Here is a 72089-nt window from a genome sequence, read left to right as displayed (position 1 = left end):
TACGTAGTAAAGTCGTGTTACGTGAGCTTTCCAACGAAACTACTGAAACTTCAACAAGAGTTGTTGAATGGCCTACTTCATCAGCAATAGTTGTTGATGATAGTTCATCTGGTAGGTCAGTTCCACCTCAAGAGTTGAGGGAACCTCGACATAGTATGAGGGTTGCGAACCCACCCGTTTGCTATTTAGGTTTCACGAAAATCCTGACTATGGTAGTCGATGGCGACGTTGAGGATCCGTTGTCTTATCAGAAAGCAATGGAGGATGTTGACTGGGATGAATGACTCAAAGCCATGGATCTCGAGGTGGAGTCAATGTACTTCAACTCAGTATGGGGTCTTGTAGATCAACCTAATGAGGTAAGACCTATAGGTTGTAAATTGATCTACAAGAGGAAATGGGGTGCTGATGGGAAGGTGCAAACCTTAAAAGCTCGACTTATGGCAAAGGATTATACCCAGGGGGAGGGAGTTGACTATGAGGAGACTTTCTTGCCTGTTGCCATGTTCAAGTCTATATGCATCCTCCTGTCCATTGGCCCTTATTATGATTATGAGTTTTGGCAAATGGACGTTAAGACAACCTTTCTGAATGGCAATCTTGAGGAGACCATTTATATGGTGCAATCCGAAGGATTCATTGCCCAAGGTCGAAAGAAAAAAGTTTGCAAACTGAATCGGTCCATTTATGGGCTGAAATAGGCATCTCGATCTTGGAATATTCGGTTTGATATTGCGATCAAATCGTACGGCTTTGACCAAACTGTTGATGAGCCTTGTGTCTACAAAAAGATTGTCAACGGTTCAGTGGTTTTCTTAGGTTATATATAGACGATATCCTACTCATTGGGAATGATATAGGACTACTAACTGCAGTTAAAAATTGGCTAGCGACCCAATTCCAAATGAAAGATTTGGGAGAGGCTTAGTTTGTTCTGGGTATAAAGATCTTTCGGGATCGTAAGAACAAAGTGCTAGCGCTGTCTCAGGCATCGTACATTGACAAGATGTTGCTCAAGTACTCAATGCAAAACTCCAAAAAGGGCCTACTGTCATTCAGGCATGGAGTTACTTTGTCTAAGGACATGTGTCCTAAGACCTCTCAAGAGGTTGAGAAGATAAGACGGGTCCCATATGCATCTGTCGTTGGCAGTTTAATGTATGTGATGCTTTATACTAGGCCAGACATCTGCTATGCTGTGGGAATAGTCAGTAGGTATCAGTCTAACCCAGGCCAGGTCACTATACCATAGTTAAGAACATTCTCAAGTATCTTCGGAGAGCGAGGGACTACATGTTCATGTATGGATCTAGAGATTTTATCCTTACTGGATACACGAATTTTAACTTTAAGACTGATAAGAACTCTCGAAATTCCACTTCAGGGTCAGCTTTTACTCTTAACGGGGTGCATCGCCGACTCCACTATGGAGGTCGAGTACGTAGTGGCTTGTGAAGCTACTAAGGAGGCCATTTGGCTTAGGAAGTTCCTGACAGAGCTGGAAGTGGTTCCAGATATGTCTAGGCCCATCACTCTCTATTGTGACAATATTGGTGCGATGGCGAACTCCAAGGAGCCTAGGAGTTAAATGCGCCGCAAACACATAAAGTGGAAGTATCATCTGATTCGTGAGATAGTGTATCAAGGGGACGTAATCGTCATGAAGATCGCTTCAGAGCATAACGTTGCTGACCTGTCGGAAGGCTCTCACGGGTACAGTGTTTGAAGGTCACCTTCAGAGCATGGGTCCACGGACCGCCCACGTTTAACTAGGAATTGATTATTTCATTACTGGGCCTTAGTGCCCTAGTTTATTGTTTTTGTATTAGTTTTATGTACACCCCACTCGCTTAGAACAAGTGGGATGTTAGGGATAGACCTAAACTCTCGTGTCCTGTAGTTTGTAAACACAGTTGTGACGAAAGTTTGTGATGTATAATATATGATATTTTCTTCACTACTTGTCTTAACATTGGATGTTTTATTGCTTTACCACAAACAATAAACTAAATTCTTGGTTTGTCATAATATAGCATATGTGGTGACATACAACTGGATCATGTCTTAAGTGATACCAAATGTCTGTAGTATATGATAGGAGGAAACCTATATATTGGTAGCACTACAGATGTGGCCTGCTTTGTGAATATTTACAAGTTTGTGACTTGTTATAGATGGTCTGATCCTAATCATTCATGTGGAGATGTTATAAAACGCGTTCATGACAGAGACTTCACTTCATAGGATGATCATAGGTAACATGACCTCAATCCTAAGTGAGTGTGAACTCTTGCCTTGAGGGTGGTCCTTTGATTTGTTGGGTTCGAATGGCCAGATCGCCGACTCAAACCAACCACTTGGGAGTTCATTGATTTGGGAGCTGAGAACTCAGCTACACAAGATGGAATTCACTCCTTCCCCGAAGCAAGGGTAAGTAGATAGATTGCTCCCTGAAGCGTTGATCCCATGGCTTGAACGATGTGGCGCCACACACCTTCTCATGGCCCGAGAGGTGGCCATACATAGTAGGACTATGTTGTATTGTTCACTAGAGGGATCAATGGTACTTAAGGAGTTAAATGTAACTACAGGGGCAAAACGGTAAATTGGCCCAATCCTACTTACGAGCATCTGTGAATGGTTGTTGTATTGTTGATTGGTTATATGCAATGGACACAGAAATATATTTGTGGTAAGGAGAGTTCAGCTTTCGGTCTTTAGTGGAATGCCTGGCAGTTAATGGATGGTGGATCTCGTGGCTAAAGGGTTTATTCAGTTATTCACATACTGTTGGAGCTACGAGCCATAGGTCCATAAGGTTGCCTTGGTAGCTTAATGGATTCAAGTTGAGAATCAGTTTTTGGGTCAGTTTGAAATGTTCAAATTGACAAGAGGGAGATACATTAATTGGAGAAAAATGAATATAAATATGATTTATATCTAGTGGAGGAGAAAACACTATGGTTTATATGTGATATTAAACTATAGGTTAATGAATATAATATGATTATATTTATTATTTTATTTTGTAAAATTATGGGATAATTGGCAGCCGTTTTCTCTGTAACCGTGTGTTAGTGGGAAGTTCCAATCAGTTTTTGTCACTGAAGAATAAAATGAAAATCGTTTTCATTTTCGAAGAGATCACGTAATTCGCTCAAGTAAAGTGTGTGTTGCCTATCGCTTAATAAACTCATAGACTATACGATAGCTTAAATTTACTACACGATCGCTTACACGCACACGCATCTTCTAAATGATCACCAACGTTTTATTAAATGATCATATAGCACCCAAGCATTTATTAAACGATCGTATAGATGATCGTTACCTTTTTCCTACACGATAGTGTACTTTACCTAAATAATGAAGCATTTTGTCTATACGATAGATTTGCCCTTCTCCCACTTGCTTGATCATTGTATATGATCTTTATTCCTCCTCTCCTTTACCAAATCCCAACAGAGCCCACTCTTTGGATTTTCATACCAAGAATACCGAGGATTCCAAGTGGTGGTGTCGTCCCCATTTGCTTCTGTTCTTATGGAGGTTGTTCGTGTGTAGACAATTGGTGGTGTTGTTGAACGATTGCTTGGAAGTTCCAACGAGAGCGAGAGGAGCCGGTCCTTGGAGAGAGTGAGATTTTCTGTGAAGAAAATTTCTTCAACTGGTATGTATTCTTGGCCTCTTGTAATTTATTGTTCTAAGCATGTTGGTAATTTGTAGTATGATGCATATTTGTCTGTTTGAATGTATATGTGGTAATTCTGACACAATGTTTTTGGAAAGATCCATTTCTACTCAGAGGTACTCTTGTATAAGAGTTCCTTCAGCGGATTCTTAGGGTATTTATAGTTAAGGTATTAGATTGGAGACTCCTTCTGAAAGTTGTTATCTTTGCATTTATCAAACTAAGTGTGCATGTTTTTGCCTATGTGAGTTGTTTATGATATTTTTCTTGGGGATAAGAAAAAGTTTAAGTTTGGGGGTGTGATTCATGCCATGAAATGTATGATTTTGAGCTTCTATTTGTGCACTTTTAGGATGAAAAATGGATTAATGCATGTGTTCTCCTCTAATTTTAGTCATAATCTGTTAAACTGAGCTCATTAGGGGAATTATGCTCAAATGATGTTATTTGCTAATTTGGTGCTGATATGGTGAATTTGGTAGGTCTTTGGCTATTTCTGCATATTTTCTTTCTGATGCACATACAATAGTAAAGTGATGGGCCCGCATCAGTGAGCCTTAAATTCCAAAAACTCGAACCAGTCAAAAGCAGTTGTGATTTTCACAATTTAATCAGTTGGGCAACTCCATTTTCGCCAGAAAAATGTTTGGAGCACAAAATTTGGTCCTCCTCAACCACTTCGGGGCTTATACAATGGATGGAAGCCCTTCTTTTCACAACATTAACTCGCCATAGCTGAAATCATCACCATCCTTCACGGTTTCTGACATGTTTTTATAGCCACCCCTTGGGCCTTTTCTCGGTGTTTCAAGTTAGCAGCCTAAAATATGAAAGTTCCTCTAAGGCATAGTTGCTGTACATTATCTCATCACCACGAAAATGTGCGTTGAGTGGCGATTTCACCTTGACAGAGGAGGAATCTACCTAAGGAAAGACTTGAGGCTTAGGGATTCATCCTAAGTTCACTTGAGTTGTATTTTTCCAACTTTTATTTTTGAATTGATTCTTGCACTTATTTTATTTTCTTTCTCCCAATCGAACTTGATATTATTTATGATTCTTGATTTAATAAAGTTCATTATTTCATCAATTATCATGAGCTAAATTTCTCTAGAGGTTCGACAATGCGGATGCCCTAGGATCTTTATGGCTTAAGTAATGTTGCACTTTGCACCAACTTGATTTTATGCATTCTCTTTGTTGAATTTAAAGCTAGCATTAGTAAATTAAATTAGCCATTTAATTTAATAATCTAGTGGAGCTCTAGTGCTGAGAAGGCTAGGATGTAAACGAAGGTCACAAAGGGATATAGGACCAAAAGCCTAGACATAGAAGAGCCATACCACCTTAGGTATAAGAGACACCATAGGGTAAAGAAACGAATCTTTAGTTAATCTAAGATTCAGCTACCCATAAGGACATTAGACAGTAGCTGCTTAGTGTTGAGATTGATGTCCTAAATCTAGTGTATCTCGTGGTTTGTAGTTATGTTAACACAAATTATTTATCTAATAAAATCTGAAGTATTTTTTTTTTTTACGATTAGACTGCATTAATTCAATCCAATAAACTAAAACACAATGTTATTTTATGAAACTTAAACATTTATGTGGAGATATACATGTGGATAATGTTTAAGTAATAACCTAAATGATCTGTAGTAGGTGGATAGGGTTAGGTACCTTATCCTGGTGATACTACGAATACGACCCGCTTCGTAGATGTTACAATTATTGTAAAGTATTGCAAATGATCTAATCCTGATCGTTCATGTGGAGACATGCAAGCAAGGATAAGACCAGACCACGAAATGAATAGACTCTCTATATAACAATGTTACTAGAAGAGACTTACATTTCACTAGGATGACCAAAGGAGACTTGACCTTAATCTTGAGTAAGTTGTGAACTTCTGGTTATAACGACAGTTCTTTGACCTATATGGGTGAGAGTGGCCATGATAACCAACTCAATATGCCTACCATTTTATGGATTTGTCTTATTAGGGAGTTGGGAACATAGTTACACAAGATGGAATTCACTCATTCCCATTCCTTGGGAAAGTAGATAAATTACTCTCTTAATAGCTAGTTCTAAGTCTTGACCAATGAGGCCTCAATCTCTCACTGGCCTGAGAGGTGTTAGTTTATAGTTGAACTATAAATTGTTTGTTCATTAGAGGAATCAGTGGTACATAAGAAATTAGATGTAACTGCAAGGGTAAAATGGTATTTTGACCCAACTGTAGTTATGAGCATTTGTGAAGGGTCATCCCTCTAGTGATTGGTAATATCCATATACATAGAAATAAATCTACACTGTAAAGAGTGCAACTATTGGTCTTTAATCGAATGTCCGGTAGTTAATGAATATTGATTAATTAGATTAAAGGAGTTTAATCAATTAATCTCATATCATTTGAGCTTTTAATCTTTTGATCCATAAGGTCCCTTCAATAGCTCACTAAAGGAAATACAAGAGGAATGATTTGAATTGTTCAAATCAATTGATGGAAAAGCATATTAATGAGATTAATATGATACGGTCAATTATAGATTTGATCTATAATTAAGAGAGAAATATTTGAATAGGATACAAATAATGAATTTTTTATGAATCAAATTCATAAGAAAATAGTTAATTTTAAGAGGTGGAGTCAAATAAACATATGATGTTTGTTTAATTAATTAACTATATACATTAAATCTATATATATTTATTTATTAGGTTTTCTAATTAATCAAATAAATGTTATTTGATTAATTGAGCCCTAAGGTCAAATTTGGAAATACTTGGAGAAAGGGTAAATTGTTTCTTTCACCCAAATTAGGGTAAGCATTCATTTTGAAAAACCTAGCCTCCAAAGTTCTCCCAAATTCTCTAAAAAATTTCTCCTCTCCACCACTCTCTATTCCTCTTTCTCTTCGAAGGGTTAAACACCACACTTCTACCCTTGGATTCTGAGAGAATATCGAGGTCACTCTTGGTGGTGTTCATAGTTCGTTGGAGATTCGTTGCGAATAAAAAGCTTGGATTTTCGGGAAGATTACGGGAATTTCCAAAGGCAAGAAATTTTTCTTCCTTCTCTTCAATTCTCTTTAAAAGCATGTTGAATTAAATATGCTTATCCTCTGTTTTATTATGATTGTTACTATAGTTTTGTTTCTTTTGAACCAAAATCGGAAATACAAGGCGTTCACACGATTCCACTCGAGATTCGATCCCTTCATTTAGAACTCCTAAAGGAACTTAACACAAGACCGAATAAATGTAGATTTTTGCCCATGCAAATTTCACTATCTTGGTGTGATGCAGCCGCATCACTTTTGACATAGAGTCTGAAAGGTTAAAGCATCGTTAGCCCCTATTCGATTATAATTGTTTACTATTTTTAATCTAAATTCTCAACTATTCACCACCCAATTTGCCACCTGTTACCTTTGATCACATCTAGTTACAGTTGTAGTCAAATTAAATTTAGAAGCTAGTCTTGTGGGTTCGACTCTTAGAATACTCCAAGGTTTGCTATTTCTTCAGTGGTGTATGCTTGCACATAGAGCTAACTTATCCATATATTTTTGTTACTCATACATTTGGTCGATCAATCAGCCGATGGGATCCTCTTTTGAGAGATGGATGGAATTTGGTGGAGAATAATTTTTGTTCAGAGAACTATTTCTATGTGATATAAGATCTAGAGGGAAGGCAAAGAACAATCGACCGCAATAACAAAGAGTTTCTCTATCTTTTACATGAAGTGGAACTTTCCACTTCTTTTCTCTCTCCCACTCCCACAGGGGAGTTTTTTAAATCAAATTAAATAATAATTTATAAATTAATTAATTGATTAATTAAATATCTCATATTTAATCAAATGAATATTTGAATCATATTCAAATATTTATCTATCTCATAACTTTAGTTTTAACATAAATCTTATTCATATTAACTTTTAACCTACAGTTTTTATATAAATCTTATTCATATTAACTATAGTTTTAACCTATAGTTCACGGATTGTTCGTAATTACAACAAGGTCAAATGTCTGTCTGTAATAACCTTTATATCCTTAAGTACCACTGATCATCTAATGAACAATTTGTTTATGGTCTAACATAACTAAGTCCCTTTCGAGCCAATGAGAGGGTAGGACCCTCTTGTTCAAGTCACGAAGTTAGCACTTAAAGGAACTACTCATCTACTTACCCAATATGCGAAGAAGTGAATTTTCATCTTGTGAATTTATGTTCCCAACTCCCTATTCGATTAAGTCTCCGAAATGGTAGGGTTACTGAGTTGACGACTTGGGTCACTCTCATCCATGCAAATCAAAGCATGAGCCCCAATAGACAAGAGTTTATAATCCACTAAGGATTGAGATCGAGTTACATATGATCATCCTATGAAATATTAATCTCTTCAGTTAACAGAGTTATAAAGAGAGATCAATGATTTCACGGTCCAGTCTTATACAAATCTTTATATAGGATACCTTCACTAACATGTTTCTATGTAAACAATTTTGATCACATCATTTTACAAAATGGGTCGTATCCATAGTGTCACCGGGATAAGGCACCCAACCTTATCCATATACTATAGACCCTTTAGGTTATTGTTTGAACATGGACAACCTGTATGTCAATTACTAATTGTTAAAGTTTGATGTATAGATCTTTACTGTAATAGATAATTCATGATTTCATATTTAATAAATAATTAAATAATGTATTAAATGACTCATTAACTACGAGACTTTATGGCATAACTCCCAACAATCGTTACCCTAAATGCACTAAAAAGCCTAGACTTTGTTTACTCTTCACACAATCTTCAACATACTCCTTGGAACCCAAAATGGATCATCTACCAATTTCTTTGCCTTTGGATCTTCCCAATGAAGGAACTCTTATCAAAGAGAACCTATGAGTGGAAGCAAGATCGTTTCAAATTCATTGTGACAGAATTACAAGCATTCACAAACATATAAGCCAGTTATGCATATTCTAACAAATTACGGCATGCTTTCATAAATGAATACAAAAGGATGAGAGACATATCTTTTGAAGAACTATTCTTCTAATTTTCTCTCGCTCTCGTGGAGTCTGAACCAGCACCTCTCACTGTCGCTATGAACACCAACACAATCGTCTAGTGTATCGTCTCATCAATCACAAACAACCTTCTCCACGAACAAGTAACAACTGGGACACCACCACTCAGTGACCTTGATATTCTCGAAGTGAGAATTCAGGAGGTGTGGGCTTTGTTGGACTTGGTAGAGGGAAGGACGAAACAACGATCGCACTCAACGACCAAGAAAGTGGGAGAGTATAGAGTCTATCGTATAGACTGTGGTGCTTGATCATTTAGTAAAGGTAAACAGGTACACGATCGTTTAAGAAATGTGGCCTGATCGTTTACACGATCGTTTAGTGAATCTTGCTCAAGCGCACGATCGTTTAGCAAAATGTTACACGATCGTTTATACAAACACTTGAAGCTGTCATGTAGTCTCTCGTGAGCTAAACGATAGGCAGTGTACTCAAATGATGCGATCCTTACAAAATGAAAACATTGTTCATTTTATCCTTCAATTATGAAAACTGAATATAACTTCCCACTTTTACACACGGTTATGGAGAAACCACCAACAATTATTTCATAATTGTTTTAATTATAAATAAATATAATAACTAACTTATCATATTATATTTATATCCTATAGTTTTAATATCACATCATAAGCAACATTTAAACCATAATTCTTTTTTCCTTTACTTGATATAAATCATATTTACATCATTTTTCTCTAATTAATGTATCTCATACATCATGTCAATTATATCATATATAATTGAATTATTTTAATTATATAATATATAATCAAACTCTCTCTCGTCAATTTAAACACTTCAAACTGACCCAAAAATTGATTCCCAACTTGAATCCATGAAGCTACCAAGGGGACCTTATGGACCTGTAGCTTGAACCTCCAATGGTACGTGAATAGTTGACCAAACTCTTTAGCCACGAGATCCAACATCCGTTAACTGTCGGGCACTTCACTAAAAACCGACAGCTACACTCTTCTCACCACAGATATATTTCTGTGTCCATTGGATGTAACCAGTCAATAATACAATAACCATTCACAGATGCTCGTAAGTACAACTGGGCCATTTTACCGTTTTTCCCTTGTAGTTACATCTAACTCCTTAAGTTCCACTGATCCCTCTAATGAATAATACATCATAGTCCTACTATAAGTGGACACCTCTCAGGCTATGAGAAGGTGTATGGCACCACATCGTTCAAGCGTCGAAATCAACCCTTAAGGGAGCAATCTATCTACTTACCCCTGCTTCAGGGAAGGAACGAATTCCATCTTGTGTAGCTGAGTTCCCAACTCCCCAATCAGACGAATCCCCAAAGTGTAGGTTTGAGTCAGCAATCTGGCCACTTGCACCCATGCAAATCAAAGGACCGCACTCAAAAGCAAAAATTCCCAACTCACTCAGGACTAAGGTCATGTTACCTATGGTCATCCTAGTGAAGTGGAGTCTCTGTCATGAACGACGTTATATAATGAGACTATACACTTCGTGGTCTGGTCTTATACAAACTCCTTTGTAGAGGACACCGCTTCTCACTTGTCTTCACATTAATGGTCGAGATCAGACCATTTGTAGCACATCACAACACTTGTAACTATCTATAAAGTGGGCTGCATCCGTAGTGTCACAAGGATAAGGTTTCCCTCCTATATTCATATACTACAGACCATTTTGATTATAAATTAAGGCATGATCCACTTGTATGTCTCCATATAAATACTTATGAAGGAAATCGAACACGAGGATTTCCATGAGCAGCGGAAGGATCTTTAAAAATTACAATTGTATATGAACTTTACAATTACAATCATAAATGGAAACATATGATTATGCGAAATACAGAAATTACAGCATACTTTACTATAGATCAAGGACAAGAAATAACAAACATTTGTAGACTCATCTTCAAGTTCCTAGATCAAGAACGCTCGATCACAATAACACACGAACATTCACCCAACACGACCGCTACACTGCATGAACACCGCACACTCGAACTAAGCGATCACCAAGGTCACGAACACCCTGAACACCACGAATGGCCTCCACAAAACCTCGACAATGTCGAGTTGAGTATGACACCACCTTGAAGGTTACCTTGGTATTCTCGGTGTGAGAATCCAAAGGGTGGGTTCTGTGTGGACTTGGTTTGAGGCAGAAAATCGGAGGAACCACAATCGTGTAAACGATTGAGCAAGTGGGAGATGGAACGACCTATCATATAGGTCGATGCCTAATCGTTTAGGAAAAGTTATGCGGTCGTCTAGCAAAAGCTATGCAATCATTTAGCTCATCGCTTAGCTGAGTGTCTATCGTATACTAACACTCCACGATTGTTTAGCTAACTCCAAGCTGTCGCTTAGTAAAGCTGATTTACTTCACAACTATCCTTGAGTAAATTAACCACTTTCCAAATCTTCTTTTCTTACCAAAATTAGGAAAACATTTTTCCTTTTATCTTACGGGTACCATGAAACCACTAATCTGTTAACTGTCAGGCACTCCACTAAAGACTGACAATTGAACTCTTCTTATCAAAGATATATTATGTGTCTATCTTAACCAATCAGCAGTGTGACAACCCTTCAAAGATCACTCGTAAGTACAACTCGGCCAATAACTGTTATGCCCCTGTAGTTACATCTAACTCCTTAAGTACCACTGAATCCTCCAATGAACATAAGTCATAGTCCTACTATGACGGACTTGTCTCTTCCAAAGAGAAGTTGTGGCCGCTATGTTCAAGCCCCGGAATCAACCCTTAAGGGAGCAATCTATCTACTTACCCCTGCTTCGAAAAAAGTAGTGAATTTCATCTTGTGTATTGAGTTCCCAGCTCTCAAATCAGACAAGTCACGAAAAAGGTAGGCATATTGAGTTGACAATCTAGTTACTTTCACCCATACTAATCAAAGGACCGCCCTAAAAGGCAGGACTTTCCAAAACACTCAGGATTGAGGTCGTGTCACCTATGATCGTTTAAGTGAGATGTAAGTCTCCAGTATCAACGGCGTTATATACAAAGTCTAGTGATATCATGGTCCGGTCTTATACAAACTCTTTGTATATGACACCCCCGCTCGCATGTCTCCACATGAATGGTCAAGATCAACCATCTGTAATAGTTTACAACACCTGCAAACCTCTACAAAGCGGGCCGTATCCGTAGTGTCACCAGAATCAGGTATCCCACCTTAATCCTTATACTACAAATCTATTTAGGTTATCACTTAAGGCATGATCCACTTGTATATCACATATACATGCTTAAGTTTACATAAGATAACCATGGAGCTTTGTTTATTGGATGTAAGTAAATTCCAGAATGAAATAACAGTTATTTTGTTCATATAAATAATGTGTATAATTACAAACAACGAGACTCCGGGAGAATTAGGACACCAATCCCAACAACTTAAGTTACAACGACAACCAGGGATCTTAGTTTATTGTTTTGTGGTAAATGCAAATAAAACATCTCATGTTTCATAGATAATAGTGAAGAAAATATCTCATATTATTACATCCTAAGCGTTTGTTCAATACAGGTGTTTAAAAACTACAGGACCCTACGAGAGTTTAGAGCATCATCCTCAACACCCAAGTCATCAAGGAAATTTATTTTACTCAATTTCACTGCTTTTTCGAGCTTTGATTCTTTTTCCCTTTCGTTTTATAAAAATTGAGGTATGGCGATTTTCCTTCAGTATGAAATTATATTGAGTGATTTTTCTTTTCTGGAGTTTTTATGATGCCTTTGATTTTTGCTTCCCCCTGCTCTCATTCAACTCGTTTTAGTCATTCATTTATTGGAGTCTCCAACATCTTCGTGTTTGCACCTTCAATCACTTCTGCGTCGATTCCTATGCCATCGATGTGATACATCTAAATGTGTGTATCAAAATCTTTTATAATACATTGGATATTGAAGAAGAAGGAAGGAAGTAAAAATGGATCAAAATCTTTTGTAATGCATTTCAAATTGAAGAAGAAGTAGGAAAAAGTAACAAGTGGATGAAGGAGCGAGGAACAGAAGTCATGAATTAAGAATCAAGAGGCCTACACGCTTGTTTGTTGGTTGTTTTGGTAATTTCACCTAACGATGACTCAAGAAAAAGATAAAAAGCTTATGTTTTCAAAAATTGGGTTAGATTTCATTTGGATCTCCAAATAGGGGTCATCCTTACCAATTTCCTAATAATTCTTTAAAACAAATGAATAAAGATTCAAATTGTTGGGGTTTATGCCCTAAACTCATGGTTTATATTTTTTAAACAAATTGTTTAGTTAATAAATAAAGTGTTAATTATTTTGACATTTAGATTTGCATAACTCAAATCCAATAAACTAAGATCCAAGGTTATTTAATATAACTTGAGCAGTATGTGGTTGACATAAAGGTGGATCATGTTCTAGTAATAATCTAAAAGGTCTATAGTATATCGATAAAGTTTAGTACCTTAATCCACTTTGTAAATGTTATAAACTCTTTGATCCAAATCGTTCATATAGAGACATGTGAGTTAGGGTATCCTATACAAAGAGTTTGTATAAGACTAGACCACGAAATATTTAATTTGTCTTTCTAGCATCGTTGATTGAAGAGATTAATATTTCAAACAATGACAATATATAACTCGATCTCAATCTTTAGTGAGTTATGGAGTTCTGCCTATGAGGGATCATCCTTTGGTTTGTGTGGGTAAGAGTGGTTTGAGTCGTTGACTCAATATGCCTAGCAGTTTGGGGACGAGACCAAGTAGGGAATTGAGAACATAGCTACACAAGATGATATTCACTCCTTCTCACCTTTAGGGTAAGTAGATAAGTTGTTCCTATTGGGATTGGTTTCCTAATTCTCCCGGAGTCTCATTGTTTTGTGAAGATGCACATTATTTAATGAATAAAATAAGTGTTATTTAATTTTGGCATTTACTCATATCCAATAAACAAAGCTCCTTGGTTATCTTATGTGAACTTAAGCATGTATATGTGATATACAAGTGAATCAAGTCTTAAGTGATATCTAAATCGGTTGTAGTATAAGGATTAAGGTGGGATACCTGATCCTGGTGACACTACGGATATGGCCCGCTTTGTGGAGGTTTGCAAGTGTTGTAAACTACTATAGATGGTTGATCCTGACCATTCATGTGGAAATGTGAAGCGGGGGTGTCCTATACAAAGAGTTTGTATAAGACCAAGACCACGAGATGACTAGACCCTGTATATAACGTCGTTGATACTAGAGACTTGCATCTCACCTAAACGACCATAGGTGACATGACCTCAATCCTGAGTTTTTGTGAACTCCTGCCTTTGAGGGCGGTCCTTTGATTAGTATGGGTGAGAGTGGCCAGATTGCCAACTCAACATGCCTACCTTTTTAGGGACTTGTCTGATCTGGGAGCGGAGAACTCAATCCACAATATGGAATTCACTCCTTTCCTGAAGCAGGGATAAGTAGAGAGATTGCTCCCTTAAGGGCTGATTCCGAGGCTTGATCATATTGGCCACAACTTCTCTTTGGAAGAGAAGACTCAGTCATAGTAGGGCTATGATTTATGTTCATTAGAGGGATCGGTGGTACTTAAGAAGACAGATGTAACTACAGAGGCATAACGGTTATTGGCCCAGCTGTACTTACGAGCAATTTGTGAAGGGTTTTCGCACTGCTCATTGGTTAAGATGGACACATAATATATCTGTAGTGAGGAGAGTTCAGCTGTCGGTCTTTAATGGAGTGTCTGGCAGTTAACAGATGATGGATCCCGTGACTAAAGAGTTTAGTCAATTATTCACGTACCGTTGGAGCTTCAGGTCTACAGGTCCATGATGTCCTCTTGGTACTTTGGATTCATATTGAAAGATCAAGTTCTTGGTGTTGATTTGAAATGTTCAAATTGACAAGAGGTATTTGATTATATGTGATATAATCGGTATGATGTATAAGATACATCTAGTGGAGGATTGATGTAAATGAGTTTTACATTAAGTACCATGGAATAGAAAAAGAACTATGGTTTATATGTTTCATGAGATGAAATATTAAAACTATAGGTTATATATATAGTATGATAAGTTGGTTATATTTATATTTATAAATATTGATTATTAGTAATTAATACTTTTCTTTTAAATAACCAAATGTAGTGGTTTATTTATCATGTAACCGTGGGGTTTTAAAAGGAAATTGATTTCCTATTTTGAAAAAAAGGGTTTTTACAAAGTGAAAAATTTTGAGTTTTTCTCCGGTGAATAGAAACTCACAAATACAGATTTACTAAACGACGGCTGGGTTTACTAAACGTCGCATAGCTTTGCTAGACGATCGTGTGGCCAAGGTAAACAATCGTGTAGAGTTTATCGGAGCTAAGATTAGAGCTAAACGATCGGCATAGCTTTTGCTAGACGATCGCATATGTTTTATCTAAATGATTGGTATCGCTATAACGTAGGTTCCGACTTCTCCCACTTGCCCAATCGTCTACACGATCTATCTTTCCTCGTTCGTCTGCTTCACACCAAGTCTGAACAGAGACACACTCTAGATTCTCAATCGGGAATACCAAGGTCACCTTGTTGGTGGTGTTAGACTCAACTCGACACCAATCGAGGTTTTCCATAAGTCTTCGTGTGCTACGGAGGAGTTCTGACGAGGAGATCGTTGAGACGAGTGCGAAGAGTTCATGTTGTGTTCGTGCGGTGTTGCAGTCGTGTAGATCGAGTGTTTGTGTTGTGATGTTCATCTAAGAGTTGCACATCGAAGCGTGGAGACGTTTCTGCATATGTGCGTAAAGTGCCCTCTGTATATTTGATGTTCATGTTGTAATTTCTCTATATATTTGCATAACCGCTTGTATTGAAGTCGACTGTAAATGTATTATTGAGTTATGATTGTAATTTTGAATAATCTTGCTTCCACTGCTCACGGAAATCGCGTTTCTGATTTCCTTCAGTTCCCTTGAGTGATGACTCTCGAACTTGAACAATGGGGCTTCACCCTCTCACCGACCCAAGAGGGGCTTAGTTTATCGTTGGACCATAAACAGGTTGTTCATTAGAGGATCAATGGTACTTAAGAAGCAAAAGGTAATTACATGGGTAAAACGGTAATTTGATACAATTATAATTACGAACAACTTGTGAAGGATCAACTTACTTGTGTTGGTTATATCAATGAACCCAAGGTATTCTACAGTTCATAAGAGTGCAACTATTGGTCTTTAGTGGAATGCCCCCATAACTAATGAATGTTGATCAATTTAATTAAAGAGTTTATTAAATTAATCTCAAATCATTGGAGCTTGTAACTGTAAGTCCATTAAGTCCTTCTGCTAGTTTATAACGGGTAAAACAAGGATCAAGAATTTTGAAAGAATTTGAAATGTTCAAGTTAAATAAGAAAATGTAATTGGATATGATACAATTAATATAATATATATAGATACATTATAATATAAAGTTAATTTTGAATGAGATTCAAAATTAAACTATATAATATGAGAGTATTTATTTGGATAAGATTCAAATAATAAAAGTATGAATTGGATTCATATTAAAACTATAAGTTAAAATTAATATGAATGAAATTCGTATAAAAACTATAGGTTATAAGAGAGATATGCACTTGAATATAATTCAAACATATATTTAATTAAGTTAATTAATTATTAATATATAAATATATAATTAATTTAGTTAAATTAAATATGATTTAATTTAATTTAAATTAAGTTTATCTTCCCTATGTGATGTAGAGGAGTAGAGGAGTAGAGGAGTGGAGAAAGGGAGTTATTCTTCCTCCTCGTCTTCTTTAAACTATGTAGAATGACTACAAAAAGTGATTGATTGTTTTTTATGAAAAAAAAAAATCACTTTTCCCCTCTCAAGAATTCTTTTTCTTTTCTCGTACTTTTTCTCTCAAGCAAAAATAGAGAAGAGTTATCTGTCAAACACATATTCCCACTTTCAAAATATTTTAATTATTTTATTTAATACATTTTCAATTTCAATCTTATACTCCTTGAACCTTTCAAGGACTTCAGACTTATGTTGCATTAAATAAACATACCCGTATCTAGAATAATCATCAGTAAAAGTGATGAAATATTCAAACTCTCCTCTTGTCTTAACATTCATTGGACCATAGAGGTCTGAATGTACAAGTTCTAAGGGTTCTTTGGTCCTGTGACCTTTTTCAATAAAAGATATTTTAGTCTTTTGCCTTCAAGGCATGACTCACATACAGGTAAAGAATCTTCCTCTAACTCGCTTAAAAGTCTATTTTTGACCAGTCTCTCAATCCTATTGAGATTTATGTGTCTTAATCTTAAGTGCCAAAGGTGCATTTTCTTTAAGAGAAATTTTCTGTCTTTTATTAGGAGTTACCGTAGTCTTAAACAATTAAGTATTATAATGATCTTAGCATAATTTAAAATTGAAGTCAATCCCAAATCCTCATCAATTTAAAACTTAGATTCCAAATTTTCTTTTCGAGAAGTTTGTTTAAAAGAGTTTTAGTTGCTAACGGTCTTAGCATATAAAGATCATCTTCCAACTTAACAGAACAAATATTAATACCATTTTTGTAAATAAATATTTTATTTACAGAAAAAGATAAAGTATAATTTTGTTCAAATAAACACTTTACATAAATTAAGTTTCTCTTTAATTTAGGAACTACATATACATTTTCCAATAAATTATAATTTTTCTCTAAAGTAAGTCGGAGTCCTCCTACTGTCGTTGCAAAGACAGCGTGCCCAGTTCTTATACACATTGTCATCTCCCTAGCCTCTAGTTGCCAGCAGGAACTAATTCTCTGAAACGAAGAACAAACATGATTAGTGGTGCCTAAATCTATTATCCAGGTCGAATCATCGTTCTCCACTAAACAAGTTTTTAAAACAAGTAAATCACATATACCTTGCTTGGCCTTCTTCTTTTCTGCCAAGTACTTGAGTCAATTTCTCTTCCAATGTCCCTCCTAGTTGCATGGAAATAAATTCCCTTTACAACCTTGGCTTTCTTGCCCTTTTGGGCAACGGTTGGTGGATTAGCTTTCCTCTTTCCACTTTTCTTCTTCTTCCACTTTTTGGTGCCTGAAGAGGAAGACACAGACTTAAATCCAGAGGTCGAACCTCTGAAAAACTTTTTAGAGGACGAGACAACATTTTGCTCACCCTTCTGTTCCTTGACCTTCATCAAGGATTAGAAAGTCAGCAGCTCGTTTGAGCAAGGTGGTTCGATTGTAGTCAATCCTGTTCATAATAATATTGCTACAAAATTGTAGGAAACTTTCAGGTAAGGTTTAGAAGATGAAGCTAACCTGAATGGCCTCAGTAATGACATACTCATTCATCTCAGTCATGTTAAAGTGGACCATCATGTTGAGAACATGTTCTCGAACAAATGCCCTCTCTTGTATACGGACATTAAAGATGAATTTAAGAGCGTCATGCCTGAGTTATGCGGACGATTGTCTGAACATTCCCCATAGGTATTCAATGATCTCACAGGCAATGAGCATGGACTTATGCTTCTTGGACAAGACTTCATAAAGGCTTGCCAAGATATACGCTCGGGCCTTTTTATTTGCCCGTACCCAACACTCGTATGCCTCCTGAACGTTTCGAGTGACATTTGGAGCTGGGAATGGAGGACATTCCTCCACCAAGACAAATCTTAAGTCATCGTTGATTGTGTTTTTTCAAGTGATGTACTTATTGCCAGTTTGTCGGCAACGAGCATATTTAATGTTGCGGAAGTCATATTGAAAAATTGCTGAAACATACAATTTATTTATATTAGTAATCCATGCATTACCCAGTTTGAAAAACCAATCAAATTTAGCAAAATAATTTAATGCATCCTATGTGATATCTATTTTGCAATGATGTTTCAGTGAGACAAGGTAAAAGCCATCGTAGGGTGATCAGGTACCAATATTTGAATCACATTCAAATATTTATTTCCTATCAAATAAGCTTTATATTTTAATGTATTGAATACATTATATTAATTATATCATATATAATTAATTCACTCAATTAATTTGAACTATTCAAATTAATCCTAAATTAATTCTCAATAATCCTAGTTGAGCTATAGAGGAGACCTTATGGATCTATAGATTGAAGCTCCAATGGTACTTGAATAATTAATTAAACTCCTTTAATTAAATTACTCAACATCCATTAACTATCGGTCACTCCATTAAAGAACAACAGCTACACTCTTCGCGCTATAGATGTATTTATGTGTCCATTAGATATAACTAGTCAATAATGCGATGACCCTTCACAAATTGCTCGTAAGTACAGCTAGGAAAAATTTACCTTTTTGCCCCTATAGTTACATCTAACTTTTTAAGTACCACTAATCCCTCTAATGAACAATAAGTCATGTTTAATCATGACCAAACCCCTTTCATGCCAAGAGATGGTATGGTGCCACATTGTTCAAGCCCCGGAATCAGCCCTTACCTCGACATTAAGAAATGAGTGAGTTTCGTCTTGTATACTTGTGTTCCCAGGTCCCCAATTAGATGAATCCCCAAAATGGTAGGCTTTTTGAGTCGGCGATCTGGTCACTCTCACCTATACAAATTAAATTCATAAGTAGGAATTCACAATTCACTCAGGATTCAAGTCATGTCACCTATGGTCATCCTTGTGAAATGTAAGTCTCTACTATTAATGGCGTTTTATAATGAGATTAATCATTTCGTAGTCTGGTCTTATACAAACTCTTTGTATTGGATTGTGAACTTCTGAGACAAGGCCAATCTTCTGTTTTTAAGATCCCTGATGATTTGGATCTCTAGAACAAACCATGTCTTTCCCAAATCTTTCATTTGGAATTGGGCGGCCAACCATTTCTTTACATCAGTAAAAAAACCTAAATCATTCTCAATTAGTAGGATATCATCCACATACAACACGAGGAATGTTACTGGGTTGTTAATGATTTTCTTGTAAACATAAGGCTCATCAACATTATGATCAAAGCCATAAGATTTGATCGCAGCATCAAATCTTATATTCCAAGATCGAGATGCTTGTTTCAGTCCATAAATGGACTGATTAGGCTTGCAAACCTTTGCTCTTGATTTTGTTCAATGAATCCTTCTAATTGATTCATATAATGGTCTCTTCAAGATTACCATTCAACAAGGCAGTCTTGACATCCATTTTCCATATTTCATAGTCATAATATGTGACTATGGACAAGAGAATCTTGATAGACTGTAACATGATAACATGTGAGAAAGTTTCTTCATAGTCCATTCCTTCAACCTAGGTAAAACCTTTTGCCACAAGTCTAGCTTTAAAGGTTTGTACCTTTCTATCTACACCTTTTTTTCTCTTGTAGATCTATTTACAACCTATAAGTTTTATCCCATCAGGTTGATCTACAAGCTCCCAGACAGAATTGAAGTATATGGACTCCATTTTTTTATTCATGGCTTTAATCCATTCATCCCTATCAACATCTTCTATTGCTTATTTATAAGATAATGGATCCTCAACCCCATCATCACTTATGATGTTTTAGGCTTTTGTTAAACCCATGTAGTGTACAGACGGGTTCATAACCCTCCCAGTATGTTGGGGTAATCTCAACTATTGGATGGATGTGTATGACTAGACGAACCCACATCAACAACTCTTATTGATGTATCATCCTTTTCAACAACCTTTGTTGAAGTCCTAGTAGATTCATTATAAATTTCACTTCAAACAATTTTGCTTCATGGTATGGTCCCTCATGTTGTCTTCTTCCAAGAAGGTAGTGTTTCTTAATACAAACACTTTATTCTCACTTTGACCATTGAAGTACCCACCTCTCGTTTCCTTAGGGTAACCTACAAATAGGTATACTTTTGAACGAGGTTTCAACTTTTTTGAGGTTTGTCATTAGCACATGAGCTGGACATCCCCAAATTCTGAAGTGGTGTAAACTACCTTTACGACCTCTCATAACTCAAAAAGTATTTCAGAAACACTCTTTGAGGGAACGTTGTTCAAAATATAAACTCTAGTATCTACTGCATATCCCCAAAACGAGTCATAAAGTTGAGCATAACTTATCATCGACCGTACCATGTCCAATAGGGTTCTGTTTCTCCTTTACAATACACCATTCTATTGAGATTTACTAGAGGCTGAGAGTTGGGACGTAATTCCATGTTCTATCATATAGTTTTGGAATCTTAAGTCCATATACTCTTCACCACGATCATATTGTACTGTTTTTATCTTTTTACCTAACAAGTTTTCAATCTCAGTCTTGTACTATTTGAACTTTTCAAGTGCTTCAGACTTATTTGCATTAGATATAGATACCCACATCTAGAATAATCATTTATAAAAGAGATGAAATATTCATACCCTCCTCGTGCTCTTATATTCATAGAACCACAGAGGCCTGAATGTATAAGCTCCAAGGTCTCTTTTGCTCTTTAACCTTTTCCAATAAAAGGCCGTTTTGTCATTTTGCCTTCAAAGCATGACTCACATACAGGTAAAGAGTTTTATTCTAAACCATTTCGAAGTCCACTTTTTACCAATCTCTCAATTCTATTGAGATTGATGTGACCTAACCTTAGATGCCAAAGATGGACATTTTCTGTAGGAGAAACTCTCAGTCTTTTAATAGTTGTTGCCGTGTTGAACATTTCAGAATTTAGCACGACTTTTGTAACTAACGACCTTAGTATATATAAGTTAATTTCCATTGAACCAAAGCCTAATTCTATTCCATTCTTAAAATTAAACACTTTATTTTCTGAGAAGGATAAGGAATACCTTTCTTCAATCAGACAAGAAACTGAAATTAAGTTCCTCTTGATTTGAGGTACTACATGTATGTCATCCAATAACATATATCATTTCTTGTCCAAACATAACTTAAGCTCACCTATGTCAACAGCTGAAATGGCCTCACCAATACCGACTTTAAGAGTCATCTCTCCACCTACCAATTGTCTCTAGGAAATAAATCCTTGATAAGAAGAACATACGTGATTAGTAGCTTTTGAATCAACTATCTAGGCAATATCATCATTCTCTACTAAGCACGTCTCTAAGACTTATAAATCAGATTATTTTTTTCGGAGTTCTTCCTTTTCTTGAGAGTAGTGGGATTAGCTTCACAACTCATATCATAAACTCCAAGTTTCATCTTGGAGGACGATCCTCGTTGATTAAGTTCATTAGATTTAGCAATAATTGCTTTCTCTATTTGTCCCTTAATATTCAATATGGACTGAAGTTTATCTAAGGAGCTGACATTACTGGTTTCATTGTCATCAACCCCATTTTGCTTAAATTGTGAGAACTTTTGCTCAAACAATTCTTGCATTGATTACATGATCTGATGTGTAGTGCCCATGCTCTCAAATCTTTTGGCTAATGCTTCAGGTATTCTTGCCAAAATGTGAACCCCGGCCTTAGAATTAGCCTTTGTCCATATCTCGTATGAATAATAAACATTTCGTGTTGCATCAGGGCTTGGGACTTGAGGACAATCCTCAGTCATGACAATGTTGAGGTCGTTAACCACGAAAAAGGTTTTAATTGAATATGTCCACGTCGGATAATTAAAAACGGTCAAATTAGAGGCAACTAACTGAAAATTACAGTTTTCCATATTTGCTAAAAAAGAAACAAATTGATCTACATTAGATTTTAGCATAACTCTAAAATATCCAGTCATATTTAGCAAAAACTAAATGAACCCCATTTAACATCTAGTTTTACAATGATGCTTCAGTGATTTAGGACAAAAGCAACCGAAGGGTAGTCAATTGTCCCTTCACTATATTGAGACACTCTCAACCAATTATTACACTAGAATAACTCTTATTCCTATAACAACCAGTCATCATTTATTTGATCAAGAAATCATTAACTAGCTTAACAATTTCTCGTAAGTGTGACCCTTCATTTTAGACCCTAGAGTTCAGCCCCAGTGAGCCAACCAAAGAGAAAAACCGATTGGGGCAAAAACTAAAGCGATCCTATCCATTTTTGAAGTTCGCCTTGATATTGACCTACTGCACAGACCATCCAAAGAGGGACGCTCCTAGGGCTCCTCGAGGCCATACAAGAAGATCTCACGGTGCAAACCAATGAAGAAGACTGTAGGACATGTTGACACAAATCCCTCTCCCACTTACTATAAATATTCTCTCAATTCACCTTGATATTGACCCATGCAAACACCATTCGAAGGGGGATGTTCCCAGGGTGCCTCGAGGCCAAGCATGAGTCACACGGTGCGAACATAAAGGGAGAAATGTGAGTGAAAATTGATGTATCATATACATCTTTGTACTCCATTAAGTATTATAATAACCTAGGGTTTATTTTACTTAGGAAAAATACAGCTAATTATTTTTACTAAGTGATTATTTAAGTTTGCCCAAAAGTAACACTTGCTTTAGATAGTTAAACAATTTTGATTAATGTTTGTTAGACACTTTAACAAACCTTAATCAACAATTGTATACTTGTAGCAAATCTATCTAATTCACCTTTCCAAGTCAGTTTCCAAGTAGGGGTGTTACGTTTCCGTCAACTTAAATACCCCAGCATAGACAGAACTACCCTTAGACAAAAGACCCCTTATAGATACGTTTGCTACAAATTAAACTTTTATTAGAACTAATTTAATCCTATTAAACTGACTAAAAAGATTAATCTAATTCTAATCTCATTAGAAATTTGTGATCTTAGGTCTATGTGAATCAAATTTTAAAACTATTTTTAAAAAATGATTAAATCTCATTACCTAAGTTTGCATGCAATTCTTATTGATTTTAGTTTCTAATTTCATTTAGTTCGTTATAACTCTTATAAAAAAAATAAAACAAATTAAAATCATACATTACATCGAGTGACATACTTTATAAAATTATCTAAAGTAATGTCATGCATCATGCAATTCCCATTTCATTATAAACTATATTTAACGTTTATATAATAAGGTAATGAAACAATTAATAACATCCATACATATATACAACTATATATTATTGTTGGGGATGATGCCCTAAACTCTCGTGTCCTGTAGTTAAACACAGTTTTGTGCAAACGTTTGTGATGTATAATATATGATATTTTCTTCACTAATTGTCTTTGAACATTGGATGTTTCATTTGCTTGACCACAAACCAATAAACTAAAATCTCTGGTTGTCATTATGTAACTTAAACATGTATGTGGAGACATACAAGTGGATTATGTCTTAAGTGATAACCAAAATGGTCTGTAGTATATGGATATAGGAGGGAAACCTTATCATGGTAACGCTACGGATGCGACCCGCTTTGTAGAATAGTTACAGATGTTGAGACTTGCTACAAATGGTCTGATTCTGATCATTCATGTGAGGACATGTGAGTGGGGGTGTCCTATACAAAGAGTTTGTATAAGACTTGATGAAGAAGTGTTAACGTCTCGTTATATAATGTTGTTCATGACAGAGACTTCACTTCACTAGGATGACCATAGGTAAAATGACCTCAATCATGAGTGAGTTAGGAACTCCTGCCTTCGAAAACGGTCCTTTGATTTGCATGGGTGCGAGTGGCCAGGTCGCTCATACATTATTTTATGAGATGAAATTAAGGAATGAAATACGGTGATGGAAATGCATTGAGCAACAAATTTTCTCAGCGGAATCCAAGTAAACCCCACTGAGTTTCCTGGTAAGTCCAGGGTCGAACTCAGGGACTAGGAAAACGATATGTAGTGGTAATTTTCAAGAAGACTTTGCGGTAACAAAGAAATCAAATAGTTTTTTTGGGTTGTTGTTTGCGGTAATAAAATAAATGAATGCGGAAAATTTGAGAAAAGTTCGATTTTGCGGTAGATACACTGAGTATGCAGAGGAACGAGTTGAAAAGGTCTTTAGTTAGCGTTTCCCCGGAATGCGTCAAACTATGCGATCATGCTACACTCATGCAACAGCAAGTCATTTTCCAATGCAAATGCGGTGATCCTAGTTCTAAGACGCATGTGTTGAATGCAACAATGTCCATAGAGCTTATTCCTAAGTCTCTACTCTTTCCCTATGCGATGATGCAAGATGCACAGAAAGACAAGGTGACTGCACACAATCATATCCTATCTCTAGGTTGCATGCGATGCGTTAATAACAAACAGTGCTTATTCCTAAGCTCCTATCTCTTGATTATGCATTCTAATCTGACTCTCTCAAGCCTAGATTCTAACCTGACTTTCCCAAGCCTAGATCCTGTCCTTAGACTCCCCTCCCGAGTATCTCTAATGGATGAATGAAGTATACATAATACAAGATAATCGCATAGAATGAAGATCCCAATTATGCTAGCTAAGTGCTTCTCAACCCATTCGACAGATTTAGCTACTCATGCGTAATAAACAGAGAGTGAACAGATATAAAGAAGTAAATTCTATTTCTATAGATAAGTTTGAGTACAAAATGACAATGGAAGATAAGGATAGAGAGCCTGGTAGCAATCCCTTGCTTCCCAAGGCCTTTACACTGTCAACTCTATTCTATTCAAAAGATATTCCTGCTTCCGCAGGAGCTGGCCCTCTCTCCGATCTCGACGCTTTCGGCACTCTCCCAAGTTCATCGGAATGATCTATCGGCACAATCTCGCTTCTCTCAATTCTACCTTAAAATAAAAGAAAATCTAAGAACAAGGCTATTCTAAACTATGGAGGAAATTATCTAAGTATCACACTCATTTTCTGAAGGTTACCTTCAGTATTTATAGAGCTTCAGGGTGAAAGGCGTTTATCTCTTATGATTGCACAGATGGGATGACTTTAATTCTCTGACTGATGCACCGAATATTTGTCACTGAAAAGTTGAGTGTACTTGTTATCGTTAGCGGCTTGTCAACTTAATTCGGACTCGACCGTCATCAGCTTTCTGTCCCATCATGATTAATTATGTTTTTCACCCAGATGCGCCCACCGCAAAGCCTTCTTGAGCAGATGTTTGCGAGCACAAGTCACCGCAAAGCCTTGCGGTAACGCTGCGTTCAACCGTTGATTTTTTGTTATCGCACCTTTCGCCTAGCGTCAACGCATATTCTGCATAAAAATATCAAAGTAAACTATTTTTATGCGATGAACGCATGCGACCGCAATGTTATGAACTTAATGCTTTTTGGACCCAATCTAACATATTTTATCAACGCAAACCTTCATTGTTTAATAACTTAGCACTGTAATAACATGCATTTATGCCCATTATCAGTCGCCGACTCAAACCTACCACTTTGGGGATTCGTCTGATTTGGGAGTTGGAAACTCAACTACACAAGATGAAATTCACTCCTTCTCCAAAGCAGGGGTAAGTAGATAGATTGCTCCCTTAAGGGTTGATCCCAGGGCTTGAACGATTTGGCACCACACACCTTCTTATGGCCTAAGAGGTGTGCACACATAGTAGGACTATGTTGTATTGTTCATTAGAGGGATCAATGATACTTAAGAAGTTATATGTAACTATAGGGGCAAAACAGTAAATTGGCCCAACTGTACTTACAAGCATCTGTGAATGGTTATCGTACTGTTGATTGGTTATATCTAATGGACACAGAAATATATTTGTGGTAAGAAGAGTTCAGCTGTCGGTCTTTAGTGGAATGCATGGCAGTTAACGGATGATGGATCTTGTGGCTAAAGAGTTTAGTTAGCCTCAGGTACTGTTGAAGCTTCGAGCCATAGGTCCATAAGGTCCCCTTGGTAGCTCAATGGATTCAAGTTGAGAATCAGTTTTTGGGTCAGTTTGAAATATTCAAATTGAGAAGAGAGAGTTCGATTATATATGATATGATTGAACTGTTTAATTATATACGAAATGATTGAATTTTTGTATGAGAAACATTCATTGGAGGAAAATGGATATAAATATGATTTATATCTAGTGGAGGAGAAAACACTATGGTTTATATGTGATATTAAACTATAGGTTAATGAATATAATATAATTATATTTATTATTATTAATTGGACAATTATGGGATAATTGACTGCCGTTTTCTCCGTAACCATGTGTTAGTGAGAAGTTTGATTAAGTTTTTGTAACTGAAGAATAAAATGAAAATCGTTTCATTTTGCAAAAAATCACGTAATTCGCTCAAGCATAAAGTATATTGCCTATCGCTTGGCTAACCGAGAGACTACACGATAGCTCTAAGTTGCTACATGATAGTATACAAGCGTGCATCTTTGTAAACGATCGCTTACGTTTTTCTAAACGATCGTCTAGTGCTGAGCGTTTTCTAAATGATCGTCTACACGATCACAACCTATTTACTACACGATCATATATATTCGTCTAAACGATCAAGCATAGTCTATACGATAGACCCTGCCCTTCTCCCACTTGCTTGGTCGTACTATACGATCTTCATATCCTTTTCCCCTCTACCAAATTCCAACAAAGCCTACTCTTTGGATTCTCACGCTGAGAATACCGAGGGTTCCAAGTGGTGGTGTCATCCCCATATTTTTTTTGTGCGTGTGGAGGCCATTCGTGAGTAGATGACCGGTGGTGTTGGTGGACGATTGCTTGACGTTCCAGCGAGAGCGAGAGCACCGGTTCGGTTGGAGAGAACGATTTTTTGCTGTGAAGAAAGAGTTTTCAACTGGTATGTATTCATTCTCATGTTGGTTATTTGTTAAAAGTATGTCGGTAATTTTGTAGTATGATGCATATATGTATGTTTAAATGTAAATGTGGTAATTCTGTCACAATGTCTTTGGAAAGATCCACTTCCGCTCAGAGGTACTCTTGTATAAGAGTTCCTTCAGTTATAACACTTATAATATATGATGCATGAGCATGCTATAAAATTAGATCATGCAACTATATATTATAACATTTATAATATAAACAATGCATGAACAATGCATAACCTATGGTGGGATTTTACTATGACATACATTATGACATATATTACATAATTAAACCATATATCATATGCATAATTTAAATAGCAATTATGGACTGGGATTGGACTTTTAAAGTATTAATTAAATTAATATAACATTTATATTAATTCAATTAATAAAAAAACTAACTATTACATTAGAAAAAGGTCCATTAGGTTCTAAACAGGTGAACCGGGTCTTGAAATAGCACGAACCGATCTCCAGCAACCGAACCACCCTTGAACTGCTCGAACCAAATGAACTAGACCCGAACTAGCTCCAAATCAAACCTAACTGCATGAAAACCGACACTGAAACGCGTTTCTTATTCGTTGCGATGTTGTGCCTTAACGTCGAAATTCTACGGAGAAGAACTCCATCCTCTGCATTATAGCATCACGACGCTAGGGCACAATATCGTGACGCTACTGTACAGTCGCCTACTGTACATATTCAATATTCTTCAAATCTCGTCTGATTTGAGCCCCCCTTTCGCTAGAATGTCACCGAGAACATCACGATCGACTCAAGACTTAAGAAATACATACTCGATAGGAGTTTACGCCCAAAACAACGAGCCCCTTACAAATCGAATTTGTAAAATCAAAGTAGAAAACTAAAATCAACCTCGAAAACATCCATAATCGATAACCATTCATAAAACATTCATCAACATGAAAATTTACAGAATGAAACCCACCATCATTCTGTAATTAAATTCCGAAATTAAAAAAAGGGGTAGAAACTACCGCTCTGATACCAATTGAAGGGAAACCATCGAAGATTTCGTAGTGGAAGCGGGGATCGCTCCCATTTTAGTTTTCACAAAATTCATAAATTACAGAATCAAAATAAAGATTATGCAATTTGAAATCCAATTGGGTACCACCACTTGAGAACCCTCTGTATTTTCTTGAGATTATGAATTCAAGCAAAAGTTGTGGGCTTTGCTTGAATTCTTGGAAGAGGGAAAAGAAAGGATGAGAGGGAGGAGAAAAACTTTTCTTCTCTGTGTGATTGTGAGTAAAAACAGAGATAGTTTTTTTTTTTTAAAAAAAAAAAAAAATTTAGATCCACAAATCATGAAAGAAGATGATGTGACAACACGACGACTAGCATGAGCAAAGGCGTGGTGTTTTCCGACTGGCGTGAGAGGACGTGCGTTTTGGTGTGGTTTTGTGGGGGTTTGGGGTGATTTGGGGTTTTGAGGGTGTCTCCCCCAATTTTTCATCTCTTTAATATATGAAACCCTAAAAAAATAAACAATAAATTACTTGATGGTTATAAAGTGTCAAGTAAAAATGGAATGAAAAAATCCTAACATTTCCGCCAATCTCTGCTTTTTTTCATTATTCTTGAGGTTTTTCATCAAATTTATATGTTACTTGACATTTTTTTTAAATAAAAACATCAAATACTCAAAAGTTCCAAACGTCAAGTAATGTGGTTTTTGTAGTAGTGACCCTAGACATAGGACAAAACCCTTAGAACCAAAAAATTGTATTTTTAATTACCTAAATTCATATTAGCCATAAACATATAGGTTTAAAGGCTAGCCTTCTAAACTTATTTAATTGAACGTCAAATAGGTGTCAAATCTGGTTTATCATGCATTTTACATTAAGCTTGTTGGGTGTTAGAACAAATAGTTCTTGGGTGTAAGTATACACTACTGACAAGTAATATAAAATGGACAAGTCCACTATCGAATCTCAAGGGAACATAGTACAAGTAATTAGTTTTGATTAAAGGAAGACGTCCTCTAAATTTGCAATCGATGGTGACCAAAGAAATTGAACTGTTTCATGGTGTACTTTGAAAATAAAGAAATATAATTCTGGAAAAAACTATTAAAAAACTGATGTGAAAAAATATGATGGAAGGATGAGATTTAAAGGAAAGTTTCAACCTATAAAATAGACATTATGCCCTTTATATACCCACAATTACTCTCCTCAACTAGATTCAGACACAACCTAGCATGCAACCCATATGCACCCACATTTTTGCTCTTTCAAGCTGAGAGAGGTTAAGTCGGATGCAATCAAATTGCTATAAAGATTGCTATAAAGAATATAATGTGGATATCATAAAATTATAATTAAATTATCACCTATGTTGGGTGCAATAAGATTACAAGATTGATTATAATAGAAAAATGATGAGATGCCAAAAGTGACCACGAAATTTTTAGTTCGAATCCTTACTTCTCATGTAGTAAAGAAGAAAAGGGTGTGGGACGCACTTTAATCGGGAGTGCACACAGCTGCCACTGTTCTGAGCTCAGAAATTTCTTCACTGCAACTTTTGCCGGCGCTGCTCATATTTGCTCTTCACAATTCCACAAGAACTTCGAAATCCGTACAATCATCCGATCAGAATACTCGAAAAACCACTATGATTCCACGATTCAGAGTCAAGAACACCGAATTCATCAAGCTATTCACATCCATGAGAACTATCACCACCACTGACTCGCCGTTCCACCGCCGTTTCATAACTCCCCTTCCGTCTAAACCCTTTCTACAACCCCATGCCGCCGCCCGTTCCGCCGGATTGTTCCTTTGGTTTTCTCAGAGACGCCACAGTTGGAAAGGGGCCTCCGACTACGATTACATTAGGGCTGATGTCAACTGTCCAAGGTGCTCCAAGCAAATGCCTCTCATCTTCTCTAATCGCCCCTTGTCCATTACGGCTCGGGAGACTGGCGTCTATCAAGCCCTCAATCTCTGCCCCAATTGCAAAACTGCATTCTATTTTAGACCCTTCAAGTTGGTTCCTTTGCAGGGTACTTTTATTGAGATTGGTAGGGTTAAGGGCGCCAGGGACTTGGATGACCATGTGGGCAATGAATCGAGCCAACATACGAAAGGAGATCTTGGCGCCAATTGTACTGATGATTCTGCCTTGCCTCCACGGTGGAATGGTAGCTGTGGCGGTGGCGGTGGCGACGGTAACTTGGGTTCGGTGGAGAGTAACGGTGTTCAAAAGGGCGACGGCAGTTTAGAAATGCAGTTGCTAACTCCCAAGGAAATTTCTGAGGCGCTGGACAAGTTCATCGTTGGACAAGAAAAGGCCAAGAAGGTTGGTTTCGGGTGATATGACCATATACTGTGCTTCTTATGACATTTTTCACAAGCATTTTGTGCACATTCTACATTTGTGGCGTATTTTTCATAATTGAGGAATTGTGCGCTTCTCTTTTATGTTTCGGTTAGAAACTAAGAGTTCAAGAACGAAACTACAATTGAGGGACTACTATCTCTCCATGAGCATGGAGTTATAAAAAGTCTCCAATTAGCATTGACGAAGAAAGGAGTGATTTTAAAAAATATATTCTATTGGAAGAATGTTCCATGAGGAAGTTAGAAAACACCACCCTCAAGAAGGAACAATGAAAATTTCCGTGAAGACAGACGCACAACAAAGTTAAGGAAAAGGAGTCCCTTGATGAAGGTAGAATATACACAACAGAAGCAGATTTGAAGGATCCTAGAGAATGGATGGGAATAGGAGATGAAGAAGGGACTCACATAACCAAAAATCCTCCCAAAAAATGAGCACCTAAGCCATCCCCAATGGAGAATTTTACATTTAGTAAAAAAGAATTAAAACTAGAAGAAATGACCTTCCCAAGGATTCGTGCATTTGTCCTTAGCCCTAGAAAATGAGATCCATTAAGTGGGAAGAACCCCATATTTGCTTGCAATGATATGATGGCAGAAAGTCTCAGGCTCTAGGGAAAAACAATATAACCACTTAGCTAGGATGGCCTCATTATGAACTCTCAAATTACAAATACCCAAACTGCCCAACTCTTATCAGTTTCATAACAATTTTCCATCTGGTCAAGTTAAAAGCTTGGTGTTTCTCGTTCTCCACTCCCTCCTAAAGAAAGTTCCTCAGGATCTTCTTCCAACCTACTATGAATAGTAAAGAAGATCATAACCAATTATAGGAAATAGGTAGGAATCCCACCCAATGTTGACTGGCTGAATCAGAGTTCCTACCGCCCTAGAAAAGATTACCTTCTTAGATAATTGCTTTTGTTCTTCTCAACCATTGGGTTATAGAAAGATAGATAGAGTGTGGCGTTTGAACGTAATAATGGTGATAAGGGAATTCTGGAGCTGCCATTTGCTGCTTGATCAGGATTTGAAGAACCACCCGTTACTATAAGCTCTATACTTGCTGGTATAACTTAAGAGTTTTATTCTCTAGGCCTTTTTTCTTATGATGCTGTGGCTCCCTCTGTCCAGAGGCAAGGTGATGTAGGACATCATATGTAATTTATTTGAAAAGGAAACAAAGCTTTTCATTGAATAATAAAATTGTAATTTATTTGAAAAGGAAACAAAGCTTTTCAATGAGATAATAAAATGAAGGACATTCTATGTAATCTTGGGTAGTTCTTGACTTTCTTATAATTCTTGTTCAAGATTTTGTTTTCCAGATGGATCTTTTCATTTAAACCATAATAGAAGCAAATGAATCTGGATAGTCAATACCATATGTTTGAGTGAAGCCTTTAGCTACTAGTCTGACCTTATATCTCTTAATTTACAGCCTAACGGTTTCTTATCCTTTGGTCACTCTACTATTTCCCTAATACCAATTATGGTAAACACCCAATTACAGCCTACCAGTCTCTTATCTTTTTGTAACTCTACTATTTCTCCTCCATAACTACTTATTTCCAATTTGGATTTTCTAAAGTCTTATATATATTCTCCTTGGAAGAGCCAAGTCATTTATCCTAATTCCTAGATGTGAAGTCTTTATGACTATTTGCCAATTTTTTATATGGGATATAGGTTGCCATATGGTATTTTGTACAACTTCAAATGCCTTTTCTAATTACTATGGGAGCATCAACATGAGACATAATTGACATAATACTTTAGGGGAGATAAATAATAATGTTTAGAGACGTCAAGAAGGATCCTAGTGATGTTTGGCCGTCGGTGAAGTTCCATGTTTCTCTTTGGACTTTGATTTTGGGACTTTTTGCAATTACTCTATATGCAACATTTTACTTAGTTGGAACCCCTTCCTTTAGTGGGGTTTTTGTGGGCCCGTTTTTCTGTATGCCCTAATATTCTTTTAGTTTTCATTTTTCATTGAAAGCAGTTGTTTGTATATATATATTGCATCTGTAATCTCTTTTACTTGAAAAGTATCCTAAGAAAATGCATTTAATAGCCCTATGATCAAGTTAGGTCGAAAGTGGTTGGTTATGTGGACATAAGTATTACATCAAAATTTTTTGAGGAAAATCAAACTATACGTGGGATGTTGGAAAAACATGTTTTCACTACAAAAATAAGATTAATGCTTTTCTTTTCCCTCCTTAGTCTCTTTGTATTGTATTTGTTTTGGTTCTTTTCGTTTCTTATTTCATTGTACCTTGAGCATTAGCCTCTTTTCATTAATTTAATGAAAAGTTTCCTTAATAAAAAAATTTACCTTCCTGCCACCTATTCTGTACACTGGGATGAAAGGATGGGGGTTTAATCCAGGAAGAAGTTTAGTGTTATTTAGAATTGTCTTTTGGTCCATTGATTTTACCACGAATCTATCATTTTGATTGACTTAATGTTGACATTTCAGGTGCTTTCTGTGGCAGTATACAACCACTATAAGAGGATATATCACGCTTCATTGCAGAAAACGTTAGTTTGCAAGAGTTGTCTAGTTGTCATTTTGCAACCCTTTTCGAAATATAATTTAAATATGCTTAATATTGCTTACTGATGCATGGAGTTCACTGTGATAGTCTATATTTAAAGGAAGAAAATAGTATTATTTTTGAGGGAAAGATATTTTTCATGTTAATGATTGTGATTGGCTTTGAGTTGGTGTCTACATTTGTATTTAGATCAGGACAAGGATCGCTGGGTATTGAATTGGAGAATGATGATAATGAAATTGTGGAATTGGAAAAGAGTAATGTGTTGCTAATGGGTCCTACAGGCTCAGGTACGATTGATTTTCTTCTGCATTTCTTTCTGTGTCCAAGAGCCTTAATTTTGTTGGAGGTTTTTCATTAACCATTTATGGAATCTCTAAGGATAGGGAAGACGTTACTTGCAAAAACCCTTGCTCGTGTTGTGAATGTGCCTTTCACCATAGCTGATGCTACTGCCTTAACTCAGGCAAGTGCATTTTCGGGATAGTTATTTTTTCTTTCCTTGTTAGTGTTATGTTTTTTTCCCTTTCTAAACACTCTCTCTCTCTCTCTCTCTATATATTATATATATAATATATAAACAACACAATTCTGTAAGGCCCCTAGTTAATTGTGATATTAGGATTATTAGTAGAATATTAATATAGTTATTAGGAGGCATATTAGTAATTGCCTATTAGGGTTTGTTAGGACTTTTTAGTTATAAATAGAGGGAATGGGTTGAGAGGAAGGTATGAAAAATTTTGTGAGATTTCCTTTGGGAAATTTGGGAGAGGATTCTCCACCCTCTAGAATGTGCTGAGGTATATTGTAATTTCTTTATAGATATTGCAATATAATTCTACTTTTAGTGTTCTTTGTTTTTTCTTTGTGTTCTTGAGTGTCCTTGTTAGGTGGGTATCCTAACAAATTGGTATTAGAGTTGTAATCATCTTGGGAAGAATGCACAGTAAAACCAAGAGAGAAATGGAGGATAAGATCGAGAGCAATTCGAAAAGTAGTCTAGAATCGAGGAAATGCTTGTTTGATATGGCAAAGTCCGTCGAATGAGTAGATTAAACAGTGCATATGCTTGCAAACAAGAAGGAAAACAAAGGATCGGCGTTCGTAACCGGATCCGCAAGATCATTGAAGGATAAGGAGAGCGATGAAGGAGAGAACTCTCGATATTGGACAAACGAAGGGGGAGTTGATCAGAGTAAATACAAACAATTGGAGATGCTGGTTTTTTCAGGCGATCATCCGGATTTCTGGATCTATTAAGCGGAACATTTTTTTTCGAAATTTATGAACTATTAAATGAAGAGAAGATCAAGGTTTCGGTTAGTACATTTGCACCTGATGCAGGAGATTGGTTTTGTTGGTCACACACCCGGAGTCCGATTCGAGGCTTTGAGCGTGGGGCAAGTTGAAGCAGCGGATGTTTGCATGATTCCCTCCTACTTAGGAAAGTACTCTTCTCTCCCGACTTCTATAAATTAAGCAAGACAAAACGTATGAAGATTATCACAAGAAATTCGAGACCTTAAGAAAAACAGGAAGGGCCGGTGACGGGTGCGAAATCTGAAACTTCCAATAAGCCTGTGGAAGGATCTTTACAAACGTTGAAAGGTATCGAGGTAGAAGGGATGGTGTTTTTTCCAGCAAGCTTCGTTGAGAAAAAAGTGTGTGAGGGTGAGGGTGAGGGTGGGGTTTGCATTAAATGGCAGGAAAAACAAATTGGAGGCTGGGAGAAAAAAGTGGCTAGGGTAAACACCATTATGGATGAGGACCACTAACCATTACCATGTGGAAAGTCATTGGCCCAGGGAGTTGCTTAATGGGCTGAATCCAAATGAAGGAATCGAAGCCCAATTTGAAGGCTAAAGAGAAAGCTGGTGGTCTGGGTTTACTACTTGTTCATTAAATAATTTTTTTTTTTAAAGAAAAAAGATGATTAATCAATTAAAGACTAATCTGAGGAGAAAAAAGAGATGCAACGTAAGTTATTTGTTTTTTTAAGCTGATCTTCAGTTCAAGCTTTTTTGAGCTTTTTTTTTTTTTTTGGGTTTTTTTTCTCGTTCCATATGATATTTCTAAAATCTTTATTATCAGAATTCAATCTCAATTGGAGGGTGTTTGCCTCCCTCTCAAGTGATGGTTTTTAGTCTCTTCAGCAGCCAACAGTTTTATTTGATTTTTCAGACCGTTTGTTTAAGTTTTTGCCCCAGTGTTTGTTCTTTTTGGGGAGTGTAATGCTTTGTGCTTTTCATTTATAAGCTAGTCTTAGTTTGTTTTTGGATGTGATGAGGGCGCTAAGGGGGTGTCAACCTAGTTGAGATGCCCGGGTGCGCTAGCTGATCTGTTTGGTATTCGGTTGTTATTTAGCTCATTGTATAACTCTCTTGTACTTTGGGTTTTTGTTCGCTATTCTCTTACATCAGTGAATTGTTTCCTTTTAAAAAAAAAACATCTTTATGGAAGCATGTGAGGTTCCTAGTTAGGGGTATGATGTTAGTAAGGGCATAGAGTTAATTAGCTAGGGATGCTTTGGTTATAAATAATAGGTGTTAGGGGCTTCTGAAGGGTGTGAAGAATTTTGGTAGTGTCCAACTGTCCATTGTGAAACTTGGGAGAGAGATAACCCCGGTTATTATATATTTATATTGTAATTTCTTTATTGATATAGCAATGTTGTTATGTTTAGTGTTCTCTTGTATTTCTGTGTTTTGATGCCACAGAATAATTTTTAGAAATATTTAATGATTGGACCAATCTGTCTTGATATAGTTCCATTGATTTTTGTTTTTTTTGTTAAACTACCATTTTGGTCTCTATACTTTGAAGTTTGTTCAATTTTAGTTCTGTACTTTCAATAAATCTTAAATTTAGTTTCCAATGCTACTTTATTTTTTGGTTATCTAATAGCATTTTTATTATAAATTTTGAAAATATATTCATACATTTATTAGTTCAAGGTTTTAATCGATATTTTTCCAAAGTTCAGGGGTATAAATTGATATTTTAAAAAAAATAATATAATGAGAAGTTAATAATACTTTCACAATTAGTCCCACCTATCATACAAATTAAAAGTTATTGATCAGTACAATTTTCACATCTCACCCAATGACATCAAAAAAAAAAAAAAAAAAAAAAAAAAAAAAAAAATCAACTCCTGGTCAGTTCGGTTTTTTGATAAAAAAATATATGCTATTCCAATCAGTAACCGGTAAGCTCTAGATCTTTTCTCTTGTTTCTATATCAGGAATTTTGAGCCTGAATCANAATATAATGAGAAGTTAATAATACTTTCACAATTAGTCCCACCTATCATACAAATTAAAAGTTATTGATCAGTACAATTTTCACATCTCACCCAAAAAAAAAAAAAAAAAAAAAGGAAAAAAAAAAAAAGAAAAAAGAACTTTCAATATAAGCCTGATTTTTGATAAAAAAATATATGCTATTCCAATCAGTAACCGGTAAGCTCTAGATCTTTTCTCTTGTTTCTATATCAGGAATTTTGAGCCTGAATCATCTCTACATATTTTATTGATTCGAAATAATTCAAGTTCTTTTTACCAAGCAGCACTTTTGTCAGTTGGCTCAGTAGATTTTAATTCTCACTCTCCTTTTCAGGCAGGTTATGTTGGAGAAGATGTGGAATCAATATTATACAAGCTCCTTCTGGTATTAATTTATTTGTTTCCCCTCCTGTCTCAATTACTTTCTAAGTCGTTTTGAAGGTATTTTGACTCTTGAGTTCAAAATCTGTGTTTTGACCAAGATATGCTGAGAGTCATGGCTTTGGAATCACTGGATCATCCTCATATAATGTTACCATTTATTTTGTGTGTAACTATTACTAAGTTTTTAAAAATCCTTAAATCTAAGTTTTGATTCAAATCGTTCAACCACCTTTTTTTGAGTCCAAATGGTCCTGCGTAGATGGACTCTGAGGTTCAAAAGAGGGCACAGCTGTGGTACAGTTTGTTTATTTAATTTTATATTCAAGAACTATTAAGCTTTTGAAGCGTTAAAAAATAGTAACACTGTCTGTTTATTTCTTTGTTTTTTTTTAAGAAACAAACACTTTTCAATGATATAATTAATAGAGACTAATGCTCAAAGGTAAAAAAACTCTGAAGGGGAAGCAAGAACATTAAAATGATAATATCAGAACATTAAACCAGACGTCTAGTCATGATGAATTATAAGGGAAACATAAAAGCAATTCAATTAAGACTGATATCTTGAATAGAGTAGCCAGTGAAGCCTTTAGAAAGAGAGCAGTAGAGCACCATGAAGATGCCTTTAGATGAGCTGAACTAAAACGATCATCCTAAGGAAGACCTGTTATGGAAAACCCTTCAGTCACGCTTAAACCATAATTCGGATAACAAAGCTTTCACTGCATTAGACCACTCTCTATAGTAAATTTGCCCCTGATGAAGTATGTTTCAATTTTTTACCATATATAGAACAAAAACGAGTTCAAATTTTCTCAACTTTGTATGAACTAGAAATACTAGCAAAAGAAACAAAGAATAATTCATAAAGCAATTGTAGACTTGGGATATGTTCCTTGCATGTGGAATAAAAGACAGTTTTCATTATTTATTTACCATTGCAACATTAAGAATTTACTTAGAAATGAAAAGTAGGTTGGTGTAGCTGATTGAAAAACCTCAAGGAACTATTTTGTGATAAATTTCCTCTGGCTAATGGATCCGAGTTTGTGTCCGTAGGGGTGTTCAAGAGGAGTGATTTTAGACCCATCAGCTTAGTCACATCTCTCTATAAGATAATATTTGAAGTTCTTGCTAAAAGACTTAAGAAAGTCCTCCCTCTTATTGTGCATTACTTGCAAGCAGCCTTTGTTGAGGGGCATCAAATTCTGGATGCAATTTTGACCGCGTCTGAATCCTTGGATGATTGGCAGTCACTTGGGAAAAGAGGGGCTCTCCTAAAGCTTAATTTGGAAAAGGCTTATGATAAGGTTGACTAGTCTTTCCTCGATTCGATTTTGAAGTTAAAGGGCTTTAGTAAAAGGTGGAGGAAATGGATTTGGGGTTGCCTCTCATCGACCAACTTCTCTATCCTTATTAATGGAAGGCCGCGAGGCAAGATCTTTGCCAAACGAGGTTTACACCAGGGTGATCCCCTTGCTCCCTTTCTTTTCACAATTGTGGGAGACGCCCTTATTCGTATGATTTACTTTTGCAATGAAAGAAAGCTCATCATAGGGTTCTCCTTTGGCGTTATGACCTTTGACTTGACTCATCTCCAGTACGCTGATGATACCTGACAGAGCATTTGCCGTCTCTAGTAAACCTCAACCAATCAAATAATATTTATAATCATGAACTAACAACTTATACTAACTAGTAGCTTAAGTGGTAAATCTGAGTCGAACCATAGGGAAGCACGAAAGATTAATCCTTCAAAACTCATTTTTAGTTAAAGTGGTAAACAGAGGGGGGGTTTGGTGTGGATTGGATGATCGAAATGCAGATTAATTTCTGCGAAAAGTAAATGATATAAGTGTAATTAATCAAGATGTCCTAGTTTAGAGGAATGGAGTCACCAAATGCAATTTAGATCACTGAATTATTATCTTATGACTTAACGTTTCTTGCCTATGCCTAACCAAGTTAATTTGAATCCCAATTAACCGTCCTTATTATCTAATTAGCTAACATGAGGAAACGAAACTGCTCTAAACACATTAGCTAATTGTATTAAGCTTTAGGGAGATGCTAGGATGAACTAATTAATTTCCAATAATTGATGGGCTGGTCCCCCCACACCAAGTAGCGCTCTAGATAGGCCGAAGCGATGTGAGCCCCAACACTGGAATAGTTTTAGTAAACTGTTTGGTTCATAGTACTTCAAGTTAAAGCTAGATTATCTCTTTCCCCGTCTAGTTAACTCGTTCAATATGATTTTCACATTAAGAATGATTAAAGCATTACTTAGTGCGGTTGACTTCAAAATTAAGCAAGTTAATCTATTCTCTTGCTTCCTATGGTTCATTGCCTCAACTAAGGTTAAACCTAAGCATGGAATTACATAAACAAGTACTGGTTGTCAATCAAATACATAGAAATGCAATTCACAGTCAGTAAATTCAGAGTGAGAATCCATAAACAAGATATATATATCATAATATAAAGATTCTCCCATAATTGCAATGGTTTCTCCAAATTCTCTAAACTAAGAAAACCCTAGAACTTACCTTCTCATGGAGATGAAGAAGACAAATCCTGAAATCTCCTTGATTATAATTACAAAAAGAACATCCAAAGAATAAAGTGGAATAGAGAAGAGAGGGGAAAGGGGCTGGAAGCCCATTGGGTGATTCTTCTGCTCTAGAATCGAAGAACAATATATAAGCTAGTAGTGCAACTTTGCAACGCTCAATGCGCATTGCAACACTCCAATCGGAGCGTAGACCTCTGGCAATGCAATGCTCTTTGCTACGCTTTTGGGCTGGTCGTGCGCGCGCGTTTCTTTGAAGTGCCCGTCAAACTTCGGAGCGTCATACCGCTCTAAGATAGCGTTGTGATGCTGTGTGAAATGATAGCTACTGCCTTTGAGCGTAGATCTATGCTTGGTAGAGGGTTGCAATGCTCGATCTAGGGGCATTTTGGTAATTTATCTCCTTTGAAGTCCGGATGCTCAATTTAGCTCCAAATTGCTCCAAATTAACCTTGAATGACTTGTAATGGTCGACTCTATCTCCTAGGCGCTCGAAACCCTGTAAAAACATTAGTTGAACACATTACACATAGTAATGACCTCGAATTAAGAAGAGGAAGATAGCATACATCAACACCCTTTTTTGCTCTTTGGGAGAATGAAATCTTTCGACTTGGTGGATGGTTGTCAACTTGTTCCTATTGGTTTCGGGTTTGTCTCTTAATGTCTTTAAGACCTCTCTTATCGGTTCAAACCATGATAATGAGGAAGTGAATCTCTATGTTGCAAAGTTTGGTTGTAAAGTTGAGTTTCTCCCGTTCACGTATTTGGGTTTTCCTATGGTCGGGAAACACAAAGCGAAGGAGGCTTGGATTGCTCTTGAAGAGAGGTTTAAAATTAAGGTTGATAAATGGAGGGGGATCCTCCCTCTCTAAGGGTGGTAGACTGCTCGCCCAATTGGTGCTTAACTCTCTCTCTCGTGTTACTTCTTCTCTCTTATGCAAGCTTCGATCGTTACTGTCAATCGCTTGGAAAAGATTATCAGAGACTTCATATGGACGAGGGGTCCCTGCAATCCTAAGTCCCACCTTGTCAACTAGAGTGTGGCGTTTTTCCCCATCGACTTTGGTGGTCTTGGAATTGGCTCCCATCATCAGAAGAACACTGCCTTCTTATGAAATGGTTGTGCAGGTTTTGCCATGAAGAAGACACTTGAGATGTGTTATTGGGACCATATATGGGGTTGATGCTCTTGGCTGGGCTTTTAAAATGCCTAAGAAGGGGAGGAAATCTAGACTGTGGGCCAACATTTGAAAGATAATTCTTTAACTTCACAGAGTTTATCGTGGGAGATGGGAGATTGGTTGGGAAGACAGGTGGTGCGACTCTCAATCCTTTACTCTGAAATTTCCTGATACTTATACTTTATCTCTAGAAAAGGATACTGTGATTATGACTTGTTGGTGTGCCTTTAGCCAATCCTGGAACTTGGGTCTCAGATGACCAACTTTTGATAGAGAGTTGGGTGATTTGGTGGCAGTTTTGAAAACCTTAAACTCTTGGACGCCTCAAGATTCTCATGATTGTCTCAAGTAGAAGTTAGATGCCTTTGGAAAGTTTACTACTGAAGCTACTTTTTTGATTCTCATTGAGAGAACCTCTGCCCTTCCTTTAATGTCTCTTGTATGGAGGCTCAAAATCCCTAGAAATGTTAAATTCTTCCCGTGGTCCTTTGCTTATAGAAGCTTAAACACCCAGGAGAAACTTTGAAGGAAGCTTAAAAATTCTTCCCTTTGCCCTTCCATTTGTTGTCTTTGCCTATAGTTGAGGAGTCCCGGACCATTTGTTCCTTCACTGTGACTTTGCCACTATGAGGTGGGCTCCTCTGGTTAGAACGTTTGGGCTGGAGTGCTGCCTACCTAGTAGGGTAGACGATTAGATGGTGAATAGGTTGGACTGCTTTGCGTTCAGTGGCAGAGGTAAAATCATTTGGAGATGTGCTACTCATTCGCTCCTTTGGTGCATTTGGAAGGAAAGAAATAACAGAATTTTTTAAGATAAGTTTTCTCATTTTGATTCTTTTTGGATGGTTGTGCAACACACAAACCCTTGGTGGTAACGACTCGACTCCCTATGACTTGTGCTAGATCGTTACTATACGCATGCGTACTTCTCAAGACGACATTTTCCATGAATGGGCTAAAACTAAATAATTGTTATAAAATAAATAACTTTAATTAAAACTAAACTATTGAAAATCTTTAATCAGGATACCCTTAATGAAATAAAGCATCAATAGAAAATTTTATCTAAAACAACCATCAGTATAGAAACTGAAAGTTTTCTCAATTTAATTACAAAACTAAGATTTTAAAACATGAAAACATGGAAACAGGAGTGGAAGCATATGACTAGTCCCAGTGGCACGATCACGGATTTCTCCTATCATTCGTTGGTGTGCCTTTACCCTTACCTGAAAAACATAACATAATAAAGAATGAGTATAAAATACTTAGTAAGTAACCTCACTACCGGAGTCAAACTATGCACTTATATCCAATAAATGCAACGTACTGGTGGGACATGCATATAATAAACTAAGTCTTGGATGGCCACCTAGTGAGCGATTTAACTCAACCTGACATGCATATGGTGGCCCGAAGGTTCACAAACATAGTAGGGCACCTGTCGGCACCCGATAACATAGTAGGAAACTTGTTAGTTTCTAGTAATATAGTAGGAAACCCGTAGGCTTCTGGTAACATAGTAAGAAACCCGTAGGCTTTCGATAACATAGTAGGACACCTGTCGGTTTCTGGTAACATAGTAGTATTAGAAGAGTAAATCGTCACTTTTATCTATAGACATATCATGCTTTCCGTAAATTTCACAACATAAATCATAGTACATGTCTCATGGTCCTATACATAATCATATCAGTAGCATACTTAAATCAACATGCTCATAAAACAGTTCTTGGCATATCTTGCTTCTCAATTCATCCTGTCAAAACATAGAATAAAGATTAGTAACTCAACTTTAATTTATATTATGAAAAATTATTTTGTAAAATTGTTCAATAAAAGAACTATAAATATATGTATTTCATAAATAAAGGAAATACTTTTAGACTTCATAATATGTTCAATTCAACTTGATTCAATCCAAACTAATTTTAGGTGAACTCATGAACCAATCCAACCCATACAATTGGTGAGGTTTCATGTTTCTTTATGGGTTTTGGTTTCGAAGACTATTTGTAATTAGTTTTTAGGTAACATTTTACTTAGTTGGAACCCATTTAATGGAGTTTTTGTGAGTTTGTTTTTTTGTGTGCCCTTGTATTCTTTCACTTTTTTTTTTAATGAAAGCCTTGTTTTAAATATATAAAAAAAACCACCAACCCATACAATTTTGATTTAATTGGTCTTTCAAAAGGATAAAAAAAGATTTAATTGAACCCGAACTAAACATACAGGTTGGGTTATTAAGTTTTTCAGGTCATTGGGTTTTTTGAACCACACCTAATAATTTGTTTTTGTCACATACTTAGCTTTACCATTTTAGGAAGTATGTGAAGTCTAAGGTCGAAACTTTTCCGTATTTTTGTTAAATATTTTCATGTTTTCATTATTTGTCCTTTTACCTTTGCTCGAAATACACGGTGCTTTAATTGTACAGGATGCGGAGTTCAATGTAGAAGCAGCTCAACGTGGGATAGTATATATTGATGAGGTTGATAAGATAACTAAGAAGGTATAGCATGGTCTAAGATCTATTGGCAACTTTATCGTATTTGTCATAACTTGCTTTATTTCTTATTAGAGTGAGAGCATAAACTCTGGCAGAGATGTATCTGGAGAGGGGGTCCAGCAGGCACTTCTGAAAATCCTTGAAGGAACCGTGGGTATTCAATTTGACAGTAATATTTTTCATTTTTGTTGTTGTGCGTTATTTCTTATTTATTTATTTGTTTAACTTGTCTTGCATTGCTTCATCAGTAACGACCCAAACTTTCGAGTACTTTGACAAGGGCCGTTATTGATAAGCACACATTTACATTTAAAACATTTTGACCATTGAAGCAAAATTCGTTAAAACAATAAAGAAAACTTCAAAATCAATTTATAAAACTTAATAAAAGCAAATAAGCAAAACATTTATTCGGGGTCCCCTAAAATCATTTACAAAGAAATCAATTAGAATAATAAAATAAAATTTTCTGTCCAACATTAAAACTTTCAAATACCTAAAAAAAACATAGATTGAGCGGAAGCGATTCCTTTGGTCCTCTTATGGCTCTGTCCGGGTCCCGTCTGTCGCTCGTCAAGCTGTTCTTGTCATTACTTGAAAACATAAAGGAAGAAAGGATGAGTATAACAATATCTAGTAAGTTATTCGCTATTGAGCCTTGTAGGTAACCTGTTAACTAGTTTATCTAGGCATCGGTGTACATCCATATCATATCAGTCGTAGTGATCCCGAAGAATTGCATATTAGTCATAAATACGATCCGGAAGAAACACACATTAGTTGTGTTGTGTATCCCGAAGGTACACAAATCATTTGTAAACATGAATCCGGAGGAACATGCATCAGTCATAGTGTGTAACCTGAAGGTACATGAATCAGTCATAAATATGAACTCGGAGGAACATGCATCAGTTATAGTGTATGTTATAATTCTATAGTTAGGGTTTTCCATTCTTGTAAATATTTTGTGATATTTTCTTTTTCTATGTTTTGTACACTTGTATATATTCATATCTTTGGTGAATGAATAGAGTATTCTGATTCTTTCTCAAACCTAAGAGTTTTACATGGTATCAAAGCAACCTTAACAAACTTAGGGTTTTGTGAACCTTAGGGTTTGAGAATTTAGAACCAGTTTGTGATACGTTTAGGGTCTTGTGGAGAGGTGAATTTACACTTTTGCTCACAGTCGCCGTCTTTGGTTCGTTCGCCGTCATTAGTCGCCACCGTCGTGGGAAAAAAAAGGCTATTTTTTCAACACCACCCAGTCCATCGAGGAGCCCAGCTGTTGATCTACAAAACCCCAAAGTTCGGATCCCATCTAACCAGCACATGGGGCTCACGTGCCGCTTGTTCCAACTTGCCATCCGTCCATGCGCCGGTGCGTGTAGGCGCGTGCGCCATCGATTTTGGTTCGCCTTCTGTGGGTTTCCTTAGTGTTGTTGACTCTTTTTGGTGGTGTGTGTGTTTGGGATATATAGATATACTCACTGCTTGTAAAGACATCTCTTCGGTAAATTAAGGTTTGATTCTCTGCTGTCTGGTGTCTACTTTTTGAGGTAATGGCTGATAAGAAACCAGTAATGTCTGAGATTGTTCCTATGGTGTCAAAAGTAACTGAACACAAGTTGAATGGATCCAACTATTATTCATGGAGATCAAATCCAGGAGGTGTTTGCTATTATTGTCATAAACCTGGCCATACGAAACGTGAATGCAGAAGGTTGCTGAACAAGAGGTCAGAGGATGCCATCACCCTCTGCACATGTCGCCTCTACTCCTGATAATCTTGACAAGTCAATTACGATTTTGCAGAGGAGTTTGCTAAATTTCAGCAGTATCAAGAGTCATTGAGGGCATCATCTTCTACTCCCATTACGGCCATCGCAAGAGACAACTAACATTTCTAAATACCTTCTTTCCTCCACGTCAAAATGGGTCATTGACTCTGGCGCTACAGACCATATGACAGGTAACCCTAAGTTTATTCTCTAACCTTTATACATCTATCTCTTCACCTAATGTCACTATAGCTGATGGAACCTCCACTCTTGTTTTAAGATCAGGAATCGTCCATCTCACTGAATCAATTTCTCTGTCATCAATTTTAAATTTACCACATTTCTCGTTTAATTTGATTTTGATCAGTAAACTCACTCGTAATCTTCATTGTTGTGTCTCATTTTTTCTTGGTTATTGCTTATTTCAGGATCTTATGACGAAACAGACTATTGGTAAAGGGTGGGATTTGGAGGTTTACATCTTTGAACCACAAACACCTACGGCCATTACATGCTCTAGCATGTCTTCTCCCTTTGAAGAGCATTGTTGTTGGGTCATCCGTCTATTTCTGTGTTGAAGAATCTTCGTCCACAACTTCAACATTTGTCTTCTTTAGATTGTGAGTCATGTCAGTTTGCTAAATTTCATCGTTTGATTTTTATCCCCGAGCCAATAAACGAGCTAGTGCTCCTTTTGAATTAGTCCGTCTATGTTTGGGTCCATGTCCTGTTAAGTCCAAAGGAGGGTTTAGATATTTTGTTACATTTGTCCGATGACTATTCTCGTGTTACGTGGTTATATTTAATGAAAAGTCGTTCTGAGTTACTTTCTCATTTTCGTAACTTCCATGCTGAAATTCAAACTCAGTTTAGTGGTGCTCTTAAAATCCTACGGAGTGATAATGCTAAGGTATATTTCTCTCATGCACTCAAATCTTATTTAGATGTCCATGACATTCTTTATCAATCTTCTTGTGTCGATACTCCATCTCAAAATGGGGTTGCAGAACGAAAGAATCGTCATCTCCTTGAGACAACTAGAGCTTTGATGTTTCAGATGCATGTTCCAAAATCCTATTGGGTTGATGCTGTTTCCACAACTTGTTTCTTAATAAATCGCATGCCCTCTTCCATTCTTAAGGGTGAGATACCTTTTTGTACTTTATGTCTCAAGCAACATTTGTTTCCCATTCCACCCAAAATATTTGGTTGTACCTGCTTTGTTCGGGATGTATGGCCTCAGCATACCAAGCTGGATCCAAAGTCCTTAAAATGTATTTTCCTTGGTTATTCCCGTGTCTAAAAGGGGTATCGGTGTTATTGTCCTAGTCTAAATAAATATTTCGTCTCAATTTATTTATTCTACGATATATTTATATACTTTTCATCAAGTAAAATGAAAAGGTTAGCTAGAACAGGTCAAAGGGTTTATGGCCAGGAGGCTACGAAAAAGAATCGAAAGATGGAAGCTGTAAAGTGATGTTGTTACAAAATGATTTATTGACCGTGCTTTATTTGGAGGTTTAGACAACATCAAGGATATTTACGTTTATGGAGTGCTTTGAGTAAAGACTCCTTAAATTAATTCCTTTTAGATTTTGCTCACTTGTGCTACATTAGCATTCTCCAAGAGGGTGCTGGAAAGATTTTTAAATTGACCTTAGCCGATTCTCTTTCATCTATGATGATCATCCATCCCAATGTTCCAAAATTATTGTTTTTCTTCCTTCATCAACAAAAATGCTAGTATAATTTTTCATACGGTTTCAGAATTTGGAAACATTTCATTTCCACCAAGGACTTCTCCAGCAGAAGGCAGAACTATAAAGATTCAACTGAAAATCCATCATGTTCCAGTATTCCTAGGGAGCTTTGGTCCAGCATGAGGTTCCATGTTTCTCTTTGATCTTGAGTTTTGAAGACCTTTTGTAATTATTTGGCAACTTCTTACTTAGTTGGGAACCGTTTCTCTAATGAGGTTTTCCAATGGGCTTGATTTTTTTGTACCTCGTATTCTTTCATTTTTTTTCTCAATGAAAGCAGTTGTTTTTTTTTTTTTTTTTTTTTTTTTTTTAGAAAAAAAAAATCCATTAGGTTCAAGTGATTTCTAAGTTTATGATAGGTACCAACATTCAGCAGATTCACGATACCAATCATTCTTTTTCTTCCGTGTTCAGATCTAAATAATGTTCTTTAAATTGTCTGACTAGCGGCCTTGAAGTGCTTCAAGGCATCTGCCTATGCTAGGTAAAAAGAAGCTTATGCCTCTATGGATAGAAGTGTCTGCCTTTGAGGTGTGAAAGGCCTAAGCGTCAGTGAAAAGTGAGGAAAAAAATATTAATTACAGCAGATTAGGGGATGCTGGCGGTGGTGAGATCCCATTTAATGGGGTTTTCAAGGGAAAAAAATTGCCTTGCCGACTTAAAACAACCTGACACAATTTAGGGGACAACTTGAGTCATCTGTTTTACTCCCGTGAGTACCGCAGAACTTCTTGGATTTTAGCAGTGAACTGTGGTATATTCATATTACTGACTCCGAAGTCTTTCTTTGGGCTCTTTCTCAGATGTTTTATGTAGTTGTAGTTCATTTAGAATACTTTGTATTCTTCTTGGATCTTGCGGTTCTTTGTCTTATTATCATCCACTGTATATTTGCCTCTTTATTAATGAAATCTGGCTTCCTACTTTCAAAAAGAAAAAAGAAAAACAAAAATCATTCCGAACTTCTCATTCTACTTCTAAACCATTTACTTTATTTCAGGTAGTGGATGTTTCAGACAAAGGTGCTCGAAAGCATCCTGGAGATGATACGATTCAGGTGGAGTTGAACTGCAATTTAATATTGCTTTTATTGGTTTTCTTCCTTGATATATTTATAATGTGCAATCACATTCGAATGTTAGCTCTACTTTCAGCTACCTTATTAGGTACTTAACATGAAAATTCATTTGCTTTCTCACTCAATTGACGAGAAAGGTCTAGAAGTGATGAGCCATCATTTTAAAATATTAAGTTATTAACTTCTTGAATTCACATAGTCCAAAACCTTTTCTAGTTGTTTGACATTGACAACTTGTGGGCGATCAGTCACTGTAAAGGCTCAAGCTTGACCTAGGACCCAACCCATGGATTTGACCAATTGGATCGAACTTTGGATCAGGTTGGGTGGCCCATTGGATAATTGATTTTTTAACTATTTTTTGAAAAATATTTTTCTATATTTCTTAAAGTTGAAATTTAAAAAAATATAGGGAAAAAAAATCTATTTGTGTTCTTAAACTTCGGGGTTGTATCACTTAAAACCACAAATTAGTATTATAGCAATAAAAATTCTAAACTTCATAAGTGAACCAAGTTAGACCCCTTGTTAGTATTTCATTTTTAAACTGTTGATACTTAATTTTCATGAGCATTAGTCTCTTTTTCATTTCCTTAATGAAAAATCTCGTATCCTCTTCGAAACGTGTATAGAACTTTCTTTAAATGTTGGAATTAATATATTTATTATCTTTTTTGAGATAGGGATTAGTGTATTCATAGAGAAAAATACTGAAATTAAATATTGGATAAACTTTCCGTTCTAAAATTATCATTGCATAATTTTCACTAATGTGAGTGATTTTTCATCTTCTCATCTTTTATGAATGGCAGATGGATACAAAAAACATTCTCTTCATATGTGGTGGTGCATTTGTTGGCTTGGAGAAGTGCATCTCTGACAGGTATAGCATTGCTTCGTTCTAAATGTCAATAACTGATGAATTTTTGTTTTTACCCTTTTAATAATCCATGTATGGAAACTGAATATCAACGCTCTTTCTACAGGCAGCATGATTCTTCAATTGGCTTCGGGGCTCCAGTTCGTGCCAGCATGAGAACCGGTGGATTGACTGAAGATTTAGTGACATCTTCGATGCTCGAATCTGTGAGACCTTAAACCAAAAGTTAAGGCCCGTTTGGTAGCCATTTTGTTTTTGGTTTTTTGTTTTTGAAAATTAAGCTATGGACATTGCTTCCACCTCCAAATTTCTTCCTTTGTTATCGACTAAAAATAGTTTAAAAAATAAAGCCAAAATTTGAAAACTAAAAAAAAAGTAGCTTTTAAAAACTTATTTTTGTTTTTGAAATTTGGCTAAAAATTCAGCCATTGTACTTAAAAAAAAGATGCAAATCATTGTAAAAAATCGGGAGGAAATAGATTTAATTTTCAAAAACCAAAAATAAAAAATGAGATAGTTTCCAAACGGGCCTAAATTGTTGCACTACGAAGTATTTTTGTTATTATATCTTTGGCATTTTCTGAACTGAGGCTTCATTTACTTCATTTTTTCCCTTCCATTTCACAATTTGTCTTCATTCAACTACTGAAATGGTCTTTTAACTTTAGGTAGAAAGCAGTGATCTTGTTACGTATGGTCTCATACCTGAATTTGTTGGACGATTTCCAATTCTTGTGAGTTTGTCAGCTTTGGATGAGGATGAACTTGTCCAGGTTTGTCTAGTCTTTTGGGTCATATTTACTTCGACCATTGAATTCTAGCAACGGCCATATTTCTTTATTCTGTTTTTGCCACTTAACTCTGGAAGATATAACAGATTTCTTTATCCTTATTCCTCTTTAATAGGTTCTTACAAAACCAAAAAATGCGATTGGGAAACAGTACAAGAAGATGTTTAGAATGAATGATGTAAGTACTTTTTTAAATATAATTAATGAACCAGGCATTTATTACATATGTGAAATGTTAACCTAAGTTGCTTCTTCTCCAATTTATCAATAAAAGAAGTTAAATTGCAAATTTGGTCCTATAGTTTGATGGAAGTTAGAATTTAGTCTACATGGTATTGTGATTTAGAATTTAGTCATTATGGTTTGATAAAACCTCACAAATAATCTTTAATTTTCTCCAAACGATAAGGACCAAATTCTTACTTCAAACCATAGGTACCAAATTTGCAATTTAATTAAAAAAAAAAAAAAAAAAAAAAAAAAACTCAAAGAACTTGTAAATCCAATAATCTTCTTATGTGTTTACTCCAAGTCCTCATATGATTTTGCAGGTTGAATTACATTTCACCGATCGTGCTTTAAGAATGATTGCGAGGAAAGCAATGAAAAAAAACACAGGTGCTAGAGGATTAAGATCCATTTTAGAAAATATTCTGACAGAAGCTATGTTTGAGGTATCACATTTTGGAGTGCAATGTGTTTGTTTATTCTTCATGGAATTTTTATCTTCCTAATTTCAAAATCATATTGGTTCTGAACATATGCTTTTTTCTTTTCCAAATATTTATAAAATGTTAACTCGTTTGTAAGTTTGAATACTGGAAACTGCTGCGCCAATTAAATTCATTATATTCAGGTTCCAGAAACTAACAGCATAAAGGCTGTTCTGGTTGATGAAGAAGCTGTTGGATCAGTGGACGCTCCAGGCTGTGGAGCGAAAGTTCTTTGTGATGTCGATGAATTAAAGCAATATTCAAAAGGTGAAATAGTGAGAAATCTGAAGGTATATTCTCATGATGCCCACTTGAACCCTTTGTCGTCCCATTTTTCTGTTGATCCTTTGCTTCAGTTTGAATGTTATGGATATGTAACATTGGCAAAGATAACGTACTTACCATTTTGTGCCATCATTGACATTTACGTAAATCCTCTCATCGATTCATCTTCTAGAAGGGTTCAAAGCTTATAAAAAAAAAGTGTCCCAAGCATGTCGTGGACGTGCTGGATACCTTTTTTCCCTAGTATTAAACGTTTATCCAGCATGTGCCTGAGCATGTCCATGTTAGAAACCAATGATATGTTAGAATAGATTGTTCGTGGTACTGAATGAATGATATAATTTTTGTGAGACTGAAGTGAATGGTTATTTCATTAATACAATGAAATGTTTTGTTTGCCGTTTAAAAAAAAAAAGAGACATGAATTTTCAGTTCTCCTCATCAAATTTTTTTGTGGCTATGAAGTTTGACATACTATCTTTGCCCTGATGTACAGGGAAAGGGTGTTTTGGCAGACGAGGGTCGGTTCTCAAATGGAGTCGAGTTTCCATCTGTAACTATGAGATTGTGAATGCCTTCTGCAGACCATAATGTAAATTTATTGGACAAATCAGTATCAATAATAATAATAGGTAAGCATCCACTTTTTCTGCTGATTTTTTTTCCCCAAAACGGAAAACAAACTAGAGAAGAAAAGAAGGTTAAAATTAGGTGATGAAGTTACAGGCATAGTACTTGGTGAATTTATGGAAATATGGAGTAGAAAATATGTGATCTTAGTGAATAAAACTTGGAAATTCTTTCCAATTTCTTAGAAACTTGAAGGACTGACTAGAAACTTGATGTAATCGGGAGAGGAGTTCACGAGAGCCATGTGATGTGAGTTCTTTTAGACGATTAGGCTTTTGCTCGCTTGGAACATCGAGTTTAGTGTTGTAATCAGGGAGTTTTTCCTCCGTCCACCCTTTCGTTAGAAGGGTTGATTTTTTAGGCTGGTAGGGGTTTGTGCCATTTTAGGGGTTGGTTAGGGATCTAGTAAAGTGTGGTCCTTTGTTAGATTTCATGTTTCCTCAACTTCAATTTCAAAGACCTTTTGTTACTATCTTATAGGTTCTATTTGCATAGTTGGAATTCTTTTGTGTAATTTGGTTCCTATTTTTGTGTGTTGGTTTTTTGTACGCACCTGTATTCTTGTATTTTTGGGGTGATTTGACAAATATCTCACTTTAAAATGAAAATTTGAAAAATATTTGAACACAGTTTTTATCCCGAAGAAATGTTGAAACGTAAAATATTAAATTTACAGTGATTATTTAAAAATATGAAATATAACAAACCTAACAATCAAGAGAATTACACACTATTTTAAATGCAAAATCTAATAAAAAAAATTCAAATTTGTGTAAATAAAGGTATCATAATCTAATTTAATAATTCAAAATAATCGAAAAAAATTAATCGTATGAAAGCAAAAAAACAATGCTTATAAAGCACACGGTGTTTGCAAAAATACAAAGTCTAAGAAAAAAATATAAACAAAATCAATATGAAAATAAAATAAAGGAAAATTATTTTAGATGATAAAATTGTTAAAAATATTTATAACTAATAGTAAAATATCACAAACAGCAATAAATAGAGATATACTATTTATGTCTATTTTTATCATGATAGGCATAGATAGTAGTTTATCGAACGTGGTCTTTTATAGATAAATTGTGATATTTTGATATTATTTGTAAATATTTTGATTCATATAATCTCAAAATAAATTTCATTAAAAAAATATATAATTACAAATCATAACTACATATCATACTATAACACAAATACAAAGCTTGCGCACTACCTCGATATTGGGTGGAAATGGAAAAATGGAGATTAATAATTTATAGCTTCAATTGATTGTTCTTCAGTTCTCTCTCCAATGGTTTCTTGACACACTTTACATTTAATTTCATACTATGCTCTATCACTTTTTCTTAAGTCATCAGTTCTGCTCTATTCCTTTCAAATTAGCTTCCAACCTGTGTTTTAACTGGACATGTAATGCACCTTTTATTATAGTGTCACCACCCATGCATTAATCATCTTCTGGCTACATACTTCTTTTCAACACATGGTTCCGTTTTCACCACATTGTTATGTTTGTCAAGCTTTTTATGCATTCACACGTTCTAGCATAAGTTCGATAAGTTTTGTTTTTTGTGTTCTAATTCCTGCATTTTTAGGGGTTAAATTGTAACATTTTAGGATAATTAGTTTTGCATGTGCTAAACACAAGAATGCTATTTTTTCCATGATATTTTTTTCAAGTTAATATATTTTCTACTTAATAACCTTAATTATTCTATTTAAGAAAAAACAATAACTTGTATTTCTACAAGTTATCACACCCTCCAAATTTAATTTATTATTTTTCTTTTAGTAAAAGAAACATTTAAGTGATAAATGAAATCAAGAGAGAGCTCTAAGCACCAAAAGGTGATTACAATAGAGAGTGTCAATTATGGACTAAGAAAGATAAGCTATAATGAATAAAAAGGTGTTTCATTTTGCACCAAGAAAAAGCAGTAGACAAACCTAATTCTATAAAATTATTAAGGAAGAAGAATCCTAGAAAAGTCTTCGATTTCTTTCATCCCACAAACTCCAAAAAAAAAAAAAAAAAAAAAAAAAAAAACATAACGGAGCCAACCAAATTGTCTTCTTAGAATCACCAAATGGATGACCAACCAGAAACCAGAATATCATAAATGTTATTTGGGCAAGTGAAGGACCAATCAAAGGTCTGCAAAATAATATCCCAAAAGCTAGTAGCAAAAGGGACGGTGCAAGAACAAATGAGCAGGAGATTCAGCGTGTCAGTGACACATGTGACACCATGAAGGAGAAATAGACATATATGCCATATGACGCTGCAGACGATCAACAGTATTAATGACACCCAAGTTAAGCTCTCAAAGAAAGATCTTAATCTTTTTAGGACAACGATCTTTCCAAATCTCAGAGTAAAAATCAAACAAAATAGGATTCATTGTGTCCACCAAATCAGTCATAAGGGATTTAACAGTAAAAACCAAGGAGAGATTGAGAATCCAAGACCATGAATCAGAATAGGATCGCAGTCTAATAAAGGCCAAGTGATGAGATAAGGATGCCCATTCAGAAATCTCCAACTCAGTGAGTCTATAACGTAATTGCAAATCCCATGCCGGTGAAGAGAGAATCCAGACAGTAGCCATAATAGCAGCTTAATGGGAAGCAAGAGGATAAAGTTGGGAATAAGTTGTGGATAGAACACCATAGCTAAGCCAGGAGTCATTCCAAAAAGAAGTAGTAACGCCATCACCAAGTCGACGACGGATATGATCAGCAACCAAAACAATGTACTGATAAATAAGCCTCCAAGGAGCTTTAGATGAACCTTGAGTGGAAAAGGAAGGCTAAATGCAGTCCAAAGAATAATGCTTAGCTATGATCAGATGTCTCTATAACGAGTCTCTCTCAGTTAAAAACTGCCAATTCCATTTAGCAAGAAGAACTGAATTAATTACCAATACCAATGACCAATGCCACCCAAAAGTGGAGGACGCTGATAAATCTCCCAATTCACATTATGTATGCCACCATCACTTCTGGAACCTTCCTAAAAGAAATTCCAAACCAACTTGTCCAGACAATTAATAACGGAAGTTGGAGCCAAACAATGACAAGTAATAAGTAGGACGACTAGAAAGAGTTGTCTGAATGAGGGTATGACGACCCCCCTTTAGAAATAATGGCATACTTTCAATTATGAAGTTTATGTTGAAATCTCTCCACCAACGGTTGCCAAAAGCTAACAAAATTAGAATTTTCTCCCAAGAGAAAACCCAAGCAAGAAGTTGGCTAAAACCCCCTTTTGCAACAAAAAGAACTCAATCACCAATCAAAATCAGATTTAGGTACATGTATCCCAAGGAACTCACTCCTGGTAAAGTTGACTTTAAGCCCTGATGCATATTCAAAGATACATACAATGTAAAAAAGGTTTTGGAGTGCATGACGCTCAATGATAGAGAGCAACAATGTATCATTAACAAACTGTAAGTGGTTTAGAGAGAAGGGTCGAATTCCTAATAAGGTGTGCAATAGTAAGACCCAAAGAGGAACTGTGGTCCAGAAGGCGACTGAGACAATCAACAACTAAAATAAATAGGAAACCGAAAAGTGGGTCACCTTACCTGATGCCTTGGGTTAGAATAATCTTCCCACGAGGATGACCATTAATAATAATGGAGTAGTTGACACTAGTGATGCATCCTCGAATCCAGGAGCACCAAAGACAACCAAACCCCTTACTTGAAGCATAGAGTCAAGAAAATCCCAATCAACTGTATCAAAAGCTTTTTCTAAATCAAGCTTAAGCCCTACCCTTACTTTCTTAGAGAAAGACCAATCATCAATGAGTTCGTTAACAATCAAGAAAGCATTAAGTATTTCTCTATTGGCCACAAAAGCAAGCTGGTTGGATGCAATAGTATAGGAAAGGACCATCTTAAGATGGTTCAAAAGAACTAGAGTAATAATCTTGTATGCACAAGGAATAAGGCTAATCGACCGATAATCCAAAATCGATTTAGAGTTAACTATCTTAGGAATAAGGCAAATATACGTCTCATTCAATCTAGCATTAATAACTCCAAAGGTAAAAAATCCTAAATCAAAAGCTTTATGTCAGAATTATAGTGGATCGAAAGTACTTGAAAAACTCTACAGTGAAGCCATTAGGGCCAGGAGATTTGCTAGTGCCAAGAAAGGTGACAACTAGAAAGACCTCCTCTTCAGTAAAGGTGCATGCCAGATTAATCTCCTGGGAAGAAGAAACCGGACTCCAATTCAGATTTGTTGGAAGAAAGCATTGACCGCCATCTTTAGTAAATAAGGTTGAATAGAAATCCAAACAATGTCTTGTGCTGTCAGTAGGCTAGTACTATTCTTGGAAAGGATTTAAGTAATTAAGCTCTTACAATGGCGAACAACAATTATGTGAAAAAACTGAGTGTTTTTGCCCCCTTTAATAAGCCATTTAAGCTGACAACATTTTTGCCAATGAATATGCTTCTATACTATCAAATTTTCAATCTATTCATGAAGTAAACGATAGCTAATGATTTGATCCTCACTGAGAGGGCCCATATCTTCCAAATCATCTAACTAAGAAAGTTGTGTCACTAGAGAAGGTAATTTGGAAGCCTTGAGACGTTGAGTATTATATTCCAATTACGAATAATAGATTTCAAACCTTACAGTTTCGTCATTAATTGATGACCAGGCCAATCAGTAATAGGGTGAAGAGCCCATCGATCTTCAACAAGAGGACGAAAAGAAGGAACTTGCAACCATGAATTCTCAAATTTGAATGGGTAGAGCCCCCAAACAACATTGCCAGAGGAGAGCGCTATAGGAAAATGTTTCGATGTGGTTTGGTCCAGATGTTTAAGAGAAACTGATCCAAATTGTTTAAGACAATTTTCGGTAAGGAGGAAACGATCCAACAAACACAGATATTGAGTAAGGTTAGAGTTGGATCAAGTGTAACTATTCCCCAATGGGATATCACATAACTGATAACTAGAGAACCATCGATTAAAGGCACACGTACTGGAAGAAATGTTTTTGTCACGAGATTTCTCACACAACCATCTAGTGACATTGAAATTGCCCCCAATAACCCAATAATTACCTCCTAAACGAGCCAAGTTATCAAGCTCTTGCCAATAATCAGCTTTGAAAACATCATCAGATGGGCTGTAGACTATTGTGAGCTAAATGTTGAATTTTATGCCCTAAAACTCGTAGATAGTGAATGTAATTAAATACCATCATTAATAAATAGTTATTAATGTTTTTATCAATAAGTGTTATTGATGTTTTATTTAATTTTGTCTTATTAACCCTAAAATCCAATTAATTTACATCTTAGGTTGTCTTATGAGTCTTGAACTATATGTAGAGACATATAGGGATCAATGTTCAAGATACAATCTAAAGGGTTTATAGTATAGGGATAAAGTTGGATATCTTATCTTGGTAACACCATAGATACAACCCACATTGTATTTGATACAAACGTAGTGATCTAATGTGTTCGTATAGTAGTCAGGCGAGTGGAGGTATCCTGTGCAATGAGTTTGCACAAAATCGAACCACGAAATAGTAACTACTAGATGTAACTTCGTTGACTAGTTAGGTTTCTATTTCAATAGGATGACTTAGGCAACTTAGTTTTACTCTTGAGTATATTATAAACTCCTGTTTACAAGAGATTGTCCTTTGATTTATATGGGTGAGAGTGGCCAATTCGCCGACTCAATATGTCTACCATTTTGGGGATAAGATCGAGTGGGTAGTTGGAAACTGTTGGGGTTGATGCCCTAAATCTCGTAGGGTCCTATAATTTATAAACTTTGTATGAACAAACTCTTTATGTGATTAATAAAATATATGATATTTTATTCACTTTGTCTATAAAATATGTGATATTTTAGTTGTATTAACCATAAACCAATAAACTAACATCCAAGGTTATCTTTGTAACTTAAACATGTATATAGAGACATACAGGTGGATCATGTTTAAGTGGTAACCTAAATGGTCTGTAGTAAATGGATGAGGCTGGATATCTTATCCTGGTGATACTACGAGTATGACTCGCTTTGTAGGTGTTACTTGTAAAGTGCTACAAATGATTTGATCCTGATCATTCATGTATTGGACATGCGAGTGGAGATATTCTATACAAAGGAGTTTGTATAAGATCAGACCACGAAATGTTTAGTCTCATTATATAACGTCGTTTATATAGAGACTTGCATTTCACCAGGATGACCATAGGTAACATGATCTGAATTCTGAGTGAGTTGTGAACTTCTGCCTATGAGAGCGGCCCTTTGATTTGTATGGGTGAGAGTGGCTAGATCGCCGATTCAACAAGCCTACCATTTGGGGATTTATCTGATTGGAGAGATGGGAACACAACTAAACAAGATGGAAATCACTCCTTCCCCAAAGCAAGAGTAAGTAGATAAATTCCTCCCTTAAGAGCTGGTTTCGGATTTTGAACACGCCACACCCTCTCTTGGCCCAAGAAGGGTTTAGTCATAGTAGGACTATGATCTATTGTTCATGAGAGAAGTCAATGGTACATAAAGAGTTAGATGTAACGGGGCAAAACGGTAATTTGGCTCAGCTATACTGACAAGCGATTTGTGAAGGTTTATCGTACTATTGATTGGTTATATCTAATGAACACGGAAATATATCTGTAGTGCGAAGAGTGCAACTGTCGGTCTTTAGTAGAGTGCCCAACAGTTAACGAATGGGGAATAATGTAATTAAAAAGTTTAATTAATTATTCATATATTGTTGGAGCTTTAAGCTACGGGTCCATAAGGTCCTCTTAGTAGTTCAAAAGAATTTAGTTGAGAATTAGTTTTTGGATTAATTTAAATTGTTCAAATTAATAAGAGGGATATAATTAAATTATAACAATTGTTATGATGTTTTTGATACATTATATTTTAATGGGAGGAAATAAATATTTGAATGAGATTCAAATATATTTTCTATGAATGTGATTCATAGTTATTAAATTTAATATAAATGAGATTCATATTAAATATGATTTAAAAGAGAAAAGAAACTATAGTTTATATTATGTGATACAATATTAAAACTATTTGTTATATGTTATATTTGATATAATATATAATTTAATATAAATATAATATGATAAATTAGTTATCATATTTATTTATATTATTTTATTATTATTATTTGAATAATATTCCTCATTTTTTCTCTCCAACCACTTTAGTGGGTGGTTATGGTTTTTATGGCAAAAAGGAGAATAAAAGAAAAACAGTTTTTTCTTCTTCTCCAACGTTGAGGTTATATAAACGATTGAGAGTTTTACAGAACTATTTGTGTTCTTGTTTTCTTGAGAAAATTCTCAATCTACCTCGTCCACCCAAACTTTTCCTCAAACCAAAATAGTCAGAGTCCACCACTTCTAGGTTCTCACCCCGATAATGCTAAGGACTTCTTTGTGGTTGTGTTCGAATTTTTTGTTTATGAAAATCTTAGAAAAAGGTCTTCAAGAAGTTGTTAATCCTGTTCGAGGGAGGATTCGTGAAGAAAAAGGTTCTTTAAAGGTAATGTAACTTGAACCATCTTCTTGTAAAAACATGCGATAATTTAACTTTAAATGCATATCTGTTGTATGTTTATTGTAAACTTTACATTCAATAATTTATGGAATTTGGGCGATTCGCTTCCGTTCAAGGTTCTCCTCATGCGAGTTCTTTTAGGAACATAATCATACAAGATGGATTTCACTCCTTCCCGACTTTAGGGTAAATAGATGAGTGTTCTCTTAAGTGGTGTCTCTGGGACTTGAACAAAGGGATCTACCCTCTCATTGGCCCGAGAGGGGTTTCTAATTAATGGTTGGACCATAAGTAGGTTGTTCATTAGAGGAGCACTGATACTTAAGGATGTAGAGGTAATATATGTAAAACGGTAATTTGATCTAGCTGGTGTTACGAACACTCGTGAAGGACTAACTTCTTGTTGTTGGTCTATATCTGTGGACACAAAACATATCTGTAGTGAGAAGAGTGCAGCTGTGGGTCTTTAGTGGAGTGTACCCAGTTAACGAATATTGATTAATTTGATTAATGAGTTTAGCCAATTGATCTCACATCGTTGGAGTTTCTGATCTGCAGATCAATTAGGTCTCTTTCCTAGCTTGTAAAGGGTATTGAGGTAATTTGTCATTAAATTGAACTTGAAATGGTCAAATTCAGAATTGGAAATTTTTCAATGCATGTTGATATATTTTAATATAAAGTTTAATTTTTGATTTTATTGTTAATTTTGAATATGGTTCAAAATTAATAAATGAGAAAACAAAATATTTGAAATGGGTTCAAATATTAATTTAATATGTATAAAATTTATATTGAAAACTATAGGTTAAAAATAATGTGCATTGGATGCCCATTATAACTATAGATTAAATGAGAGAAATGTTTTTAAATATGATTCAAATGAGAAATTAAATTAGATATATCATATTTAATTGGATGATTAATTAATTAATTAATTAAATTAAATTGATTAAATCAAAATTATAGGTTAAATTATATTAGATGTCCGTTAAAACTATATGTTATGTGAAATGAAATCATTTAAAGCTCTTTCCATCTCTCACCATCTCTCTCTAACAAAAGGGTTTTGTTTTGTAGAGGGGGAGTAGAGGCTCTCAAGCTCTTTATGTGTATTTTCGTTATTAACTTTTATTTCAATACAAAAATTGTTTTGATTCTAAATGCTAATTTGAAAAAAATAAAAATAATAAAAAAATGAAATGGTTTTGTATTTTGGCTTCAGTCTTAGGTTTTCATCCCTTTAATTGGTATCAAAGCCATCAATTTAGCCATTAATTTTTTTATTGGTTTGGTGAGATTTATTGCATTATGAATATTATGGTTTGCAATTAAGTATTTTCTACAATATTTGACCTTAGATTTATAATTTTGATATGATTAATGTAAAGACCCTCTGTATTTTGGGCACTATTGTTGTAAAGTCCGGGTCTAGAATTAGAGTTTTTGTCGATGAAAAACGAGACCAATTTGGCCAGAAATTAGTGTAATGCTTTATTTATCTTAGGGGCCAAAATTGTAGGTTCATTTGCTATTTAAATGCTTTGTAGATATCATTTAAATAAATTTCACCTTAGGTTAAGCATGTTCATACATTTTTTTTATATATATTTATAAGTGTTATAATGTATGGTATGAAATGCATGATTTATAATTTAAGGTTTATTTAATATATGTGATATGTTAAATATATGAAATTGGAGAAGCATGTTGCATGACATTAATTAGAAAATATAATTAGTTATATTTATTAATGTATATGAATATGCTTGGTTGATTTTCATAATATTATATAAATGTTATATTAAATTGAAAATTAATATACATTGAGCATGACATATCCATAACTTAATATAATGATTATATTAAAGTCATGAAATGCTTGTAATATGGTTTAATTTTTTAATTAAAATACGATTGTTAATTAATTAAAATCATAATGAATATGTTATAGGACTAATGATTAAAATTTGTAATATTTATAAAAATTAATGATTAGCAACCATTAAACTATAACAAAGAATGGCATGCAAACATAAGATCTTTGGAAAAATATATTAATTTTAAATTGTTTAAAATTAATTAGACCTAAGATCACATTTCTAATAAGATTAGAATAATTACTTGGTTTCTTTTAAAATAGTTTTAAAATTAACTAAGTAGGACAAATAAGATTAAGGTTATAAGGGAATCAATCATATAGTTTTGTCTAGACTAGGTATTTAAGTTGACGGTTTATGTAACGTCTCTTAACTGGGAACTAGATTGGAACTTAGTTGAATTAACTGAGGTCTTATTAGCATGCAATGTCACTAGATAAATTAAATGGTTTAATACACCTGAACTTTAGTATAAAGATCTTATTATAAGAGTTATAATAGGCATAGATTTAGATAGATTCATTAGTCGGAATTTAGCTAACTATAACATAATTCTAAAATAATTAGAACATGTTAGTGGGAGAAAAATGGTATATAACATATATCATTTTTACGCTCTCATATTTTTAAGAGTTCGCACCATGAGAATCATGCTTGGCTTTGTATCGCCTTGGGCGACCTCCCTTCGGAAAGTGTTTGCATTGGTCAATATCAAGGTGAATAGGGAAAATGTTCAGAGTAAGTGGGAGAAGGTCATGTGTCAATGTATCCTACGGTCTCCTTCATTAGGTTGCACCATGAGAATCTTATGATCCGCCTGCTTGTCATTCTAGAGCGACCATCCCTTCAGAGGGTTTGATCATAGATTTTGGAACAACGCAAACTTCAGAAATGAATCGGATTTCTTAGGTTAATTTTCAACTGTTGTCTTTCCGAACAGTAGCTTGTTGAAGCATACCTCTACAATTAAAAAAAATGAAAGGGTCACACTTACAGATGAATTAAATGAGTTAATGAATCATTGACCGATTAACCCGCTAAAAGCTATAGGAATAAGATTAATTTGGAATTAGTAATTAGCTGAGATAGTCTCAATTCAAAGGAGGGATAACTAATCACTCTTCGATGGCTGTTGTCCTAAACCTATGCAATATCGTTGCAAAATCAAATTAATGGTTTGTTTAGGATTTTATGATTGTCTGGTTTTGCTAAACTGATTGGATGTTTTCTGTGATGGGTTAAGACAGATAATTAAAATGGTCGTTTGTTTGTTTGTTTTTCAACATATCTTGCATGTCTTTCTCAATTATCGCTTTACTTAAAAACGAGAAATTAACTTGCGAAAATTATAGGACATGGAAATCGAATTTGAATACAATTCTTGTTATCAATGATTTGTGGTTTACCTTAACTGAGGAGTGTCCTTAGGTCCTCACTTGAAATGCACCTCTGCGACAAAAGCCAATGAAAAGGCCCAATCTTTACGAGTCCATCTGATGTACTCAACAAAAAGCATGAGGCCATGCTCACTGCTTATGAGATCATGGAGTCCTTCCAGGGTATGTTTGGGTAACCGTTCATTCAAATTTGGCACGAGACCCTCAAATGCGTTATAATGCACGTATGAAGGAAGGCTAATCAGTTAGAGAATATATTCTAGACCTGATGGTCCGGTTCAATGTGGTTAAAATGAACGGGGTGGTCATTGATAAGCAAAGTCAAATGTCTTTTATTCTGGAATCTCTTTTGAAGAGCTTTCTTCAATCCAGAGCAATGTGGTTATGAATAAAATTCAGTACACCCTAACGACTCTCCTGAATGAGTTGCAGACCTATTAGTCTCTTGTGAAAGGTAAGGAACTGGTAGGAGGAAAGGCAAATATTGCCCATTCTAGAAAGTTCCATAAGGATTCATCCTTAGAAACTAAGTCTGTACCTTGTACCTTCATTTTCTTGTCTTAAGAAGGTACAGAAGAAGAAAGGAGGAAAAGGGAATACTCCCTCTATGAGTAAGGGAAAGGTCAAGGTCGCCGAAAAGGGCAAGTGCTTCCACTGCAATGTGGAAGATCACTGGAAGCGAAACTGCCCAAAGTACCTTGCTGAGATGAAGGAGGAAAAGGATGGTATATGTGATTTACTTGTTTTAGAAATAGGTTTAGTAGAAAATGACCACAATGCCTGGATACTTGATTTAGGAGTCACTGATCATGTTTGTTTTTCTTTACAGGGAACTAGTTCCTTCCAGTAGCTTGTTGAGAGTGAAATGACGCTCAAGGTTGGAACTGGAGGCGCCATTTTAGCTCGTGCAGTGGGAGCTACAAAGTTGTTTTTTGGAAATAGATTTGTCTATATATTGTTCCTAAAATGAAAAGGAATTTAGTATCTATTTCCTACTTAATCGAACATATGTATTCAGTATTTTTTACAAGTAACGAAGCGTTCATTTCAAAAAATGGGGTATATATCTATTCGGCTAAATTAGAAAACAATTTGTTGAAGGAAATTTTCGAAAAAAATCCTTTGAACGGAAGCAAAGATCAACCCAAATTCCATTTTTCATTGAATATAAAGTTTTACCGTAAATCAACAACAAGATATGCATTTACATAAATTATAGCATACTTTAAAAAAAATACTTAGGGTTTCAGAAACCCTTACCTTTGAAGAACCCTTTCTTCAAGAACTCCCTCGTACAAGCCACGAAGGGAACTCCCTCTTCAAAAGGGACACCACCACTTGAGAACCCTCTGTATTATCTTGGGATAAAGTATTCAAGCAAGAGTTGTGGGTTTACTTGAATCCTTAGAAAAGGGAAAAGAGATGGAGAGGAAGAGATGGATGAGAATAACTTTTCTTCTATGTTTTTTAGTTTTTCCAAAGAGAACTCTTCTCTCAGAAATAATTGAGGAAGAAGGTCAATCTCCTATCTATCCCACATACATTAACTTGAGAGAATGAGGGAAGGGAGTTATAACTCCTTCATTTTAATTAATTTCAATTAAATTTAATAATATATATAATATATATATATTATATATATATATATATTATATAATATATATATATATATATAATATATATATTATATACATGGGGCCATTTTTTAAATATAAAAAAATATAAAAATATTTATACTTTATTACCCAAAGAGTTCCAAAACTACAAGCACTTTTTGAAACTTTTTGCTATGAAATGTAAATATTTTTTGAAAATTTTCATATTATAAGAATTTTCATATATATAATAATAATAAATAATAATAATTACTTTATTATATATATACCACTATATTTATATCAAATATAACATATAGCCTATAGTTTTACATTGCATCAAATACAACATAACCTATAGATTTTATTTTCTCTCAACAATACATGACATTTAACATAAATCACATTTATATTAAATTCATTTATATGAATCTCATCCATATATTTGATATTTGAATCATATCCAAATATTGAATTTCTCTCAATATAAATCATATTTATATTTAATTATATGAATCTCATTTATATAATTAGTATTTGAATCATATTCAAATTCCTCTCATATTACCTTAAATTATAATGTAATCAAATACATTATATTAATTATATCACATATATAATACATTTAATTAATTATATAATGTATAATTAGTTCCCTCAACTAATTTGAACACTTCAAATTAATCCAAAATTAATTCTCAATTAAATCCTTGTTGAGCTACAAAGGGGACCTTATGGACCTGTAAATTAAAGCTCCAACGATACTCGAATAATTTATTAAACTCTTTAATTAAATTACCCAACATCCGTTAACTATCGGTCACTCCATTATAGACTGACAGCTGCACTCTTCGCACTATAGATACATTTTTATTTCTATTGGATATAACCAATCAACAATGCGATGACCCTTCACAAATTGCTCGTAATTATAGCTGGGCCAAAATTATCATTTTGTCCCTGTAGTTACATCTAACTCCTTAAGTACCACAAATCCTTCTAATGAACAATAAGTCATAGTTCAACTATGACTAAGTCTCTCTCGAGCTAGGAGAGTGTGTGGCCATTATGTTCAAGACCCGGAATCAACCCTTAAGGGAGAAATTTATCTACTTGCCCCTCCATCGAGGAAGGAATGAATTCTGTCTTGTGTAGCTGTGTTCTCAGCTCCCCAATTAGACGAATTCCCAAAATGGTAGGCTTGTTGAATTAGCAATCTGGTCACTCTCATCCATACAAATCAAAGGACTGCCTTCATGAGCAAGAGTTCACAACCCACTCAGGATTTAAGTCATGTCACCTATAGTCATCCTAGTGAAATGTAAGTCTCTATTATTAACGGTGTTACTAATCATTTTGTGGTTCGGTCTTATACAAACCCTTTGTATAGGATACCCCAGCTCACATGTCTCCACATGAATGATCAGGATAAGATCATTTGTAGCACTTTACAACACTTGTAACACCTACAAAGCGGGTCGTATCCGTAATGTCATCATGGATAAGGTTCCCTACCTTATCCATGTACTACAGACCGTTTAGGTTATTATTTAAACAAGATCCACTTGTATGTCTCTACACACTTGTCTAAATTACATGAAATAACATCGGATCTTAGTTTATTGGATTGAGTATATGCTGATAAAATAACACTTATTTTATTAACAACAATATGTTTATATAAAGTTTACAAACTACGAGATTACAAGAGATTTAGGACACCAATCCCAATACTTATATATGTTAAGACCAACCGAAACAAAAGCACTTTTAAATCATGAGATGTTTAAGACTGCTAATACTCAAACTAAAAGGCAAAGAATTTCTCCAAGTAACAATAATACTTATCTTTGACACTTAATATTGGGTCACATTAATCTCGATAGGATCAGAAGATTGGAAAATAATGGACTTCTAAGTGAGTTAGAAGATGATTCATTACCTCTATAAGAATCTTACCTTGAGGGTAAAATGACTAAAAGACCTTTTAATGTAGAGCCAAAGAGCCCTTAGAGCTCATACATTCGAATCCTTGTAGTTCATTGAATGTAAAAGTTCGAGGAGGATATGAACACTTCATCTTTTTTTATAGATGATTATTCGAGGTATAGTTACTATACGTAATGGAACATAAGTCTTCAAGGAGTATAAGGTAGAAATTGAAAATCTGTTACATAAAACTATTAAAACACTTCGATCTGACCGAGGTGAAGAGTATATGGATTTAAGATTCCAAGACTATATTATAAAACATGGAATCCAATCTCAACTCTCAGTGTCTGGTACACCTCAACAAAAAGGTGTATCAGAAAGGAGAAATAGAACCTTATTAAACATGGTTTGTTCTATGATGAGCTATGCTCAATTTTCTAGCTCGTTTTGGGGGTATGCAGTAGAGACTGCAAATCATATCTTAAACAACATTCCATCGAAGAGTGTTTTTGAAACACCTTTCGAGTTATGGAAGAGTCATAAACCTAGTCTGCGCTACTTCAGGATCTGGGATTGTCTAGTGATAACTTGTAGAAATACAAGTCATTGTACTTCTTTCATTTACAAGAATAGGAAAAAGATATGAAATTATGTCACTTATACGAAAGAATTCATATAAAAATCAAAGAATGTGATCATAAAACTTCAAAATCTGATATATTTAAATTGTAGGCTTATATTGCTATGTTTATGCAGAAAACTCACCATCATGACCAAGCGAACACATGATCGCATGAACCAAGCACTTACTGATGCGATCAAGCAAAAGCTATCATATACAAACATACAATCACATAATCAGCTATGGCAATGAAGCATGAAAAAAGCGGTAGGAGTCAAATCACAGATTGAGTTAGTGGCTGACAAGAGAACTTCGTTGAAGAGTCAATGAACTTCTGACGCATTGCAGGCAGAGTGTCAGGGTATGAAATTTAATGTGGCCCATCAACACAATCATGATTAAGAGAAAAGAAAAGCATCCTCAGACGACTATAAATACCCATGCAATCGCCATGCAAAAGATAAGGAGAAAAATTATGAGAAGAAAAACTTTGCTAAAAAACATTCCCATTCAGCCATAGAAATAACTTAGCGAGAGCTCAGGATTCCTGTGGAAGTAAAGGAGGGATAACCTTGTTCGATAATATGAGTGAAGCAGTCGCTAGTAGAGTCAGAGGGATCAAGACATTGCATACCATGACTTGATTCTCTATCCCTTTCTTTCTCTTAAAGTGTATTTGCATTGTAATTTTGACTTTGACAATTCAAACGTTAACAATATAAATACATATTCATTCTACCCTCTGTTTATCTTATCCATCACCATGATGCTTAGCTAAATTGTCTAATGGGTTGAGAAGTATGTAGCTAACACTACTAAGCAACAAGAGAATTATGCGATCAACTTGTTTTGTGTGTGCTTATATGCATTACTTGAATAAATCGAAAGATTGTTCTAAGTAAATTTAACCTGACTTTGAAAGAATTTAGATTTGAAACTCATAAAGCAAGAGGAGATATTCCATAGAATAAGTATATCTTTTGCACAATGCACTTATTGCATGCATCTTAGAGATAAGATAATGTGGCCGAATACAATGAGAAGTGATGATCGTAATATTGGGTACATCACTTGAACGCATAATCCCCTTCATTGCTTAGGAAATGTCAGTGAAAATTCTTCTCAACCCTATCATCACATATCTCTCACCAACAACCATAATCCACTCTGTTTCACTTGGGCATAATTTTCATTACATAAATTTTTAAATTAAAATAACACCTCTAATCATCCCTTTGTTTGAACATTTCAATTTGTATTAAGATCATAATTTTAGTTTCACCATGCTTTATAAGCAATCCCTTAGTTGGACCCTGGACTTACTAAGACTCTAGTTGAATTTGCATTTAGGTTCCACCAGATAAAACAATGCATTATAACCTTATAGATTTCATCGCATATTACAAACGCATCATTCAACACGTGCTAATGACAAATCCTAAGAAATTGGAACCTCATTCAAGATTATGCCAATTTCTTGGTTACCCTAAGGAAACGAGAGGTGGTCTATTCTTCGATCCACAAGAAAACAAGTGTTTGTATCGACAAACATTACATTCTTGGAAGAAGATCACATGAGAGATCATAAACCACGAAGCAAATTAGTATTAAATGAAGCTACTGAAGAATAAACAAGAGTTGTTGATGATGATATTGGTCCTTCATCAAGAGGTAATGAGGGGACTAACACTTCAAGTCAGTCTCGTCCTTCTCAATCGCTGAGAGTGCCTCGACACAGTGGGAGGGTTGTAGCACAACCTGACCGTTACTTGGGTTTAACTGAAACTCAGGTTGTCATAGCAGATGATGGTGTTGAGGATCCATTGTCTTATAGGCAAGTAATGAATGATGTAGACAAGGACCAATGGGTTAAAGCCATGGACCTTGAAATGGAGTCAATGTATTTCAATTCAGTATGGGATCTTGTAGATCCATCTGAAAGGGTTAAACCCATACAGTGTAAATGGATCTACAAGAGAAAGGGAGATATAGTTGGGAAGGTACATATCTTCAAAGCTAGACTCGTAGTAAAGGGTTATACCCAAAAGGAAGAGGTTGACTATGAGGAAACTTTTTCCCACGTTGCCATGCTTAAGTCTATAAGAATTCTCTTATCCATAGTTACATATTATGTCTATGAGATATGATAAATGATCAGCTTTTTTGAATGGCAATCTTGAAGAGAATATCTTTATATCTCAGCCCAAGGGGTTCATAGCTCAAGATCAGGAGCAAAAAGTTTGCATACATAATTGATACATTTATGGGTTGAAACAAGCATCCAAATCTTGGAATATTAGGTTTTATACTTCGATCAAATCTTTTTTGACCAAAATGTTGATGAACCTTTTGTATACAATAAAATCATCAACGATAAAGTAACTTTCTTAGTACTTTATATGGATGACATCTTACTCATTGGGAATGATGTAGGATACCTTGCTAATGTTAAAAAGTGGCTAACAGCCCAATTTCAAATGAAAGATTTGGGAGAGGTGCAACATGTTCTTGGGATCCAAATCATTAGGGATTGTAAGAACAAAAAGCTAGCTATGTCTCAAGCAACTTGTATCGACAAGGCTTACAAATTATACAACCCTGTAAGTAAGAAAGTTATTATAAGTCGAGATGTCAAGTTCAATGAGGCAAACTTTTGGCAATGGGATGCACCAAATAAAGACTAGAATCCATTACTTGTTGACATGAATGGCAAAGAAGATGCTCAAGACTTGGAGCTTGAAGAAACTCAACCACTGACTTCACCTTCTTCATCACACTCCACAAGTGATGAAGAAACTACTCCAAGGAAGACAAGAAATATTCAAGAGATCTATAATACTTCAAGAAGAATACAAGATGATGAACATGCTGATTTTGCTTTATTTGCAGATGTTGATCCTATATACTTTGAAGAAGCAATTCAAGATGAGAAATGGAAAGATGCAATGGATCAAGAGATTGATGCAATCAGAAGAAACGAGACATAGGAGTTAGTTAAATACCAGAGAATAGAAAAGCTCTTGGAGTCAAATGGATCTATAGAACAAAACTGAAAGAAAATGGAAAAGTGTAAAAATACAAGGCCAGGCTCGTAGTAAAAGGTTACAAACTCAAAAGTTTGGTGTGGATTATGAAGAAGTTTTTGCACTAGTAACTCGCTTGGAGACTGTTCGTTTGATGTTAACCCTTGCAGCACAAAATAACTGGAAAGTTCATCAAATGGATGTCAAGTCAGCATTTCTAAATGGGTATTTAGAGGATGAAATTTATGTTGAGCAACCCCCTGGTTATGCCAAAATTGGAGAAGAAAATAAGGTGTGTCGATTGAAGAAAGTATTGTATAGGCTAAAGCAAGCACCAAGAGCCTGGTACAAACGTATCGATGATTTTTTTCTTGATGGATGGTTTCAGAAGATGTCCATATGAACATGCTCTCTACACCAAAGAAGACGAAAATGGTAATTTCTTGATGATTTGTCTATATGTTGATGATTTAATCTTTACGAGAAATTCAAACATGATGATTGAAGAGTTCAAAGAGAGCATGAAGAAAGAATTTGATATGACTGATATGGGTTTACTTCATTACTTTCTTGGTATTGAAGTTAAACAAGGTGATAATGAGATTGCAATTTTCCAAAAGAAGTATGCATAATATTTGTTGATAAAGTTCAAAATGGAGAATGCTTATCCTGCTAGTACTCCTATGGAACTGGGTTTAAAGTTAAGCAAGCACGATGATAGTGAAGATTTTGATGACACCATCTATAGAAGTCTTGTTGGAAGTTTAATGTATTTAACTACAACTAGACCTGATCTTATGTTCTCAGTAAGTCTATTGAGTAGATTTATGGCATCACCAAAGAGAAGTCATTGGGAAGCTGGAAAGAGAGTTTTTAGATATATTCTTGGAACTGTTGATCATGGAATCCCCTATAAAAGGAATATGGATAATGTTCTTGTTGGCTACAATGATAGTGATTGGGAAGGAAATATTGATGATTTCAAAAGTACTTCTGGGTATGTATTTAATATTGGTTCTGGAGCAGTTTCGTGGGCATCAAAGAAGCAGGATGTTGTAGTATTGTCAACAACGGAAGTTGAGTACATTTCTTTGTCTACAGCTAGTTGTCAAGCACTTTGGCTTAGAAAGGTACTACAAGAATTGTAGTGTCCTCAAGAAAAAGGGACGGTCATGTTCTGTGACAATAAATCATCTATTTTACTTTCGAAGAATCCAGTTTTTCATGGAAGAAGCAAACACGTACACATCAAGTATCATTTCATCAGAGTATTGATCAAAGATGGAGAAGTATATATCAAGTATTGCAAGACACAAGATCAAGTTGCAAACATATTCACAAAATCATTAAAGACAGACTTATTCTTGAAAATGAAAGAGAAGCTCGGAGTCCAAGAATTCTAGCTTAAGGGGGCATGTTAGAAATTAATAAGCTAGATGTATTATGGATAACACATTCCTAGATACATTTCTAATTTCAAGATACATGTAATTGTTCAAGTACATGAATGATATGTATAAATGTACGTCATTTAATTTGTGTCTTTTAGGAAGTGTCTCTTGAATACTAAATAAAGAGTTCATTTCCCTCATTTGTATGCAAGAGAAAAGAATCAAAATCAATAGAAGCAAATTGAAGTTTAAAAAGAAACCGAGTTTCAAGAGAACAATATTCTTCTCTTGTGCGTTCTTGAGTTTTATAAGAGAACAAGTTTCTTCTCTTAAAAGTTTGTGAGATTTAGAGTGAATTTAGAGTAGGCTCGTCAACGCTTTCAACAATATCAACAGGTATAAAATCACATATATTCAGAGCGTTAATCTTTCTTTTTTTTTTCTCCCACATTGATAGGTTCATTGATCTCGTTTCGTTTCTTCAATCGTGCATCGCAATCTTTTTCTTCATCGATTATTGATTGCAGGTTTTTAATTTTTTTTAATTTTTTCTTCCTTTTCCTTTCCATTATCAATTTTCTTCTCGTTGTCGCTCATCGTCATCATCGTAGTCGAATCAAAATTCTCCCTTCTCTAGCTTTTTCAAGATCTAAGGATGTTTTTGAAACACATGTTCAAATATTTAATTTAAAAAATAAGTCATTTCGAAAGAAACTGAAGTATTTAGCAACCACACAAAATAGTTTTTCAAGTATACTTTGATTAGTTTTTATTAGAAGTATTTAAATAAAAATGAATTTTTTCTCGAGTCAATCCAAACGAGCCCTAAAGTGCGGGTATCATCGGTGTCAGAATTTTTCAATCCCGTTGAGAATGTTATGTGTTTGTGGGATTGGCAATCCATAAAATGAGAGGGTTTCTTCCCTACATCGTTGGAGAATTTGAAATTCGTACTGCATGGCTCATAATTCCCCTATGACATTCAATAAAAGTCAAAACCCTAAAATTTGGAAACATAATATAAAAGTGAAAAGTGAAATTGATCGAATAAAATCAAAATCTGGAATTTGCAAACAGAATATAATAGTACAAAAGTGAGCTTAAATCGAACAAAAGAAATTGCAATTCTATTATTTTTCTTCCCAGCTTTCAGTATGACAAAAATATAAGCAAACAAAAGTAGAGTTGAACTTTTGATGAGAAGAGAGAACATAGGAGAAAAAATAATGGATAAAGAAGTTTATGGCTGTGCAAAGGAGAAGCAAGAACAGTAGATAGATGGTTTGAGAGATAGAGATCTAGCTTCATTGATTCAATTCGAAACAGAAGAAAATAGTTTATGATAATGGAAATAGTTCAACAAAAATC

The 72089-nt window shown here is 35.2% G+C and overlaps 2 protein-coding genes across 5 annotated transcripts; both read left to right on the top strand.

The window, feature by feature from the left end:
• Positions 1-29843: 29843 nt before the first annotated feature.
• On the top strand, positions 29844-51324 carry LOC120068950 (CLP protease regulatory subunit CLPX2, mitochondrial). Of its 4 annotated transcripts, XM_039020589.1 has the most exons (15): positions 29861-30836; positions 33363-33424; positions 33631-33731; positions 33828-33907; positions 37063-37113; positions 43306-43380; positions 43450-43527; positions 47922-47978; positions 48812-48882; positions 48986-49085; positions 49548-49652; positions 49786-49848; positions 50222-50344; positions 50527-50673; positions 51165-51324. In XM_039020589.1, exons 1-15 carry the CDS (start codon positions 30150-30152, stop codon positions 51237-51239), a joined length of 1875 nt encoding a protein of 624 aa, XP_038876517.1. In that variant the 5' UTR covers positions 29861-30149; the 3' UTR covers positions 51240-51324. The 4 variants fall into 4 exon arrangements, 2 of the variants coding, with proteins under 2 accessions (XP_038876518.1, XP_038876517.1); XR_005479406.1 differs by lacking the exons at positions 50527-50673; positions 51165-51324 and having other exon boundaries at positions 29856-30836; positions 49552-49652; positions 50222-50300; XR_005479405.1 differs by lacking the exons at positions 47922-47978; positions 48812-48882; positions 48986-49085; ... (3 more) ...; positions 50527-50673; positions 51165-51324 and adding exons at positions 44529-45115; positions 45193-45335 and having other exon boundaries at positions 29844-30836; positions 43450-43531.
• Positions 51325-69983: 18659 nt separating this feature from the next.
• LOC120068956 (secreted RxLR effector protein 161-like) lies at positions 69984-70478 on the top strand. The gene has a single exon (XM_039020596.1). The coding sequence runs from the start codon at positions 69984-69986 to the stop codon at positions 70476-70478; it is 495 nt and encodes a 164-aa protein (XP_038876524.1).
• The last annotated feature ends 1611 nt before the right edge of the window (positions 70479-72089 follow it).

This window comes from Benincasa hispida, unplaced genomic scaffold (assembly GCF_009727055.1).
Source record: "Benincasa hispida cultivar B227 unplaced genomic scaffold, ASM972705v1 Contig159, whole genome shotgun sequence".
Lineage (NCBI taxonomy): Eukaryota > Viridiplantae > Streptophyta > Magnoliopsida > Cucurbitales > Cucurbitaceae > Benincasa > Benincasa hispida.
This window is presented reverse-complemented; position numbering and strand designations above follow the sequence as displayed.

Excerpts from the sequence above, each read along its gene's own strand:
- LOC120068956 (XM_039020596.1), top strand. The coding sequence starts at position 69,984 with ATGGAGAATGCTTATCCTGCTAGTACTCCTATGGAACTGGGTTTAAAG.
- LOC120068950 (XM_039020589.1), top strand. The coding sequence starts at position 30,150 with ATGATTCCACGATTCAGAGTCAAGAACACCGAATTCATCAAGCTATTC. Across the intron at positions 47,979-48,811 it reads CTGGAGATGATACGATTCAG|ATGGATACAAAAAACATTCT; the intron begins GTGGAGTTGAAC and ends TATGAATGGCAG. Across the intron at positions 49,849-50,221 it reads AGATGTTTAGAATGAATGAT|GTTGAATTACATTTCACCGA; the intron begins GTAAGTACTTTT and ends ATGATTTTGCAG.